Source organism: Trichosurus vulpecula, chromosome 4, assembly GCF_011100635.1.
Source record: "Trichosurus vulpecula isolate mTriVul1 chromosome 4, mTriVul1.pri, whole genome shotgun sequence".
NCBI lineage: Eukaryota > Metazoa > Chordata > Mammalia > Diprotodontia > Phalangeridae > Trichosurus > Trichosurus vulpecula.
In genome coordinates, this window is record NC_050576.1 from 298,694,484 (window position 1) to 298,766,572 (window position 72,089).

The 72,089-nt window shown below is 39.2% G+C and overlaps 1 protein-coding gene across 1 annotated transcript; it reads right to left on the minus strand.

The window, feature by feature from the left end:
• Nucleotides 1-28,396: 28,396 nt before the first annotated feature.
• CD28 (CD28 molecule) lies at nt 28,397-54,506 on the minus strand. The gene is made up of 4 exons (XM_036755730.1): nt 54,410-54,506; nt 42,714-43,070; nt 40,029-40,147; nt 28,397-29,102 (listed from the first exon to the last, which is right to left on the minus strand). The coding sequence occupies exons 1-4, from the start codon at nt 54,504-54,506 to the stop codon at nt 28,974-28,976; spliced, it is 702 nt and encodes a 233-aa protein (XP_036611625.1). The 3' UTR covers nt 28,397-28,973.
• Nucleotides 54,507-72,089: the final 17,583 nt, after the last annotated feature.

Consider the following 72,089-nt stretch of genomic DNA (forward strand, 5'->3'; position numbering starts at 1 on the left):
AGAGGCTGTAGAAAAGTAGCTAGTAGGTAGGGAGAGATTGACAATAACTGAAAGAGTTGGATAATAGAGGAGCAGTGTGTGTGAGAAGATGGAATGGAACGGAGTCACATTGAATGTAGAGGAATTTGCTTTGGCAAGAAGGGCCATTTTTTCATGTGAGATAATGGTGAAGGAGGAGATGGTAGCAGAAGGCACCACATAAGGCAACGAGCCAGGAAATAGAAATAGCAATAATTTTTTTTCCATAAAAATCAGTAATATTTTCCTTCAACCTTTCTCCATTGATAGGTCTTTCAATGGATCAATTTCAAAATGGTTGAGATGGAGCATACTCTTCAAAATGCCTTATTGATTATTTTTTCTCTTCACTGTCATTTCTATAATCCTTCCAACTGCCTTGTAGTCCATCCCTCCTTTTGGCAATGATACACAATTAAAAAAAAACTCCCAATGTAGTGACAGCATCTGATCATGTATGTAATAGTAGATTAATAATGAAGTTTTTCACTGGACAAAGTACAGCACCCAAAGTAATCAGATGCTTCAGCTGACAGCTGTGCATAAGAAAGGCAGGAAAACTGGTGAGGCAGAGGTGAACAATGACCTTGACTCTTTAGACTCTCACTCAAATTCATTTGCATATGGTAAGAGGATGGGGGAATGTCTAACCCAAAGTGAGACAATTATCAACAGAAAGCTGAGATTTCTAACCAGATATAAGGAGTTAAAAAGAAAATATAATTTTACCCTTGTAGCACTGGCTTTAGTCAGCTGAGTTGCTCTGATAAAGAGCTACCAGCCTGCCCTTATCAGGGATTTATTTTAGCCACTAAGCCCTGACAGACTGGAGCAGAGCTGGCTAGCAGGTGGTCCTGAAAAAATAAAATCCAGAAATTGGTAGCAGGGAACAACACTCATCTGGTAGCAAGGACTACATGCCCAGAGACTGTAGTGAGAAGAATACACAGTACCAACAGAGCAGTGCCCAGGTGAGAGTAGGTGCTAAGTTGGTATTGCGAGACCAGTAGGGACTGGTAGAGTCCCTTCCTTTACGTTCATATCCCCATGTGGGAAAATGTCGAGTGAAAGTAGCTCAATGACATCACAGAAAATACAGGACCAGAGGCCCTTCCAGCCATGGCCCTGGTCATATATGATCCTATGTGTATGTTCCTCATGTGTGATCCCTATGTATGTTCACTCTCCCCACCGATAGTATATGACTATATATATATATGTGTGTATGTATATGTATATATATATGTGTGTGTATATATATATATATATATATATATATACACACACACATATATGCGAGAGTATGTCCCAGCTGCTACACAATGTTCTGCCCTGACAAAGGAGACAGCTGGGTGGCAAAGGGTATAGAGTGCTGGTCCTGGAGTCATGAAGCCCTGAGTTCAAATTTGACCTTACTAGCTGTGTGACCACAGCGAGTCACTTCACCTCTGTTTGCCTCAGTTTTCTTAACTGTATAATGGGGATAAAAATAGCATCTACCTCCCTGATTTATAGTGAGAATCAGATGAGATAAATATTTGTAAAGCATTTAGCATAGCACCGGGCACCTGGTGCTTACTAAATGTTCATTTATTTCTTTCCTTCAATAGTTTCCCCAGCTTCTTTGCTATAAGGAGAGAGATATGTTTCATTATTTGTTCTCTGGGGATCATCACTGGTTTTTCCATTATTTGGAATGTGGCTTCCTTTCAGTGATATTTCCATTTCTAATATCTAATGTTGGAATACATTTTGCATAGTTCACGGGTCCCTGATGAGTCCCTCCATGGACTCACACTTACCAATTCGCAGATTTTTGTCAATAATATTTTTGTCATTGGCAGATTGTCATTTACCAACAGGTCTTAACAAACAAGTGTTGGCAGGTGAGTGTGGATCAACAGGAATATGTACGTGTAATGACTTGTTTACAATATGATACTATATTGTTACATGATGCAATATTGCATCATCAAAATTGTAATGCAGGAAAAAAAAACCCAAATTTATAATAAATTATTAAACTTAATATGCATCTTTTTAAAAAAAATTGTATATTTTGAAATGACGCAAATTTTTTAAAAATGTTAAAGGGCTAAAGAAAGTAGATGTCCAGAGGGGCACTGAGTTATTTTTTAAAAGGGGGTGGTAAACCAAATAAGTTTGGGAACCTCTGTTCTATTGTTATAAAATTGGTGGGACAATGTGTCTGGCAGACACTTGCCTCAGTCTCGGACAAAGCTCATACCCTCAGATCATATGGCTAGGGCATCATCACCTCCTGATAACAGCACCAAAATGGTTGGCTTTAAGGCTTGTTTTGGGCTGGTTTTTTGGCAGTTCTAAACCTACTAACCCCCTAATGCTACAGGCAAGGTAAGGAATCTGAGGCCCAAAGACAACAAATAAACACAGATTTGTTCTTTGTATTTGTATCTCCAGAACCTAGCACAGTACCTGTTACCATGTAATCTAGAAGACTGCAGTCGGCTTTTGGACCTTAAACTCCATCAAGTCCAATCCTTTATTTTACAAATGTGGAAATTGAAATTAAGAAAGATAACTTGCCCAAAGACAGCCAAAATAAATGAGAAGACATGAACACAAAGGCAGGTTCTGTAACTCCAAATCCGGTATTTTTATCAATATGCCAGGCTCCTTCCTCCCAATCTGGTAAACTCTCTACTATGTCACATTGTCAGCAAACACCAGAATGAAAGCAGAAAAATACAATCAATTATCTGAGTATTTCAAAACATCTAGATGTTTGAAAAAACAGGGACAAGGCATTAGTCTTGTTTGTTCTGCCTGCTGATAAGGGAGGGTGTAAGAATGAGAAAGAGAAAAGAGAGGCTTCTTTATGATGCTGCATCCATATCGACTGGGCACTGGGAGTCCTCACTGATTTACTTTAGATAAAAAAAAACCCACTTATTATAAACAACAAACAAGGGAGACTTATAAACCTGGAATTTGGGAAGTTGTCTGGCATACTTAGGAGCTTCATGTGGAAATGGTTTCAGACAGAGTCAGGAATTTGTTTAGACGTGATAGTCTCCATGGGACTCTAAGCATCCTAATTGCTTTTCTTTAGGAGGGGTTCTTTGCACGAAGAGATTCCTTGCATGTTAATTTGCTCTTTGTGGTTCTAGTTAGTAATGCTGTTGAGATTCTTGCTAATGCTATAGGGATGTGCCTATAGTGGCTGGACTTTATTGCAACGTTTAGGCTTGTTGTTTGCTGGATATGCTCTTGACTTGAGGCCAGTTCACAGGGTGTGGGTTTGAGAGGATGCCGAGCAGCTGCCTTCCCTTCTCTTGGATTTTTTTCCCTGCAGCAGCTTTAAGTAATGAAAAATCAGTTTCTCTCCAATATATGCAAAACCAACTATCCATAAGAGGAATCTACATTAGTCTATCCAGGATTAAGTTTTACACTAAAAGAGTTCAAGGAAAAAGAAGTCACTTTTCTTGGATGCAGATTGAGTGCTCTATGAATGGCATGGCTTGTGGGTGCACACACACACACACACACACAGTACCCAGAACCTTTCATTCTCAGGAATGGGATTGCTAAGTGGATTCTTTTCAAATGAGAGCTTTCAAGAAGCCTCCGATTGAACCCTTGACCATGATCTCTTAGGAATGCCACCACATCTTACAAATTCTAGTGCCAGAGTTTTGTACATGGTCCAATTAGTGAGTGCAAAGATATCCTTTAAAAAAAACCCTACTCATTTTAATTACAGTGCTTTCTGCATCTTCTCTTCTCTTTCATTATATTGTACAGTTAGAAATAAGAGCAAAATGGACTAAGTTTAAATAAATCATGGTGAAAGTGAAGCTACCGTGGCCAGGGGAATCTATATGCTGATCAAATAAAATGTCTTCCACAAAAAGGAGAGGGGATAGAAATTATTTAAGTTTTTGACTCTTTGTCTTATCTTCTAGAAAAACCTTCAGGCGTCCCTTCTGGGAATTAACTCCTTTAAGCTTTCATTAGTGCAGACAGCAGCCACCACAGAGAAAGTGGCATAATAGACTTGGATTGAGCCAGCAGGGGAGCTGAGCTCCCCCCAAAACATACCCTATATCTGCTTTAGAGTCAAGGACACAAGCTGAGCAGCATGAATGAGGATTCAGGAGCTGTTTTCCATAGGCTGTTGAAGGTCAATGCCTAAGAACTGGAGCTGAAAGGAGGGGAGGGAGAGAGGGAGGGAGAAAGACAGGGAGGGAGGGAGAAAGAAAGACAGGGAGGGAGAGAGGGAAAGAAGGTGGGAGAGAGGGAGAGAGGGAGAGAGGGAGGAAGAGAGAGAGGGAGGACAGGACAGGCTCCTCATAGATTGATCATAGAACCTTGAATTGGAACAGGACCTAAGATGAGGAAAGGGAGACCTCACAGAGGACAAGTTACTTGACGAAGATCAATGGCAGATTCAGGACTAGAGTTCATTCTTCTGGTTTAGCCTGATCCGAAGTTTTTCTATTACAGAATATTGCTTATTCATGTATTCCTGCTTTATATGGTTTGACCATATGGTATGCCCATTTCATATATAGGAAACCTGTCTTTGGTAAACAACGGTAGCATGCCCTTGGATGCAGGGGGCGCTATTTTTGGGCCCTCCTAGCTCAGAGTGAATATAAATAGTAACTGTTTCTCTTCTGGCCAACAACCCTGAGGGTCTTCTCCCAGTCTGATTTTTTTTTTATTAAAGGGGGCCATTCCTTGACTCACTTCTTAAAGAGGCCTATCCACTGAATGGGTGTTACCTTGCTCAAAATGAGTACACGAAAAGGCCTTAGCCTAAAAGGGCCAGTGTCTCCTATTGCATCCTGGGCCATCTCCAGTCATTCTGTCGAATATCAGGCCACTAGACCCAGATGGCTCCGGAGGAGAAAGTGCGGCTGGTGACCTTGCACAGCCTTCCCTCACTCAAATCAAAGACAACTGCAAGTCATGTCATCATTTCCCCGATGTCATGGTCTTCTTCAAGAAGGAAGGACAAACACAAGCAAGCCCAAGGTGGAACCAAGCAACACAATAAGCAGGGTTCAAAGTTTATCTTTGGCAAATTCTTACAGCAAATCCTACCTACAACACTTCATAGCTATTTATCTATAAGCAAACCACATGCCTTTTTTAAGCCTCAGTCTCTTTATCCATAAAATGGTAGTAATAATATCTTTAGTTTTATTTCTGTCTCATGGTAGTCCAGAGGGTCGACTGAGATAACAGGAGAAGGCACTTTACAAACTTTGAAGTGCTTTATAAATGTCACTATCAGCGCAGCTAGGTGGCACTGTGAGTAGAGCACCGGCCCTGGAGTCAGGAAGACCTAAGCTGAAATCCGGCCTCAGACACTTGACACACTAGCTTTGTGACCTTGGGCAAGTCACTGAACCCCAATTGCCCCGCCTTCCCCCTCCAAAAATAAATAATAAATGTCCAGACTGTAAGCTCCTTGAGCGCAGGGAATTTTTCATTTCTGCCCTTGTATCCCCAACCTCTTGCACATAGTACATAGTATGTGTACCTTGTATCCCCAACCTCTAGCTCATGGTACACAGTAGGTACTTAAGCAATGCTTATTGACTGATTTTGGACCTGGCCATGATGTTACAAACTAGAGACATTCTGAGTGCACCTCAGGCCATCATTCCAAGCTCTCCTAGCCTGGACAATAATGGGGAGTGGAGGAGGAAACTGTATTTATGAAAGGATCTGAGTTTTTATGTTATCTAGTCTAGAGAGATTGGGAAAGGGTTTCTGAAAGAGACCTGGCTTACCTTGAGCGTTCTCCTACTTTCCTTTATTCTATTCCTCTTCCACCCCCACAAGTAAATTATATGAAAGGATTTTACTAACATTTAAAGTAAAACAAGTCCAGTACAATGTTTTGTGTTTAAATATCCCTTCTTTATGAAGAAAAATGATCTAATCTTGGTCACTGTCTCTCAGCCTTCCCTAGATAAGGCAGCATCTTATGGCAGATAAAGAACCAAATTGGAGTCAAGGAACCAGGTTTGTGTCCCGCCTTGGATACCTTGGACACTTACCATCTCTGTGACCCCAAGCAAGTCACTTAAACTCTCTGGGTCTCAATTTCTCTTTCTTAATAAAGTGGTAGGATTCAATGACCTCTGAGGTTCCTTCCAGCTCTAGTGTGGTCCTATGCTCTCAGCACATGGTGTTTTCCCAATGTTTCCTGGGGCTAACTCAGGGTTGGACTGTAATTTTGCTACGTGTTACCAAAACACATAATTAAGTTTTCACTTAGCCCATTTGGGGCCTTGGTACAATCTAAGTGGCACTGCTTTCTTATGTAAGGCATGAAAATAGTTGATCCCCAAGGCATGAATTTGCTCTCCCATGTTTTTCACAACTTTGTGAGTCATATCTCAAGTTCCTGGGCCAAGACCAACTTTCCCATCCCTCTCCTCTTCTCTTCTTTCTTAAATTGTATTTGCATTACTTATAACTCCTTCCAAACACCCAGGGGCTGAGCAGGTAACCGGGTATATTAACTGAGAGGGGTTGGGTTCTTAAACATCACCTACATGATTCTCCACAGCCCCCAGATCAAGATTCCCACTCCACCCTCACCAGGCTCATACTTTCCACTCTCTTCACTTATATAGAGTGGCATAAGTAACTGCTTCTTTTATAAATGATTACCTTTTGAAAGGTCTCCCGAAACCAGAAAACTGCTGTGTGTGTGTGTGTGTGTGTGTGTGTGTGTGTGTGTGTGTGTGTGTGTGTGTGAAATCTGAGTGTGAAGACAACTGTGATATTCTGTAACTTTTTTGTTTGGGGATTCGAGAGATATTTTCCCCATCATTCTATCAGGTCCTAAAAGAGAAAAGCAGAAAACAAAACTCATGTAAAATTCTTTTCCTTTTCCTTTTGTTATTGTATCTTGAGTCATTTCTGGGTTCTGTTTTTCTGCTTCTGACAACCTGGCCCCTTGGGCAAAATTGGCACCCAGAGGATGAGAGAAGTGTCAGTCCTACAGGAAAGAAGTACATGATAAACCTATTCCTTTCCACTTCTGGGCAGTTCAAAGGATCATAAGATTATAGCTTTAGGGTCAGAAGGAAACTTAGAAGATAACTCCAACTCCTTCATTTTACAAATAGTAAAACTGAGTCATAAAATGGTTAAGTGACTTTCCTGACAACCCACAGCTAGAAAAGGTTTGAGGGAGGATTTAAACCCAAATCTTTCTAACTCATACAGCAATACCTTATCTACTGTCTCCCAGTTTGGACATACATGGAAGACATTTCAAATTAATTCTGGGGAAGGTTGGTCTAGATAAAAGCTCTATGGTGGAGAAGATGTTCACCAGCCTTGTTTTGGACCTAGATTTGAAATTCCAGGGGCCTCACCCCCAAATTTCCTACTTCTCTCAACCCCTCTGGCACTGACTGTCTTTATTTCTCATTTGGGATTTATTATACAATAACTTGCACTATTAGTTGTCTTTCTGTGTGTTTATGGCTCATCTATCCAACTAGACTCCATAAGGGACAGGGACCATGTCTTACTACATGTGCTAATGGCCCTTCACTCCATGTCCTGAGTCAATAGCTGACACTCCATGGAATGATGATAGAGGGATAATACCCTAGAGGTGGAAGAAACCATTAGAGGTCATCTAGCTAAGTATCACATGATTTATTAGTTAATGTGTTCCTTCTCATAGCATTCTCATGAGAACCCTAAGGCCATGATAAATCAAGCTTAAGTCCTAGGATTTCAATGGCAAATCACAAGCAAGTCCTGTACCCTAAGAAACCACAAATGGCCTACACATATAGTTCAGGTATGTTTGCATAGCACTTAGTTCATTAGATCCTAGAATTTGGCACTGAAAAGGACCTTGGACATCACCTAATCCAGTTTCCTTATTTTGCAAATGAGAAAACTGAGATCTAAAAACGGAGATATGACTTACTTCAGATCGTGCGAAAAACAAGAAACAGATCCTTCTTTAGGGTTCATTGGTACAAAAATGTTTATACACCAAAAAAAACCTTAATGTACAAATTATTGTTAGCATTTATAGATATATCATATATATGGTAACAAACAATTGAGCTAACTTTTTTTTTAGCACAGCCATGATTTTACCTGCATAAATAACTCTCTTTTTAAAAAAATTATTTGATATTTTTATTTAAAGTTGTGAGCTCCAAATTCTGTCTTTCCAAATGGTAAGCAATCAGATATAGGTTATTATGTACAATTATATAAAACATTTCCATATTAATCATTTTGTACAAGAAGACTCAAATAAAAGAAAAAGAATGAAAGAGAATGAAAAGTAATGTGTTTCAGTATGTATTCAAACAATAACAGTTCATTCTCTGGAGGCAGATAGTATGTTTCATCATTAGTCTTTTGGGATTTTCTTGGATCATTGTATCACTGGAAATAGCTGAGTCATTCACAGTTCTTCATTGAACAACATTGCCATCACTGTGTACAAAGTTCTCCTGGTTCTGTTCACTTCACCGTGCATCAGGTCATGTAAGTCTTTCCAGGTTTTTCTGAAATCATCTTGTCATTTCTTATAGCACAATAGTATCCTATTACAATCATATACCACAGTTTGTTTAGCCATTTCCAAACTGATGGACATCACTTCGATGTCTAATTGTTTGCCACCACAAAAAGAGTTGCTCTAAATAGTTTTATAAAAATAGGTCCATAAAGAATTCTTAATATGAAAATTCTCTTCACTAATGTAGATTAGCTATTCATATATAATTTATAGTCTTAGAGAGCTGCCAGGTAAATGGAAAGGTTAAAGCCCATAGTCACACCACAAGTATGTGTCCAAGGTGGGACATGCATCCGAGTCTTTCTGACACCATTGACAATATATTATTACAGTCAATCAAAAAAAAGGGAATATTGGGACAATTCCTGAATGCTGCTTTTTCAGGAATAGAATTCATTTTAAGTACTTGACAAAATGAAAATAGTTTCAAAGCTAACAAGCACCATCTATATGTAATAGAAAGTTGATGCCCAGCTATTTTAATTGCCTGAGCCATTAGCAAAGTTGGGATTTGAACCCAAGTCCTCTGGATTCAGATCCAGTGAATTTTCCATGGCACTAAGAAGCCTCCTACTGAGTAATGCTATCAGTCTCTTCAGAATGCTTCAGTTTCTTTTGAATCTTCTTTTAATTCAACCAGTTTCTCAAAGGTTTGGAAAATGCTGCTGGCAGACTATCAGATGAATGGAAAGGTGTTCCTTCAGGAGCTAAACCAAAGTCCAGTCTACTCTTAAGTCATAAAGATAAGACTCTTCTCCATCTAAGTCATAAACCACAAAGCGTCTTGCTCCTTGGTTATTCCCAAGAGGGTAAAACTACTCTTGCACATTCATATAGAACAAGGAGCCAACCAACCAAGCTGGTTAGGCATGGGGTGGTGGCAAGGAGGGGGTTGTGAAGGAGGAGGAGAGAAGAGATCACATCTGTATTCAGCAAGGATTATAGAAGGGACCCCTGACAGCAGTTTCCACTTTACTGAGCACCATGAGTGTTTCTCATTAAGTTTAACTGCTGTTTATCCTGGCAATTATACATTCAGAGAGGGAAAGAGCTAGATTTTAAGAGAAATCTCACAGGAAAGAAAAACATGAAAGCAGGTACCTAGAGTTGAAAACTCTTTATATTTTCCTGAAAGTATTTAGCCCAACTTGAACCCTGAATATTTTGCATGTCTCCATGACCAGAGCAGGAAGAAAGCCACAAGATCAAAGAGTTTTCCATTAATGTCATACCAGGATGTGGGTAGTACCAATGTAATCAGCTGCTTGACCTTTGTGAAGAGATTTCCTGGGCATGGGTTGACCACCAGGCCAAACACTGCATCTGGACCTGTTATTAAATGGACCAGATGGCATGAGTGGGTGTGTGGATCAGGGTTCGTGCCCCCCCTTTCATTCTGGGCTGCTTCCAGAGAGCTGTCCACATGTCCAGGTTCTTAGATGTAGGAGAAGATGGTCACCCCTATGTGATTTGAGTATACCCCACTTCATCAATGACCTCTGACAATATCAGGCCCCAGGGTCTAGGCATGGAGGCCACTTCCAGACACACCAAACATACCCAGCGCATATCATAAGTGTAGAGGGGACAGGAAAGTGGGAGGCAGATTCAGCTGGCAGCTGTCTAGCATCCCTACTCCACCCACCCCAAGCCATCCTCTTCCAGTCACTCTTTGGGGATTTTGCTCAGGATAATAAACCATAGCAAGTGGTACTGTCTGTTACATCCTGGAAATATGCTGTGCCCTTTCCCCTCACAACAGTGCCTTAACAATGGATAAGTCTCCAGGACATTACAAATAGAGATGACCTTGGAAAATAGAAAGGCCTAAGAGAGTTTAAGAGAATAATGAGGGCAACCAGAAGGTTTAGTTTTCTAGATGGTTTATGTTCTTGTCAATGAGACTCCATCACTCTGGTGTTATACCTTTTTCCTCGCTCACAATTTCCTTATCCCCATGTCTGTACCTTAACTAGAGCCACACCTTCCATATTAAAATGCCCTCCTTGCACTTAGAATGTCTTCCTCTCCATTAATTCTTATTCCTCCTCTCCTTGAGGAGTTGTTGAAACCTATCTCCAGAAGGAAATTTAACCTTTCCTAACCTTTTAGGTCTTGACTCCCTAAACTTCTGTGCTTATATACATAGTTTGGGCCACTTCATTCATTTATATGGTGTTTGGAATTTGAGCCACTTTCCATGTGTTTATGCTCTGATTAGATTTTAAGTTATTCAAGGGGAAGGATCTTAGTTTCTGCATGTTTTTGTTTTTGTTTCCTTATTCCCATACATCCCAGCAGCCTCTAAATAGCACTGAATAATCCTACCTGGAAGGCAAAAGCCCTGGGTTCTAGTACATAATTTGTTATCAGCTGTCCATATGACTTTTAACAAATTGCTGTTTTTCTGGGCCACCCTTTGCTCATATATAAAATGAGCAACTAGACAATTTCTAAGATCCCTTTCAGTTATGACAGACCACAGTTCTATGCATGTTTCTCTAATATCACATTCCATTCTTTGGACCCATCTAATCAGCCAAAGCTGCCAGACAGATGGACAAGGAGAGCAAACAAGCAATCTCTTTTTCTTTCTTTCCTTCTTTCTTTTTTCTTTTCTTTCTTTCTTCCTTTCTTATTTCCTTCCTTCTTTTCCATCTTTCTTCCTCTTTTTTCTTTCTCTCTGAATTTCTTGCTTTCTTAAAATCTTTTTTAAAATTCTTAACTTAACAAATGCCCAGTCAAATGAACATTAATTTGTATGGTACCTGATACATGGACTACCAGGTAGTACAATGGATAGAGTGCCAGGCTGGAGTCAGGAAGATTCATCTTCATAAGTTCAAATCGCTGTGTGACCCTGGGAAAGTCACTTAACCATGTTTGCCTCAGTTTCTTCATCTGTAAAATGAGCTGGAGAAGGAAATGGCAAACCACTCTAGCATCTCTTCCAAGAAAACCCCAAATGGGGTCATAAAGAGTCAGACAACTGAAAAACAACTAAACAACAAAAAGCTGACATGTAGTAGGCACTTAATAGATCTTTATTGATTGAATGATATTACACATTGGAGAGGATACAATTTTGATTATTTTGGAAGCAATCACTCTTCTGAGCTAATAAGGCAAGGTGCCTTTATTTAAATAGAGCAGAAGGCATGGAATTGTAGAGTAAAGGTTCTAGGTACTGAGTGATCATACCTACCAATCAACTTCTTTAGGCAGTGTGATCTACTGAAAAGAAAATAATGTTAGGAGTCAAAGCCCCTTTATTTAAATTCTGGCTCTTCTGCTTCCTACTACCTGTATGACCCTGACAAGCCAGTTCAACTCTTTGGGCCTCGGTTTCCTTTTTCTGTAAAATGAAGAGTTTGAACTAGATGATCTCTAAGCCCCTTCCAGTTCTCAGTGCTATGACTAGAGTCCAGAGGGGTATGTGAGGAGAGCTGAGAGACAGCCAGAATGGTGTGAGCTCTTAACACATAAAGTTTTGCTTTAGAGTTCTTTCTGAATCTCTAGGGAAAATCTTGAAGCACACAAGGAGCTCTCTAATAAATCCGGCTTAGTGTTTCACAGCTCTAGGGTAAAATCCACATAAATATTTTTAAAACAAAAGACTTTGTTTCCTATAAAGCAGAGGTCCCCAGGGTCTATTGATAGGCTGTGAAGCTTTACCTGGCACATTTCCAAGCTAGTTACAACCACAGCACTCTTGGTTTTCTGGGATGCCACCCTGAATCAGTGTGCCTTCATAGGGAAGTGTTGTAATATTCACATCACTCCTTGCTAGCCTATCCCTCCCACATCGCTCTGCCTCACTCCTAGGATCACAAGGCTTCCAGACCATGAAGAGGGGCTCCCACTCACAAAAGGCTGAGAAAGCCCAGCCGTACAGGGATGAACTCTGGGTAGCTTTCTCCCGCTACCCTCCATGTTCCTTCTGGAGCCTTTCTAACAAGTACAGTCAGCGCTGTTGCCACCAGCAACCAACCATCCTCAGACGGGGAATTCCAATGATATCCTTGCTCACAGAGGGGTGGGAAACTAGAGATCTCCCCTATGTTGCCAACGTTTTCAGCAATGTAAATCCCCTGACCACAGATGAGGATGGGAGATGAAAGCACATTCATCTTTATTTACTACCTGGATTTTCTTTTCTAGCAAGAGTCAGGTGAATTGGAAAACAAAACAAAACAAAAAATTCAGATCCCTTATAAAATATGGTATATATTTGAGGTTAAATGCACCATTTGAATATTTGAAATCAATTTTTATTTTAAATGTCATTAATACAGGATGGTCTCTGTACCATCTCTTAAAGTTAACAAACTGGTTGACTTGGCTCCTCTTAGAAAAAGTTACAAGGAGGTCATTTTGGAGGATGCTAAACATCAGCCTTCTCTGCTGCTGTTATGGGTTGTTGGGAGTTTGATTTGTTTTATTTTTATGGGATAAGTGGAGAGGAGGGAAATAATAGTAATAGTTAACATGTATATAGTGTATACCATGTGTCGGGCACTGTGCTAAGCACATTAATACGGGATCTTTTTTGTACATACCAATCCTTTTCCCTTTTATCTCTTTGAGATATAGACTTAGGATATTTCTGGGTCAGAGTATGCACAGTTTTATAGCCCTTTGGACATGGTTCCAAAATGTTTTCCAGAATAGTTGGGCCATTTTGAAAGATTTTTGCATTCCCATTTGATTATCCCACTATTAGTATTATTCCATTTGATCATCACAACTACCCTGTGAGGCAGATGCTGTTATTAGCCCCATTTTACAGATGAGGAAACTGAGGAATACAGGGTCATAATGTAATACAAGAAAAATTAGGAACCCCTGAGTAACCCCTAGCTACTGACAAGCACCCCCAGAAAGAATGGACTCAGATATCTTTGGCATTTAGCAAACTCCCTGGGACTCCATGACTCCACCAAGGAATCTCAATAGATAGGACCATCCCACTGAAGGATAACCTGGCAGACCCTTTCTAGCAGATATCCCTGGGGCTCCGTGACTCCACCAAGGAATGTAAATGAGATTATCCCACTAGTATGATAACCTGACTGAATCTTTTGATCAGCCAGGACCTTTGTTCCTGTTCCCCCCCACACACTCTGTACCCCCATATCCTATATAAGCCAAGCCATCACCCCAACACATTGCCATTGATTTGTGGTGCCATACCCCGATGGCCACCAGCTAATAAATTCTCCACTTAAAACTTATACTCTATGGTGTGTCTCGCTCGCTTCTGGTACAACAATTCAACTAATAAGTGTCTGAAGAAGCATTTAAACTCAAGTGTTCCAGACTCTAGTTCTGCACTTTATGCAATATGCCACCCAGCTCTGGGAAATTACTTACTGCAGCTCAAAAGAATGAATAAAACCCTCTCTATGCTTGGTACAGCACCATTTCATTGTTCTGAGATGGAGACCTATCTAGTTTTGTGATCATGGTCAAGTCACTTATTCTATAATCACAGAATCTTGATTTGAGAAGGAATTGAAGAGGTCACACAATCAAACGCCCACTGAAAGTAAGAGTGTCTTCATCGGTATTCCTAACCACCCAGCCTATGTTTGAAGCTGTAAGTGACAAGGAATGCAAAAGTCTTCCAAAATGGCCCAACTATTGTGGAAAACAATTTGGAACCATGTCCAAAGGGCTATAAAATTGTGCATACCCTTTGACTCCTCTCTCTTTCTTTAACTCTACCAGGAATTCTTGCTGGCCTTGGGTCCAATTAGCATTTTTCTTTGAGGCTTTGTTTGCAGGTGTTTTCACATTGTTTTCTTCTTCTGAGTTTATGTCTTGGTCTTCCCTGCCATAACTTTTTATAGTCAAATTCTTTTTGTTGTTGTTTGTTCATTTTTCCAACCTACTTGTTGACTTTGAACTTTACGTTAAAGTTGGGATCTGCTCACCTGGGGTGAGGTGGTACTTTCCCAAGCTTCAGGTTTTTTTTGTGCTGCTGCTTTCAGAGCTAGATATGGGAGTCTACAAGTTTTCAGTGCTTCCAAGGTGGTGTGATCCTGGAAGAGGTACAGTCATTGCTCTCCTGCTCTACCCTATGTTTTTTGTTTTGTTTTGTTTTGTTTTTTAACCTAGGAAGAGCCCCTAGTCCCTTGCAGCTACAGGCATTAGAGTTATCTTTGTCATGGAACTGTGACCAAGGGCCCTGCTCCATTTAGACTGACTCCAAATGCTCTACTCTGCCCTGGAACTACAACCTAGAACTATTTATGAGCAACAGAGTTGCTAATCAGCACCAGCTATACCCAGTGCCCCCAAAAATCCCCTCTATTCTCTTTCTGGGCAGGGGGGTCTGAACAGACCTACACCCCAGTGTTACAGACTTCTCCTGCCTACCTCTAAATTTTCTCAAGCCAGAAAAATATCTTACCCCAATTTTTTGTTGGCTCTGCCACTCCAAAATTTGATTTGAGGTTTTATTTTAAAGTTGTTTGGAGGAGAATGTTGGGAAAGTTCAGCTGGATGGCTACCCCTAATCTGCCATCTTGACTTCTAATTCACAAATTGAATAATTCTTCTTAAAAAGCACATAAAGGTAATCTGGCATGTCATGTTCTTAAAGAGCTCATGGTAAGTCATATTTATCTTTTCTTCCCTTTTTAATTTCTCAAAAACTTTAATTTCACTCCTCTTAATACTCTAGTTTCATCAATATAGATACTCTTTCCATTGATACAGATCACCAACCCTTTCTTTGCCCTCCCTACACATCTTAGTATACAGTCATTTGAGTGACTGAGGCCAAAACAATTCATCATCTGGTGGGTAGCTGTCTGACGATTAACATCTTAATATTGCCTAGGCTGATCTTTGGACAACAGGCACACTGTCCATTGCCAGGCCTATACTCTCAGCCTTTCCCACTGAGTAGGACTGGCCAGTACTTGTGTTCTGTTGGTATAGCCTCTGAGCCCTGAAGGTTATCTCAATGAAGTATCATACTAGGATTTTAGTGGACAGTCACAAATTATCCCTTTAATAATCCATTCTAGTATCTTTCCCTGATGTTAAGCTCCACCCTAGCTATAATTTAAAAACTCAAACTTCTCCCCCAATTTGTGAAAATCCACCAAAAAAATCATCTCCAGTCATGCAATACCTCTCCCATCTTCCATGAGTCTTCACTCCATCTCTCATCTGTCAAATGTGGGGAATCCATAAATGCACCTTCTACAAAATACTTTCCCTCAGATTATCTCTAATTTGTCCTGTATGCATCTTGGTTTGTATGTAGTTCTTTGCATAATTGCCTCTCCATTAGATTGTGAGTTTCCTCGAAGGAAAGGACTGTTTGCATACTTTTCTTTGTATCCTCAACACTTATCACAGTGTCTAGCATATAGTGAATGCTTAATAAATGCTTAGTGATTTGACTTAGAAGACCTAGAAGGTATTTTGGAGATCATTTAGCCCAGCCTATCACTTTACAGGTGAAAAAAATAAGATCAATAGACATTAAATGTTACACCCGATAATTGGTTGAACTGAAATACGGAGTCAAAGGAGTCATTTTTTTTTCAACTATCCCACGCTACCCACCTCCCTGACTAGATGCTGGACTAGATGACTATATCATTAAGGCAGAATTCATGACTTCAAAGATAACCATGAATATGCCTGAATGGTCCAGAATCGCAGGATATAAGGAATTCTCTAAGTAGAAGGCAGAGGAGTTAAAACATTTATTGAAACTCAAAAGTAGCAGACCCACAGACCAGTGTCCCCCATTTGACATCCTGGCAAGAACCTTCCAAAAACAGTATGCCCATCTCACAATAGTGACCAGGAGGCTACAGAAAAACATTATGGCAGCAAGCCAAGCCATATTGGTGCTTCCCCCCCAATGCCAGGGCCCTCCAGCAAGAAGACCACCCACTGGCCTCAAGCCCCCGCTCAGCACTCTCCAGTCTCCACTAGGGTCAGTCCTGCTTTTTTGTAGTGCCTGCCTCCGTTGCCGCCACTTCCGCCGCAATCTCCAAGCTGTGTTCCAGCTAGCTGACTGCTTCCTCTCTCCTTTAGCTCTTAACTGCTCTCACCAACTGCCTCTCCAACTGCCTCTTAGCTCTGCTCCAACCATTCAGCAAGCTCCTCCCACCACAGGCTTCATGTCATCATGTGGACCAGAACTCACGCAACTACCACAGGCTCCAGTCCTAGCCACTCCCCCCAGGACCCTGAGAGCCCTGCCCCCAAAGCCCACTCAAATGGGCGGGGAGATCTTCCCATTCACTGATCACCTTTACAATGACCTCTCAGGCCCTTTTCAGAACTAATATTCTATGGTAGACAGGATTCTAGAGTGCTGTTGTGTTTAGTTGTTTCTCAGTCACGTCCGATTCTTTGTGAGATTTTCTTGGCAAAGATACTGGAGTGTTTTGCCATTTCCTTCTCAGGTTCATTTTACAGATGAGGAAACTGAGACAAACAGGATTAAGTGACTTTTCCAGGGTCATGCAACTAGTAAGCGTCTGAGGCCAGATTTGAACTCAGGGTGATGAGTCTTCCTGACTCCAGGCCCAGCACTCTAGCCACATGGTACACCAGATGATTTCCATAAACAGGTGAAGGCTCACAGAAGACTGTCTAGTTCACTAAATCTGTATGCTATTGAGGTATCAATTCTCTACTTCCTCTCTCTTAACTAAATGTTCTGTATGGGGGTGGGGTTAGCAGGTACAGCTATTTCTTTTGCTTAAATAGTAAGAACATATTTTAGGAGAATAAACCAGAGAAAAGCTGCATAAACTCTTTAAGCCTGAATGCTTACCACTAACAAAGCTAAGGTTATCCTTCTGATTGATACTGGTAGGCCCAAGGAACAGGTAGAAGAGAAAGAAACGAACAAAAAAGGAGGAGGAGGAGAAGAAGGAGAAGGAGGAGGAGGAAGAGGAGGAGAAGGAGAAGGAGAAGGAGAAGGAGAAGGAGAAGGAGAATTGAATAATTAAGACAGAGGCAAAGAAGAGAAGGTGGTAAAATTAACTTAAAGGTAGGTATAGAAGGTTCCTAATATTTGCTTACCCCTAGACTAGGTATTCCTGGATTCTCAAGATTTTGTACAAGTTCATGCCTTGGAAGCCAACATTTTCTGGCAACTGGATAAGCATCCACAAAATGAGGAGAATGGCAAGTCAATGACAGTGGCTCCAACTGTACACTCTCCCTATCCCATCTTTTTCTCTCTCTCTCTCTTTACCTAAGCCTCCAGATGTTTGTAAGAGGCTAAACTCAGCCAGGGATTAATGAAGGGAAGGAAATAGACTCTGGTATGTCAAACAAACAGGTCCACTTGTCATTGCTAATCTTTGATGCGTTAGCTTTTCTTTCGGAAACAAAGCCTCTTCTTGTGATTTTTTTTTCTTTTTCTTCTTTCTTTTTGTTTGCAGGTAACACCCACACATATCCTTCACTGCTGGCAGAGATGCTGGCTGAGATAACTGTTGGAGTTCATGCTACCCATTCTCATCTTTTTGTGTCATCATCACCATGAAAAACCACAATGATAGGAAAACAAAGCTGTTTGCAGCTCTTCTGTTTCAACTGACATTTCCACACAAAACCCTCACGATTCAAGCAATGGAGGGAGGAGAGTGTTTGAACCTGTCGCCTAGCTCTGCCTCCAGGGGCACAGGGAGAGATAGATCTAGCCCCACTCCCAACCCTCCATCAAGCCTTTCAGAGAGATATTGTCCCTAGTGCAAATACCTTCCTATTGCAAGGTCATAACAATTAAATAGCATGAAGAGCTAAGTTTTTGAAAGGAGTCCTCTGGCCCTGATGAGCCTAGAGCAAAAAAAGCCAGATCAGCTGGAAATAGTTGATGTATTCATGGGGCTATCCAAATAACATCTTGATAGCATCCAAATTTTCTGGACATTGTTAATGTGGTTGAATAAGCATTCCCAAAGTCAACATTATGCCCTGGACAGTAGCCTGAGTTATTGTGTGCCAAGAACGAGTGAACTTTCTAAGTGAAGCAACTCATTTGTCTCAGAGGGCAAGGTTCATACTAAGGAGAAAGTTGTGAAATCCACAAAGGGAGGGACTTTCCTTATCATTATATCATCATATCCTTATTCTTATCCTGCCCTAAAGAAGAGCTGCTCTGAGTCTAATGGTCAGTACTAATGCAAGGGCTGGGCACTGGAGTCAGAGCTAATTAGCAAGAGAGCTTGATTTTGATTTGCAGTGGGGAAGACCCCTTGAAGGAAGTTCCAGGAAGGCCCGCTTGATCTCAAACTGGTGCTGTCGGAATGAGGATGGCACAAAAACTATACAAGATCTAGGTCTGAATCCCGTCTCAAAAATTTATTAGTTATGTGATCCTGGGCAACTTATTTAAAACTCTCTGTGCCTCAGTCTCTCCATCTGTAAAAGAAAGGGTATGGACTCACTGACTTCTGAGATCCTTTCTGGCTCTAAATCTATAATGCTATGAAAGTCAAAGAGGAAGAGGAAGCAAAACTCTGGTTAAATAAAATGCTTAATGTTAAATCCAAGTTAAAAGACAAAACTCTTTACTACTAACAGCCTTTTAAACTAATTGGTTTGAAGGAATTACTTTGTGGGGATGGGGCGGGGTGAAGCAGAGTATTGTTTGGGTGTTTGTGCCTGTTGGTTCAAAACAAAATGTCTTCATAAATCATAAAACAACACACAAATTGAAATCGTTAGCAACTTTTAATGTGGTAGGACTGGTCCCCGCTGTGAGCCTAACTGCTGCTCTGGGTTCTCTGACCCACCCTTCATTTCTGTTTCCCTTCCAGGCTCATAAGCTAGGAAAGAAACCAAAATTTAGAATAAAACTGTTTATTTTGCATCTTGCATTTTTAAACTGCACAATATTTGCTACATGCAGGAAAGGTGAAGGCCTGGCTGAGTGATAGTGAATATATTCTCCACAGATGGATGGCAGTTGGGGGAGGTGGGGGGAGGGTACTTTAAAATAAGACAATTTGAGAGGCTTACACTGGATTTCACTTTTAGTTTGAACTTAAAGGTAGTACAGACTCTTTCAAGACCTTGTTTTCTTTTTTTTAATTGATTTTTAGAAATTGATTTAGCAGAGAGATATTCATAGGTAATGTAAGATAATGTGAAGGGTTGTTCAGATTCTGCATGAGGCTCTCCTGTCTGCTTACAGATGAGCACATGTGCGACTCAGAGCTGTGGGGGCTCCATGCTTTGAGATGCTATGATGTACTGCTTCCTTCTCAAAGTGTTTGAGCTTTTGGAGATGATGAAATAATCGTTTTATTAGCCACTAAGTAGTAGAAAGAACCAATAACTCAGTGGACTTTCAGAAAGGGAAAGACTCCAACCCTGTATTCTCTTTCTTTCTTCAACTCTGGGGGTAGTTCTCTTTCATTGAACTTATGACAAGTGGGAGGGAAAAAGAGATTGCCCTGAATTCCACTGCCGTGCTGCCATGAGCATATATGGCAGCTAAAGCCCATGCCCTGCCAAGGATTGGTCCTTGGTTTGGAGTTACCTCTCCTGTGTGTGTATGAAGAGGTGGGGGGTTATGTCCTGATCTTAGGTAAACAAGTAGGGATACCTAGGTGGAGGCATCTAGACTTGAAGGCAATGTTATGAATTAAAAAGGTTTCACAGACCTAGGTCCTTTGGTTAGATATGACTGGCAGCAGGGGGGGTGGCAATACTCAGCAACTACTTCTTTGTTCTTGGAGCAGATAACCACTAATTGTAGTATAAACCCAATCTCTAAGTCAGCTTGCCAGATATAAGAAGTACAGGTACAATTGCTCAAAGTACTTTATGTTCTGATGGGACTGGCTAGTGAGATAGAAAAATGATAGAGATAAAGAGAGAGGGGGAGAAAGAGAAGGAGGGAGGGAGGGAAGAAAGGAGGCAGAGAGAAACAGAGAGAAGGAGGGAGAGTGAGGGAGGAAAAGAGAGGGGGAGAAATGGAAGAAAGAGAGGAGAGAGGAAGAGAAAAGAAAATGAAAGAGAGAGAAAGAGACAGATACCTAGAAAGAGAGATCTTAGACTGGCTACACACATGCACATTATATATACATATGTGTATATATGTATGTATATATGTATATGTGCATATATATATGGGAATCATCTACATGGAGATGATAGAGATGATCATTGAATCAATGGAAACTAATGAGATCTTCAAGTGAGATAGTATAGAAGGAAAAAAGAAGAGGGTCAAGAGACAGAGCCTTGGAGAATACCCATGGCTATTGGGCATGATATGGATGAAAAACCAGCAAAGAAGAATGAGCAAGAACTGTCAGATATTATAGGAAGAGAACTAAGAAAAAAATTGTTGGATGCAAAAAATAGAATATATGAAAACCTAGAAAGGAGAGAATGCCCAGGAGGAGAAGGTGATCGATAGCGGCATGTGCCATAGAGATGTCAAGGAGGAAAAGGGTAGAGAATAAGCCATTAATAAGAGCTCATCCAGAACTTAGGAAAGGGAAGATTCAAGTGAATGATGAGGATAGTCCAGAAATTCTGCATCAGAGTTTTCATCTCCCAATGTCAATTCTTGATTATTCAAAGTTCAATTATTCTATAACCTATAACCTTTTCGACCAGTTTGTTTTTCATTAGCACATGTAAGGGAAAAAGCAAAAAGGATCACCATAGGTCCTTCTTTCCTCCACTTGGAGTCATAGCTTTGGAGCTAAAAGAGACCCAAGAAATCACCTGGGTCAATCCACCTACCGTATAATGATGAATGACATTGTATTACAATATATTGTGAAACAATTTGAGCACTACATTTCCTCTTTACAAGCAATCCTGGACTTTCAAACATGCAACTTATAATCAACCCACGCAGATCATTTACATGAATAGCTACACCTACCCCCACCACGCACCTCTATGTCAATCACCACTGCCAACACCACAGGGATTCCCCCTACCATAGGAGCTGATGCATAGCAAATGCTTTTACAGAGCCTGTGGGTTCAGAAGAAAAGAACCTGTTATAGGAGAAAGGGCCCTGGGTTTATTCTGATAGCCTGAGCTCAAATCTTGGTTGTTCCTCTCTGTGTGACCTTGGATAAGTCACAACCTCCTCATCTGTAAAATAAAGGCATTGGCCTAGATGATCTCTTAGGTCCCTAGTGGAATAAAAGAAGAAGCTGTGAAAAGTGGGAAATGTTGAAGATTTCCTTATAAGCAAGACTAGCTGACATCTGGTCTCCCTGAACAAAACACATCTCGTCTTCCTCAGCATTGCCAGAAACTATTTTTATTTCACCACTTCTGGATTTCTACCAAATAGAAATTCATTTAGATGAGCCAATATCCGCTTTAAAAAAATGCAAAACCTATGTAACAGTTAAAGAGTTATCAGACAATCACATGTAACACGGGTTTGCTGTGATCCTACTCCCTGAAGGCCAGGTTTGTTGTATTTCCCATCCCTCCCCACTTCCAGAGTTGTCCAGTACCCTGAGAAGGTTGGGAAAGGCTCCTCCTCTATTGGCTAGAGCCCCACTGTGTTCCCCCAATATTTTAAGACTCCAAACACCCCAGTTCCATATACCAATCAGATTAGCTTTCATAAAGGAATCACTACTTAAAAGGTATAGAAAGAACAAATATACAAATATTCCCCCAAACAGCTAGATGATATAATCTTCCCTACACCGCTTCAGCCTCTAGGAAGGGGAGGGAGATTATGCTTACATTTTAGCTCAGTTTCTATATAGTATTAGTTATAATTCAAGTTTAAATTCCTCCTCCTCCTCCCCCACCCCCTACCAGTATCCCAGGACCCTGGCTTCCCAGGGCTTCTCTGGTGCTGGGTTGGGTGCAACATCCAATTGTGGCTCCCATGGTCCCCATAGTTCCCATGGCTCAAGTTTCCAGGTCCAGGACTTTATTCCATGCACCTAAAACTGAAAAAGACAAATGAAACAGACCCGAACCCCAAACTCATTCCTTGGAATCACGTGACATGAAGGAAGTGGAAGGTAGAGCTCAGGCCCTTTCCCATTTATTCCTTAGTGTCTCCCTCTGTTAGTGAATGAGTCTTTTACCTCTGGATACATTCAGTGAGAAAGAAAGTCACCACGCCTCAGTAAGGTAGATTTAAAGAGCCTACAGCTCTGGCTAGTGTAAAGAAGCCTGTGTAGGCCCAAACACACTGTAGGCCAGTTTCAAGAGTGTTCACACCTGCACCTGTCCTCCTGTCTCCAGAAGTAGGTCCCGCAGGATGTCTCCTCCCTGAGTACCTCCATCACAGATGATTTGGCCATGCTCCAAAACCATCACACCAAGATTAGTGTGAGTTAATTCAATCACTTTACTTTTCTTCTAACACTTAAGAAAAGTGGTTACAGTGAATTTGGAGGTAAAGGGGAAAGGAAAATCGTAAAGGGAAGAAAGTATGTAATTCAGGGACATGTAGTACTTTAAGGGGTTTTTATTGTTGAGTTGTTTCAGTTGTGTCTGACCCTTTGGGACCCCATTTGGGGTTTTCTTGGCAAAGATACTGGAGTGGTTTGCGCCATTTTCTGCTCCGGCTTATTTTACAGATGAGGAAATTGAGGCAGACAGGGTTAAGTGACTTGCCCAGGGTCACACAGCTAGTAAGTGTCTGAGGCCAGGTTTGAACTCACAAAGCTGAGTCTTCCTGACTCCAAATCCCATGCTCTATCCACTGCACTACACAGCTGCACCACTTTAAGGGGTAAGAGAGGGCTAATCTGCATGCTTCAGTGAGGGACTTTAGTTAATTTAATGGTACCAAGGGCTTGTAGTGAGAGCATTAGGAGGCTGGAGGGGGTTCCAAAAAAAGAGAGGAAATGGTATACCAACAGAAAACTTCACAGATTACAAAATTTTGCCTGAAGTGCTAGACTGGAGAAGAAAAGGAAAGAAGGAAACAAGCACTTATTAAGTGCCTACTGTATGCTAGACACTGTGCTAAGTGCTTTATAGATATTATCTCATTTTTGTCATCCTCACAGCTGCCTATGTGAGGTGGGTGAGCTATATCCCCATTTTACAGTTGAGAAAATTGAGGCAAATGACTTGTCCAGGAAAAAAGAATTTCTCTTCCTCCTTCTCCCTGTACTACTAGACTTCCTTTCTCCAAAGATCCAGATGTTAAGTTAATATTTTTGGTGCCATAGTCTACTTACGTTACAGATTAAATAGACTTCTGTGGGCCGGCCCATGAACCCAATCCTTATTTATAATATAGTTTCTATGGAGATTTATTAGGCATTGGGATGGCCTAGAGTTTAGAAGACCTGGGTTTGAATCCTGCCTCAGATTAGCTGTGGGAAACTGACCCTGGGAAAATCACTTAATCTCTTTGTCTCATTTTCCTTATCTCTGAAAGGATGGGGGTTTTTTGTTTGTTTGTTCTTTTTTTTTTCCTTAGAAGCAATCATCCTTAAGTGACTTGCCTAGGTATCTGAGGCTGGATTTGAATTCAGGTCCTCCTGACTCCAGGGACAGTGCACTACACCACCTAGCTGCCCCTTAAAAGGGTCATTAATAATACTAGAACCTACCTCATGATGCATCTCTTTATCAGTTTCTTTATCTGTCAATTGAGAATAATAATACCTATAGTATTTCCCTCAAAGGATCTTTAAGAGCAAATGCAAGTGGGTCAGCTATGTGGAACAGTGGATATAGGACTGAAGTCAGAAGCATTTGAGTTCAAATCCAGCCTCAGACATTAGCTGCATGACTCTGGGCAAGTCACTTAACCCCAATTGCCTCCAAAACAAAGATCAAATACATGTCAGTATGGAGTGAAAAACTATGAATTATATAGACAAATGCTAATTTTAGAAACAAGAATATAGGATCATAGGTTTTAAACTATAAAGTAGCTTAGAGATCATCTACTCCAAATAAAGAAACTGGGGCCCCCAGAGGTGGAGGGACCCTGAAAGTAACAGAGATGGGATTTGAAACATGGTCATCCAACTCCAAATTCTGTTCTTTCTACTGATTCAGCAGTAAAAAGAAACAGATGGCCTCAGAATCCAGCCAAATAAGCCATATTTCTTTATCTCACTGGCTGAAGTTAATGTTTATAAAGCTATTAGACATAAGCAGCCTTAGGCATTGGCCTAAGGTCTCCCACCCCACCCCCCACCCCACCCCTTTCAGACTGCCTCCATTTACCCCTGATCCTTATCTGTGCTGATGCTATATTTATTTACGGCCACAGTGTCAGAATTCTGGGTTTGTGCATGGCACCATCCCCAGCTTCTAGCAGGCTGACTGGCTTATCTGACCAGCAAGCATCGGACCCTACCTACTCTAAGTTCTTTTCAGCAGTTGTAAGAGTTGACAGAAGGCATCTGACCTCTATCCTAATGGACTTCAGTGACCAGCACCTTCCAATCCACCAGAAGTTCCATGAAAATACTATTAGTAGCTCAGTAAGGTTATGGGCATTAAGATCACAGGCTCTATCCCACATGCTGGGTGTGTCAGGCTCAAGTGAGAAAGTAGGTGTGGTATTCAAAGATGAAGCCACTGAATCTCAGTAGTCGGGCTAATACTGACCCACAGACTACACCCAGCTCCAACAAGCCATCACAAAAATGGAATCCATTGGCCATATTGGGGGAAGGGAATTAAGGAAGGGTGTGTCAGAGATTGTAGACAGAGCAGAGCAAATTTCCAGCCACAAGTAGTAAAACTCACCATAAGCATAATTAACACATGAAAATCTAGTTTTAAAATGAACACACACACAATAAATTGGGGAAAAATTTCCCTTTCAAGAGGATGGCTCGTTTTTATAAAGGAATTTTGTTTCAAAATAGCAACATTCCTTCTCTTAAGAAAAAGCTCAGTATCAATGCTCCACTCACCATCTGTCAATAGTTTCATCTTTATATACAAATGATCACAGAACGTCAGTGAAGAAGGAACCTCAAAGCAAGGGTGTGCTGGAGCCAGCTCCCACCAGCTCCCGAAAGTTCATTGTTAAAAATTTAGTTAAAAATTATATATATAATAATATAAAAATACAGTTTGCTCATCTGCAAAATGAGCTGGAGAAGGAAGTGGTAAAACCACTCTAGCATCTTTGCAAGAAAATTCCAAATGGAGTCATCAAGAGTTGGATATGACTGAAACAACCAAACAAAACAAAAATACACTTTCTGAGAGCTGGTTGTTAAACCTTTATCAGAGTCTGTTTTAAACCTTTACCAGATACATCTGTAATGATATCCCTAAAAACTTTACAATTTAGAATGAATCCAAGCATTTGTCTAAACAATGGCACTTCAAGTACCTTCTTCCCTTTTCCATGGTAAACATACCGGGTTCCTTCAACCAATTCCCATATGGCATAAACTCAAGATCCTTCATCATATGGAGAGTAGTGATTGTTTCTTTCTTTGTATTTATATCCATAGCAGTTATCATGGTATCTAGCACATAACAAAAGCTTAATAAATGCTAGGTAATTGATTGATCCTGGTCCTCTAACACTCTCCAGTTTATCAGTTTCTTCCTAAAAAGGTGGCACTCAGAGCTGGTGACCAGGATAGAGGACAGCGGGACTTTCACATCTTAGCTAGTCCTTAACACTACAGAGCCACATTCTCAAATGGTTTTTAGACAAGATACAATCCACTCCTCTCTTATTTTGTAATTGCAAAGTTGACTTTTTTTAACCAGAGTAAAAGATTTGGCATTTAGCCCTAATAAATTTCTTCTTGTTAGATATGAGACCCTTATAGCCCCAAATGGTCAGAATATAATGAATTATAATCTATTTATGATCAAAGTTAGCAGTTATTGGTATTTTTTTTGCCTTCATGACATCTAGGGCCTTAAAGCATGATTTAGACCACTGTTGTTTCATTTTTTTCTTTGTGAAAATTCATAGTGAAAATGGACTTCTTCATGAAATATATCTGCTTTGGTCCTGTTTATAGTAAGTAAGAAAATCTCAAGTGTGAGTCATCTTTAGTAAACCTTTTCCAGTCATGAAAAAGTGGAAAGAATTGATCTTTGGTCATAAACAGTCTTATTTTTCTACCCTTGCCCTTTTGAAAATGTCTCCAGCTGTGTGTGGCTTACACATGCAGCCTGGTAGCTTGGGCCGAAGAGCTCAGTATGCCAAACTACTGGTAATGGGTCCTACCTGCCAACATAAATTCAACTGTCCTTTGCAGTTCAAGGCTAATGGTTGCTGATGTACTTTAGTTTCATTAAATTAATGGAATAGAAACATTACGAGTTTCATTAATTTTTTTAATGTAGACCTAAATTTTCCTCCCCTCATCACAAGTTTAAAATGAATACTCTGTCTGTATTGAGAAGCAAAAAAATTCCCTGTTTTTTTTTTTATAAACACACAAGGGACTTCAAAAAATGAGAACATGGTAGGAGTTCCTCACATTTTTTTCTTACATTTCAATGTGTATTATTCACTAATACACATTATATATTAGCACATCATCCTTTCAGGGTGTCACTCTCTCTCTCTTCCTCGTTTCAGGATGTGTTAAGATAATCCTTGAGTTATTTTTTCCAGTCCATGGGTTTTATGAAGTCCATAATTGAGCAAAATGCATCACGCTCATGAGTAAATCATCACACTGATGAGGTCATGGAGTCCATTAGCAGTCAGAGAGCACATCGCAGGTTCATCCGAGCTGGAGGCAGAAAAAATATCCACTGTCGTTCCTGAATTGTTTCTCTAACTTCTCTTATTAGTCCAATCTCACTGGAGGCCATAAATGTCCGAAAAACTCCTCCTTCTGTTTGCACTGATCTCTGGGAACTAGAGGTTGGTCCAGCACACCAGCTCTGAGCTTAAACCACCCACAGGGATGAAGTCACTAAAACAGGTTGTGTTCCGTTGGGCTATCTTTTAATGCCCTCTCCAGGACTGAGTTCTCAGGGCTGGGCAATGAGGCTCTTGGTTTCCTGTCATTGCCTTGGGTGGCTCTCTCTACCCTCCAGAACATGCAGTTAACCAGATTCCTTTCATCTTTGTAGAATAATAACATTATTTTTCACAGTAGATTCATTTATCCTGTATATACTTCCCCAAGAAGCTCCATCCTTCAGATTTCCATGAAAATATTACAAAACCAACTGTCTAAACCTGAAAGGTATAATGAATTCAGACTTTTTTCAGACCTTATTGACGCACAGGTAAATCTAGTGGCCTCCAATTTGAAACACCTGGTACCTATTTCTAAACCCTATCTCTCCCCAAATCCCGCCTTATAGTTTTCTTGTCATAGTCATGTCCCATCACTATTCCTGGAGTCCAACAAAACAAAATTTTTCCATACAATTTTACCCTTATATAATTTGATTGGGAATGAATTTCTAAACGGATAGTCTTGATTTTGTTGTGATACAGTAACATAAGTATCTTGAAATAAGAAAGACTAACCACTCCAGCATTTCTGTAAGAAAAATCTACCTAGAGGGGCAGCTAGGTGATGGCCTGGAGTCAGGAGGATCTGAGTTCAAATGCGGCCTCAGACACTTGACACATGTACTTGCTGTGTGACCTTGGGCAAGTCACTTAACCCCAATTGCCCTGCCCCCCAAAAAAGAAAAATCTACCAATCCTTCTAAACTAAAATATTAACAATTATGATATTAAATATAATGAAAGTATGGGTGAGGCAGCTAGGTGGTGCAGTGAGTAGAGCACCAGTCCTGGAGTCAGGAGGACCTGAGTTCACATCCAGCCTCAGACATTTGACACACTTGTTAGCTGTGTGACTAGGGCAAGTCACTCAACCCCAATTACCTTGCCTTCGCCCCTCCAAAAAGAAAAAGTATGTGACTTCTATATGGACAGAGCATGATAAAAACAAAACCTTTTTCAAACTATCGAATCCCCTCATTCAAAGGGACCTTTACTCTCACCTTTCCTTTCTTGCACCTATACATTTGTTGGCTTGAGGCAGATCTTAACTTCACTGAAGTGGAGTAAGGAGGAGGGAAATGGAGCTAGACCAGTGGTTTCTTGGCAGATGGGACGGATGGGTAGCCATATATGCCACATAAAAATCTAATGGAGTTGGATTCCTCCAACACTATACTTTTCAGTCAAGTCGGCTAGTTCAGGTTGAGGTTGCTCATGAGTGATAACCTTGCAAAACGGAACCTGCCTACTCCTGAAAAAAAATGTTTTAGAGGTTCCTATTTCATAATATTACAAAATGATCTTAAATACTTGAGTTACTCTCTTCATGAAAGAGGTGTAGGCGGCCTGCGAAAGGCCAAATATAACCGGCTAGAGATGGGAGATGGGCATTTCCTATCCAGACAAACAGGGTTGAGGAGATAGAGGGGTGTTAGCCGGCTCGCTTCTGGATAGGCGTCTGTGTCAGGATTGATAGGCGGCATAGTCCCTGGTTGGAGCATAAGGCTGATAATGTTTTTTAGTTGGTCCTGGTCTCCGAGGAGTCATGTTCATATAGTCACTGTGAAGAATTCTGTTCTTTTTGCTTTTCAACTGTGGGAGAGAAAAGGAAAGTAGGAAGGTTTCTTAGTCTGCTTTTTTTAAAAATGTAAAACATCAAAAACTTGTCTTTGTGAAAACTGTTCAGGGTATTACCTATGAGATAAAAATAGCTACTAACAGTCCTTGCACACAGGGGATCTTTGCAAAGAAAGTGGGCAGCAGGCTGAAGTGTTTTGTCTCAACAACAAATATTGAAGCCTATGTCTAGCTACGTGGATTTTTAGAATCCGCCCCTCTGATGCCTGCTATGAGGGTATTTCCTCACAATAAGGTCCACTGATGATTCATTTGTTTTGTATGGTACCTACTACTCTTCCACTGAAATTCTGTTCTGATGCCTCATTGTGATGTGTAGGTGACTGGGTTCTTGAAGTTCTTAGTCAAACTCAAGCTTTGGAAAGCTGAAAAGTATGCCTGCTTGCCTCCTGTTCATGAACAAGGCTGCCCAAGCTCAGAGAGGCTTAAAGGCTAGTCTCAAAAGAGGAATCGATTTTTTAACGTATTAAAGTCTAGTGCCTATCACAGTAGGCAGGCACCTTAGTCCTTAATGGTTCTTGATCATAATAAAGATCCTGTTAGTAGGCTTTTGCCTGAGGCTATAAGAGATTCCCACTTTAAACTTGGTTTGTTTGGAGGACCTGTTCTGTACAAATAAATGCGATGGCTTCCACAATGTAAGCAATGTCCATAATGTAGGGATGCTGTTTTTATTTCCTACTCATAATAAATAATGATAGGCAATACAATGCAATGGTTAGGGAGCTAGCCTCAGAGGCCCTGTTCAGGTGTGTCTCTGATGCAGACTAGCTGTGTGACCCTGGTCTAGGACTAAAACTGCAAAGCGGGCACTGACATGTTGCTAGAGGAGAATTCTAATGGTTCCTCGTATCCATTAACTCACAGGTCTAGTTAAAAAGTGATTATCAATAATATCAATAATAATCAAAAGTAAATATCAATAATCAGTAAATATAAATAATATAATAATACAATATAATTTTAATAATTTAGAAACTTTGAGATTTACAAAGCACTCTGCAGAGTGTTATAGGAAAGCCAGTCTGCTTCCTGATCAGACTCACTAAAACTGAACTAATGGATGGGGTATCTCTCACTGGGCAAGTAGATCCATGATTTCATATGGAATCTTCTTTCTGTGTTCTGTATATATAGAAATGCTCTTTCTTTTGGTACTTAAATTCAAAAATTGTTTAAATGTTTTTAAGCTTTGTCATGACTATATAACCCAAAATGCTATCACCATTTAGTAGTAGTACCTTGATACCTGGTATTATGGACCAATTGGCAGGGACAGGAATATTCACTATATTAGACCTCTGGCAAGCATACAATACAATGTAGTCCAAGTGTGGAAACATTACAAACAAAAGGTCCAGGTTTATTTTGGCCTATATGATTCCTAGGTTATGCTATTTGAGGTTGTGCCCCTATAATTTTTTAAAAGTTCATGAATCTAATATTTTAAGATCTATAGGGACAGGAGTTGGTGGTCTAATCATTGCTTCAACAAGTATTTGTCTATCTCAATGATAGCCTAATATACTGCCAGAACCCTGCCCATCATACCAGATTGGTCTGAACTGTCTTTCAAAACTATACCAGAACTATTTGCCAGCTTAGGGAATAATGAGTGGAAAGAGATTGAGTCTAAAAACACATGGAAAGTTGGTATAGGTTCCACATGGATCTACACAAACCAGAGGCCTTGCTGAATGGGAGAACCCTGCCTCAGTCAAAGACCAGCAGAGATTCCTCAGCTTTTCAGAGTATTATAATTCCTTTATCCTCAGGCTTTCTATCTTGATGGCACTTCTCACTGACTTGCTTAAATGATCCAGTACTTCTTTGTGGACACTCAAGGCCAAAGAGAAATTTAGTTATCTAAAGAACTTTCATTTTATCTACCCTACATTTTACTCACCCTTGTTATGATGGACTTACCTCAACCCCAAACTACAACTCCTAAAACTTTGTGCATAATTATTACTAGTGGAAGGGTAAACTGAGCACTTCATCTAAAAGATCCTGGTGAAAGTGGAGTCAGATAGAAAGGAAGTGTTTTCTAATGAGACATTACTGAAATAGAAATGACAGAATTTGACAACTGATCAGACATCAAAGGAGAAGACAGGGAAGAGATAAGAGTGACTGAGGAGTCTAGGTCAGGAGAAGGGTGGTACCATTCATAAAAATAAGGATGTTTGGAGGAAGAGATGGTTTGAGGGAGGAATGATGGTTCCTGCTTTGGATATCTTGTACTTAAGCTATTTACTAGTCACCTAGGTGAAGTATTGTAATATTAATTAAGGCGTGGCTTTTTTATATTTTTTTTCTTTTAGAATGCTAAAGTAATCAAGTACCTTTGATTAAGTCTTGCTAGGTACTAAGCCCCAGGTCCACACCCTTTTGCTGATTAGGTATGGAGGTTTTGGGCCCTAAGAAGGGTATATAAATTCAAAGGTTAGCATTTTGTTTGTGGCTCTCACTCACTGGAAGAGTGTTGATGTGGAGACTCTGAGTAGCCATTGTTAAGAACACTTGGCTTTGAAGAAAACCCAGATGTTGGTGCTTCTCTTTTTGGTAACTATATATGTGATGTCTTGATCAGACAAAGCCTGTCTGTTGAATTATGTTATTTGATCTGTTGACATTTTCTGTTTGTAATTTCTATTTGTATTTGCTCTGAAGTTCAGGGTGCTGGCTTTTCCCCCTGAACTAAGTGAATGATATATGTATGTTTGATTAAAGTGAGATTGTTAACCCCTTAAAGTTACTTTCCTTAGAAAAGCAGATCAAAAAACCTGTGCTGACAGCTCTTGTTGCTGGTCTTGTTGGGTATTTCACCCCTAAAGCAACTGCTAGCCACATTGTTGTTACAAGTATACAATAAGCAGTTAAAATTGAAGACTGAAGCTGGGGAGAGAAACTGAGGCAGAAGATAGCAGATTTTGAAGTCATCAGTGGAGAGACTGGAGCCATGAGAGGAGATGTGATCACCAAATCAATAAGTTAACAAGCATTTCTAAAGAAAAGAGAAGGCCAAGAAAAGAGACTTGGGGCACTTTAAGGCATTGGGATACAAACGAGTAACCAGCAAATGAGACTAAGAATGGGTGGTCAAAGAGGTAAGAGAAGGATAAAGAGTGGTCAATGTCCCAAAAGCTAAGAGAAAATAGAGTTTTAAGGACTGGACAGGAATTATGTGAAATGCTGTAAAGATATAAAGAAGAATGAGGATCAGGAATAAGTCATTGGATCTGGTGATTAGGAAGTCATAGCTGACCTTCAAGAGAGCATTTTCAATAGAGTGAAGGGAGAAAAAGATATTATAATGCATTAAGGAGTGAGTGGTTAATTAAAAAGCAAAGGCTTTGCGTCTCCTTTTTTGGATTCCATGACATTACTCTTTTCTGGTTTTGCTCCTGCTTATTTGGCTGTTATCATCATCCATCTCCCTGCTGCTAAACATAGGTAGCCCCCAAAGTGTAGTTCTGGATTCTCTCATCAGAGAGAAGCATTTCCCTGGTGATCTCATCAGCTCCTATCAGATTAATTAATTATCTTCTCTGTGCAGATCAAACCTGTATCCATACATCCAACCCTAAACTCTTTCCTCTTACCTTCATTACCAACTGTCTGAAAGTTCCACTGGATGCCCTGCTGAAATCTCAAACTTAACATGTCCAAACCAGAACTCATTGTTTTCCCTCCTAAATCCATTCCTGTTCCAAAATTCTCTATTTAAAAATTATTAAAGTTTTATTTTTTTAGTTAACAAATCTATTTTCTCTTCCTCTAACTCCCCTATACTTGCTCACATTAGGAGTCTTAGGATCATCCTTGCCTTTTATCTCTCCCTCACTCTCCAATCAGTTCCCAAATCCTCCCTAACATCTCTTAGATCTGTCCCCTTTCCTCTGTTTACACTACCAATGCCCTAAATAGTATTTGGACTATTTTAATGACCTCCTAATTTGTTGCTCTATTTTCAAACTTCCCCCTTTCCATTCAACCCTCCACTAATAGTCTTTCTAAGGTATAGATCTGATTATACCACTCTACTGAAAAACCTTCACTGGCTCTAGGATAAGATGCAAACTCCTTAACCTGACTTTTAAAGATCCATAGACTTCCTCCAACTTATCTTTCTGATTTTATTTCACATTTCTTCCTTCCACGCTTTCTGTGTTACAGCCAATTTGAACTACTAGCTATTTCCTGTACCCAGCACTCCATCTCCCTCCTCCATCCATTCACCCCAAGCCCAGAATATACTCTCTCTGCCTCTCTGCTTGTCAGAATCCTTATCATCCTTCAAGGCTCAATTCCCCATTCTCTCCTTCCTCAGACTGATGACCTTTTATTTATTTATCTGTGACCTCTAGCAGAATATAAGTTTCCCTTAGGTGGGGGACCCATTTTGATTTTATCTTTGTATTTCATGAACCTGGAATAGTGCCTTGCACAAAGCAGGCACTTAATAAATGATTATTGAATCAATAAATGGATGGATGAATGAAGCATAAACTGTTTTTTGGAGAAGTCTGACTATATAACTCTTTAATCCTTCAGAGATCTGTTATTTCATTGTTATGGGTGCACCCTCTACCAACACAGAATGAAATCCCTCTATAATTTAATAGACAGTCTTTAAGAGTTGCTACGAACAAAATAATTCACCATCCTGTGGTCAACTTGGCAAGAGGCCTTGCTGAATTTAGTTATGCTGGTCCTTGGACAATAGACAGAAAACCCATCTCAACTTCCTTACAGTGAACTTAGGAAGTGAGGTTATAGCCTCCTGAGACACTTCTCAATTCTAGGACAGCTTCCCATTTGTCCCTTCTATTTTAGGGCTCCAGGGACAGGCCCATCTGTTCTCTTCTTGCCGTCAGAACTCATAATCCTCCTGGGGCCCACTTTGGAACAAACCTGGGATGAAGGGGAATTTTCCCCTACTTTTCTGTCCCATGAGGTTTTCTAAGGGTTTTTATTGTTAGAAACGACAGGAAAACCAGCATAAATTAAGATTTAAAAAAAAAAACAGAAAGTTACCAAGTTACAGAAAGCCTTAGAAGTGATAGTTATCCCAGGCATCAGTGGAATGTAAAAGGAAAAGGGCCTGATGCTTCTTAGCTTCTATCTCCTATCACCAACTCCTCTTTCTGTTCCAGGCTAAAAATTCATCCATGCCCAACCACTCTTTATCTTTAATGGATTAGTGAATAAGATTTCACCTAACCTTCTCTCAAACTCTAAAAACCCAGAGCGTAAAGTAGGTAAGCGTCAGTGCTAAACAATTTGCCCACAAAGGCTCAGATGAATACTTATTTCATAGAGGTGTACCCTAAAGAGGGAAATCTACATTAGTTGGCCAGATTTTAATACCTTTCTACTTCATTTAGGAAGGTCAGCTTGGGTTATTTGCTAACAGAGATAAGACAGTAAGCCAAGGGAATAAGAGGGATATAAGAAGGATTTTTGAGAGTGGGACAGAGATTCTTAAACTGGGGTTCACAAATTTGTTTTAAAAAATATTTTGATAATTCCATTTCAATATAATTAGTTTCCTTTGTAATCCAATGTGTTTCATTGCATGCATTTTAAAATGCTATTCTGAGAAGGGGTCTCTAGGCCTCATCAGACTGTCAAAGGGGCCTATGGCATGCAAAAAAGCTAAGAACTCCTGGTAGAGGATATTTGACCATGTTTACACATAGAAAGGAAGGAGTCAGTGAAGACTAAGGTATAAGAGAGAGTGAGGATAATTGGGATGGAATAAAGTTTCTGGGAAATGAAAGAGGATGAGAAAAAGAGCACTCATCTTAGAAAATAAAAGGGATATGTCTGAGAATCATGGCATCTCAGAATAGTAGAAAACCTCAGAAGTCAAATCTAATCCATCCCCGAAGCAAGACTGCTCCTCTAAAATAGCCCTTACATTCAGCCATCCAGTTCTACTTGAAGATTTCCAAGCATGGGAAACTCACTGTCATCCAATTGGTGTCCCATTTCATTTTGAGCTGCTCTAATTTTTCAGAAAATTTTCCTCTTATTAACTCAGAATCTGCCTCTCTGTGACTTCTACCTATTATTAGTCATTCTTCTGTCCTGTAGGGTCAAATCAAGGTCGTTAAACATGAGTTCCTCTCCATCTCCATCTCAAAATTCTTCCGTATCCTCCTGTCCCAACTGCTTTGTAGACTAAGGAGAATGATTTGCAGACTGGGAAGTATAGAACAAAATTGATTGCCAGGGAACTGAAAGCCAAGAGAGGTAAGGAGATGGTAAGGAAGCACTGAGCTGCTTAGGGATCATCTGAATGGATCTATTGCATGTAATATGGATGCTCTCTGGATCTGTTTCCCCAAAACTTCTTGCAGATCATCCATTCACCTTTCAGAGTTCAACTCCTCATCCACAGAAGCAGGAAGTATAATCATATTCAGGGTCATTAATGACCTTGGAACATGCACACAAGCAGGTATATTCAGTTACAGAGTTTGCGGTCTTCTGTAACACTCCCCACCCCCAAAAAGCAGACATAGATGCCCATAAAGTGTGTGCCTGTAGGCATACAGGAAGTCTTGAAATTTTTTTTATGACTTCTCATTTCATAGTCTTGCTAATAAAAACCTCCCCTTTATTCTCTCTGCCTTTACCTGCTCATTCAATGGTTTTCATCAGCGCAAAGGCAAAAGCATATGTGCAGTCAAGATTTTGCATGATAGTTATCCTGGGTCTTGTTCTTTCAGTAAGCATATATTAAGCACCTGCGCTATCTAAAGCCCTATGATGGACACAGAATATAAAACATAGTTGAGTCATAGTTACATATTCTAGTCAACAAAGTTGGCTTTTTCTAGGCTTTATTTACAAGGGGAAAGAGTACGTAAATTCAGAAAAAATACACTTTTTCCAAGGCAAGCAGAAGTGGATGAATAAGCATTCTGCCCAGCTCTTACTGGATGGGTTCTAATATCTTGAATCTGCTCTAACAGATTAAAAATTCCCTGGATAAACTTTATCCACCATGGTTCCTAAATTCTGGAACGGCCACAGGGTCTGTCTCCCATGCAATTCCAAATGAGAATGCCCTGTCTTCCACCTCACTTTCCATCACACATCAACCTTTTTTTTTAAGATTTTGCTAAGCTGGCTCTTTCCACTTCCAGGAAAGTAACAGTCTAACTCACATTTGATGACATAGAATAGGAAGGGATCTCAGAGGCTATATAATGCAAAGTTACTTATTTTGTAGATGAGGAACTGAGGTCCCAAAAGGTTAAGTGGTAGCAAAATAAACATCAAAACCAAGATTCAAACCCATGTCAACAGACTCCAAATCCAGTTCTCTTTCCATTGCTAGTTAGGACATTGCATAGAATGCTAGACCTGGAATGTGGAAGACCAGAATTCAAATCCTACCTTAGATACTATCTGTGTGACCCTAGGCAATCATTTAAACTTCTGTGCCTCAGTTTACTCATCTGTAAAATGATGATTAATAATAACACCTACCTCCTAAGGTTGTTTTGAGGGCCAAATGAGATAAAATATGAAACGCACTTTGCAAACTTTAAAGCACTATATAAATACTGGCTGTGATTGTTATCTAAAAGTGGGGACTCCAGTATAAACATCATCTACATTTTTTTTTCTGCCGTTTAATGTCTGGAGCACATCGATAATGGATTTCTTTATTTGGGGGAATGAGTTTGCACAGCTAAGTGATTGGTGGGGTGAACAAGGATAACAGATGTGGGACTATGACAGCCTGGGGGAGGGCTGTGATGTATTCACTCAAATGTCAACTACCGGTCAAGAACTAAGAATGAATCTGCAGCTGTTCCCAAGAGCTCACTGATCCTGTGACTGTTGACAGGTTGGCATTAGGGGTGCTCTGTGCTTCTGAACTGCAGCTTTAGCTTGAACCCGGTTCAGAGCAATCATACAATAAGTTACCCTCAAGAAGGTGCAGTAAGAAGTACATGACACATATTTTTTGGACATGGTCAATGAAGGAATTTGTTTTGCTTGACGAAGCATATTTTTTCAAGGGGTCTTTTTTCGTTTTTATTTTTTAATGGGAGAAAGTGATGGGAGGGAGAGAAAATAAACTTTTGTTCATTGAAAAAAATTATTTATTTTGAAAAGAAGAGTATGATGCTAATTTGATTGTGGGTAGGGGCTTCCTTGCTCAGCACAAATTATCTTTTCCAAAGCAACAACAAGGTAAGGCCCCACCAAAAAATCTGAGCCTGGAGTGTGAGGAACAGGGACTGAATCTCAGAGCTGGAGGAGACCTCCAACAATTAGTTTGACTCATAGTTGAACAAGGATGCCCCTTAATAATCTCTCCTGAGAAGAGGCCTATGTAGTCTTTGCTTGAAGTAATCCTGTGAGGGGAACACCATATCTCCCCTGAAAGCCCCTCCCACTTTTGGATAGCTCTATTTTTTTTTAATTTGTTCTTGACAATCGGTCCAAATGTGACATTGTTAATCTTTGAGAAATGGAGAGCTTTCAATCCCATCACATTTGTCTGTGGGTATCAGGGTTTATGAATCAAATGCAAATAAGGGAATATTGTCACTAGGAGACTGAATCACCTCCAAGGATGATGGCAGCCCCTTCTCTAGGCCAAGTGTCTAAACTTCCCAATCTTTGAGATAGGTGTGATAAGGCTCCATTTTGCTGTAGATTTTCCTCAGACTGACTCCTTCCATGCCATTAACATGACGATTACAGAGCCAGATCCTCCAAGTATTCTGTAGTTGAAAGTAAGAGCTTTGTCAACCTTGGGGTGCTATCTATGTAACAACTCCTTACTATTGCATGAATTTCTTTGAAGCTTTCATTGACTTCAACAAGCATTTATTAAGTGCCTACTATATGCGGAGAAGCAATGTGGAATTGTGGCTAGTGAGTCAGCCAGGAAGATCTAGGTTCAAGTCCCACATTGGACATAAATGACCCTGGCAAATCACTTAAATTTTCACTGCTCTAGGAAACACTCTAAGACTAAAAGTTGAAGAGGAAATGATGGTATGTATTGGTCCAGGGAATTCCTTACCTGGGAGTTCCCTAGACCAATGAGATCACAAGTCCAGTTCCTATTCCTTCCTTTGAATTAGACACTATGCTAAGTGTTGGATATAGACAAAAAAATAAAGAATGAAATAGTCCCTGCCTTTGAGTGGCTTACCTTCTACTGGATTTTTAGCAAATTACTGTACCATTCTATTAATTGGTGTGCTAACTCAGCAAGGTACTGTAGTACTATAAATATGCATATTTATAACAACCTGATCACTGGTCTCAAAGAATTCATGTAATCTCTAAATGCACCTGATAACCAGGAAGTAGTTTCAGCTTTGGATCAGCCAAAAATCCTGAAAGTATTTCCCAAAATACCATCTTCTTTGGGGTTGTGCTTACAGATCCAGGCTAGCGTTCTGACAATTACTGTCCATCACATCACTAGAGTGGTGGGGAGACACATAAAAGAAATCCTAATCTGAAAAGTCAAAGCAGTGGCACAGTAGAATGAGTACTAGATTTGGAGTCAAAGGGACCTGGGTTCAAATCCCTCCCTCTGCCACTTAGTTCTTGTGTGACCTTGGTCTGGTCATTCATTTCTCTTGCTCTCAGTTTGGTTTTTTTATTTGTAAAAAGAAAGAGTCAGGCTAGATAACCTTCTACCCCCAGCTTCTTCCCATCTCTATGTCTATGATTCTATATGCTAAAATGTATCTTCCAAAGGAAGCATTTTCTTTCTTAGAATAATTGATCCAGCGCATGGAGGCAGTAAAGCCCAGAGCTACAATTTTGTTTTTGTTTTTTTCTGAGAAGTCCACAGGCTATATAGTGTGTATTTAAGCTGGAACACATAGGTATATTTAGCTCTTCTACTAAAGGCAATTTGGAGGTGGAAGTGAAGGCACTAAATTAGTTAATTCAAAAATATTTATTTAGCACCTTCTGTATACTCAGCATATTTATTTAGCACCTTCTGTAATACTCAGCATTGTGCTAGGTTTGGGGAGCTGGCATGCAAAAGTAGAAGGTGTGTCGCCATTCTAGAGGGAGACCAGAACTTACAGGTTAGTGTGGGGTAGGGGGAGAGGTGAAAGAAGGCATAAATACCAGAGGATTCCAAAAGCTACACAAGGGAATGGAAGCAATGCAGGGTTGGAAAAGAAAGACCACTATCGAAGTGGTTCCTGCTTGCTGTTAGTTCATCTACACAAAGTTCTAAATTGGTTTGAATCCAGACCAAAAAGACAAAGCCAAAGAAGAAGGGGGGGGTATGGTGGGGGGTAGAAAGTAAGACACTCCAGTTCTGTTGCATTGCCTGAAGTTTTGCTAGGGTTAGTAAAATCTGATCTGGCGGTAAGGGGGGGGAGGGGGTCTGTCAGGAGTACAACCGCCACAGAAGTTTCATAATGATAGCTCAAAGCTTGGCCTCTAACAATTAAACCTCATCAGAGGTAGAAAAAAATATGACTCAGATAAAACTCATCTCGTTTCTTTGCTAGCCGTGAAGGCAAAGCAGTAGTTTGCACCACAATTCACAGGGTTCCTAGCCCAGAAACTGATTACTCTTTGAGTGGCTGTAGGAAGGACATTCTCAGGATGCTCTGTATCTCGCCTTACTCCCTGGTCATCTATATCAGTATTTAAAGGTATAGAGAAATCTAATCAAGGTTTTTGCTTCTCGTCAGGAAGAGCTTACTTCTCTCAAGCCTCCTTGAAGAACGTACAACATTCAAAGATCATGAGGGTCACCTATGAAGGCAGATGCCCAATTGGGAATATAGTAAGGATGTGGGGCAAAAGCAGCAGTTGGGCCATATCATTGACATTACTGAAGACAAGTACTTAATTTCTTACCCAGCAGTTAAAAAAGGCCACTGTCATTAACAAGCTATAGAAAGCAAGGACACACAGAGCCGCAACAATCGCCCAAAAGGGTTTGGGAGACTCAGAAGTTCCAGGACAGACCTCCTTCTCTGAAATAGAGAGAAAACAGGGTGGGTCAGAATCGTTAAGTAGTGGCGTTTGAATTCATTCTCTGCTTTCACAACATCACAACAGGAAGGATGGAGAAAAATAGCAACACCCTAAAGCTCGCAGACAACTGTTACAGAGCGTGTGAGCATCCTCTTTGGTATCAGGTATTAGTCATTGCTGGAACTCAGGATGAGAATCTAAGGGAATGGTTTGCGTGACCTAAGGCAAGAGCTCTCCAGAACTTAAATTATCTCAGAGGCTGCCAGAACACCACACACCTCATTGTCATTTGGAACTCTTCTCCATAAACTCTATCCTGAGCAGCATTAATATTTTCAAGCTTTGCTTATCAGGACACTAGGTAACGGAAAGTGCTAACTCTACTATAGCTAAGCTAAGTGATGTTCTGGAGCCTCAGTTTCCTCACCTGAAAAATTGGGGGAAGAGATTAGATAATGGTAAAGGTCCCTTCCAACCTGAACATTCTTTGATTCTGTGAAGAGAATTGCAGGCAGTCTGAAAGAACGAAGGCAATTTTGGTAGATCATAGAGTCAAAGGGTTACAGGGTTGGAAAGGACCAAGCTTTCCCTAAGGCATGAATGCCTCCTACACTATCCCAACAGAGACTGATTATCCAGATTCCACTTGAAGACCAGTGACAAGAAACTCACCTTGAGCTAAGCCTTGACTGGCAACCTTGCCAGTTTTTTCCGTCATGTTCAACTCTTTGTGACCCCATGGGCCATACTTTCTATGGGGTTTTATTGGCAAAGATGCTGGAGTGTTTTGCCATTTCCTTCTCCAGTTCTGAAATATCTCTATGGAAACAAGAATACAATCCCCTGCTCTACCACTTATTTACCACATAACTTTGGACAAGTCATTTTACCTCTGACTAAGCCTTAGTTCCTCTCTTAAAATTGATGGAGCTGGACTTGAAAGACTCTAAAATGTTTAATTTAGAAATAAGAAAAGGTGAACACAATGTGTCTTATCCAGGTGGAATGAGTTTTTTTTTTATTTTAGGTTTCTGTTTGGTCTTCCTTTTTATCTTTTATTTTTCATTTTGTATTTTATCATATCACTGGTTTAGAGGCAAATATTAAGAGCTTCTATATTAGTGGTAGAGGCATACCATCCATAATGGTGCCCATACCCCTATTATTTTACTATCATGTTATTAATACATTATAATCAAATTCCAGAATAACATCATAAAACTCCTGCTGAAATGCCATTTGATCAATGGGCCAAGATATTGTTTCCTATGACACTACCTACCCTGTGTAATGTTGTGTCATCTAATCCTATGCTTTCTCAGAACCAATTAATGGTGTTAGGGCATGATTTCACATGTAAAAGCCAAACAATTATTTTTTACCTTAGGCTCAATTTAATCATAACATTCCTTATGTGTAACAAGGCAGTAATAAGAAAATGATGTTTAAAACTGCAACAGAAAAAAAAACTGCAACAGGACTCAACAGATGAAATACTTGAATGTTATTTGACTGCATTTTCTGTTTGTTCTTGATCACCAAAATTACTCTACCAGAATAAGGCAATAAAGTCCTCTTGTCTAGGTTGCTGTTTCCACCAACATCTCATCATTGCAGAAGAGAGAAAGAAAGCTAAAATTGAGGTACAATATGAGAAATAGCAAAATATGGTATTGATTTTTCTTAATTTGAATTCTGAAAAGAAGCAGTCTATATCTTTAAAATGCACAGCAAATAATCATTGGCCACATTTATACAGCATTAAAAGGTTTGTAATCCTAATTCTACACAACCTTGAGTAGTAGATAGTGCAAGTGGAATTATTATTCCCATTTGACAAATGGGAAAACTGAGTCTCAGTAGAATTAAGTGATTTGCCCAATGATCATATAGTTAACAAACATCAGAACTGGAATTTGAACCTGTCTCCTGATTCTAAGTCCAGAATCTAAAGTCTCAGAAACTGTGATTTATTTTATTCCCATCAAGAAACCAACTCTAGCAATCATCCAATTAATTGGCTTCATTTTACATATGAAGCAATTGAGGTACAGAGATTAGGTGTCTTATCCAATATCACATGTCTAGTTATCAGCCAAGCCAACAGTGGAATTTCAATGCAGTGCTCTTTCCAACACAATATACCACTCCTTTTGAGTAGACATTCCAATTACGCTGGGTACCATTCCAAATGTCATTGAAATTTATAAGAAAGGCCTTAGAGACCATGTAGTCCAATCCCTTTTTTTTAATAACCAAGGAAACTGAAGCCCAGAATGGCTATACATTACTTGCAGAAATCACACAACTAGATATTAGCAGCTGGAATAGAGGTCTCCTGACTCATAGACCAGAGGTTTCTTTTCCCCATCTCGGTAGAAGATATTTTTGCAAAGGAAGAGGCTGGCACAGGAAGGTTAAGGGCCCTACTCAGTGGAGTAAACACAAATAGAGCTCATTCTTCCTTTCACCCAGTTCCTCAGTCAAAAAGAGGCCAGCATTCTTCCTTTGAGGGTACTTAGGTTGATATAAGAATACTGAATTACACTTTCAGAGCTTTTATACCTTTCACATAGATGATGGTTCCATTACTCTTTTCATTGGAGAGGTATGGAGGAGGATACATGAATTCAATTTTACAGAAGTAAATATCTGTTTGGTTGACACTCATATTCCGGAGTTGGAACTTCACTGTTTTATTATCGAAATTCACAGAGCAGTTGAAGTCTTCAATTGAGGAAAGCAAGGGCTTATGGGTTCCATTTACATACACAAAACAGACTTCAAGGGCACTGTTTGTTCCCTTTTGGAGCGAAGCTCGAAATTCAGATGGAGTTTTATCATAGGTGTAGTTACAAGCAAGGGTTGCCGCTTCATGATTATCCACCATAAGCCAAGGTGGCTGTTTGACCAAAATCTTGTCTGGGAAGGAAAGAGAGCATTTATTTAGAACAGTATAGATAAACTTAAAGTCCAAGCTTTTGCACTAAAATTTATTCCTCACAAAATAAATAGACCTTCAATAAGGAGGACTCGTTTTTTTGGTTGGCATAGTCTAGAATACTTAGTCATTGGTAGGAATGGGGAGGTCATGATTTATAAGGTGAACAGCCTAACAGTCTTAAAGAGTCACTTTATGCTTTTGAGTTACATGCTTCCACTCTAAAGCCAGGATCTGACCTGAATGCTAAGGTTTCAACTCTGTTTGGGATTCCTGTTGTACTTACACGAAGTTGAAAACTGCTAAAGGGGTGGAGCTGGTTGCTGATTGTTTTGACCTGACTTTTAAAGTGTAGACCAATATAATTATTCTTCAGCTAGATACCTGACAGCTGGACATGAAAGAATTAAACTATATTTTAAGACATCTGGTATTTTACTCATTGGCCATGGGTATAATGGGGTAATATTAAGGGCATGCTGTTTAAAAAAACAGGCAAAAAATTGATTTCTTGCTCTATTTTTTTGCACTATCAGTACTGCTGAGACTAGCCTCCCTGAAAGAGATACCACATTTGTCACCTCAGGATTAACTAGTTTGTTTTTATCTGGACCTGTGATGTCAACCTGTTGATGTAGGGGATAGATAGAGTGCTGGACATGGAGTCAGGAAGACTTGAGTTCAAACCCTCACTGAAATGCTTGCTAGATGTGTAACCCTGGGAAAGTCACTTAATCTCTCTTAGCCTCAAGTTTCCGAATCTATAACATGGGGATAATAATAGCATCCACCTCACAGGGTTGATGTGAGGATCAGCCAAGATCACATCTGTAAAGTGCTTTTCAATCTTTAAAGTGCTACACAAATGCAACTTATTACTATTCATTGGTATATAAAAATGCTAGTGAAGAAACATCCTCTACCAAGGCAGGTCAGAAGCTCTCTGCTCTTCAACTTATGATATTGGACTTGCCAGAAATGAGAGATCAAGTGACTTGCCCAAGTTCACATAGCTAGAGGTAGACCTTGAACTCAGATCTTCCTGATTCTAAGGGCTGGATCTATAAAACCAAAAGTATCTTGTTCTATGGCAGAGTTTCCTCTCCCTAAAGAGATGCAATCACTAACCCCAGAGTATTTTCTCTTTTGCTACTTTCCTGTCTCTCTCTTCCTAAGATGTGTAAAGAATCTTTAAGTGTGCATGCAAACCATGGTGACCTTACTGATACAGTATAGTAGGAAAGAAAACATATTTAAGGTGCTTCATTGTGAAAGATTGCACGTGGGCTAACCTTGGTTCTAACCTTGTAGATTTCTATCCTTAACAAAATACATTTACCCACTGGCAGGCACTAGGGTTAAGGTTGGGAGTGTGAAGATTTAGACTGTAAGAGAAAAAGCCTATACTAGCATGCCTTGGGTAGGAGGGTCTAAAGCTGTTTATGAAATATTTTTTCCTCTTGTTATGTTGTCACATCCTTAGTGGAGGTGGAGGGAATTAGTCAATAACTTTCATTAAGTCCTTGTGGGCTAAGCCCTAGACTAACTAATTTCTAACAAAAACCACCCTTCCTGGCACTTGTACTTTTGTTTTTTTGCGATTAAGTAGCAGAACTATTTTTAAAAGGGGGAGGGGGAGTGCAGTTAGGTGGCACAACGGATAATCAGGAAGACTCGTATTTCTGAGTTCAAATCCAGCTTCAGACACTTCCAAGTTGTGCGACTCTGGGCAAATCACTTAACTCTGTTTGACTCAGTTTCCTCATCTGTAAAATGAGCTGGAGAAGGAAATGGCAAACCACTCTAGTAACTTGCCAAAAAAAACCTAAATGGAGTCATGAAGAGCCAGACATGGCTGAAAAATGACTGAAAAACAACATAGAAAAAATAAATGTTTTTTTAAAAGTCTCTAGGTCTCTATCTAATATGCCATTTTGCCACTGAAACAAAGGATATAAAAAAAGACTCTAAGAGGTCAGCTTATCCATATCCTTTCCTTTCAACTAGGCAACATAGGGAGCTATTTGGCCCTATCCTTTTTTAAAATAAGTTTTTATTGATACTTTCGGTTTCCTACATCATCATGGTTATCCCAAGTATCTCTCCCCCTCCCAGAGAGCCATTTCATATGACAAGTAATATTTTTTAGAAAGGAAAAAATTCAGCACAACTGGTCAACATATTGAAAAAGTCCAAAAACGTATGCAATGTGTAGCACCAATGGACCTCCCACCTCCACAAAGGGTTGGGTTTGGAGTGTCTTCTCATACCTCATTTTGAGTCCTGCTTAATCTTTATGATTTTGTTACATATACTTTTGATTTTTTGGTGTGTAATTGTTATTTCCTTTTACATTATTATAGTCACTGTGTATATTGTTTTCTTGGTTCTGCTCACTTCACTCTGCACCATTTCGATAGCTCTTTCCATGCTTCTCTGTATTCATCACAATACATCATTTCTTACATCACAGTAATAATTCCATTATATTCATGTACCACAATTTGTTTAGCTATTCCCCAGTTGATGAGCATCCAACACTTCACTATCACAAAAAGTGCTACTATAAATATTTTGGAGTATATGAGGGCTTCCTTAAAGTATAAACCCCAGTAATGAAGTCTCTGCTTCAAAGGGTATTGACTCTACTTTTAATAGAGATCTTGACGAGGAGATTCCTCAGTCTTTCCATCCTGGAAATTTTTTAGATCATCCTTACAAGACCAAGATCTGGGAAGACTTTGGATCTTCATGCTCTTGAGGCTATATTTATATTGCATCAACATAACCACTGAGCCCATTGATTTGAGGGATGTAAACCAATTGTAGTACACGAATGTAATGGAATATTACTGTGCCATAAGAAAATATACATGTGAAGAATACAAGGAGAAATGGGAATTTTTTTTGAATTGATGCAAAGTGATGTAAGAAGAACCAGGAAAATTACGCACTATGACTGCAACAAGGTAAATGGAAAGAACCACAAACTGAAACTGAATGTTGTATAATTATAATGGGGCAGTTAGGTGATTTAGTGGCTAGAGTGCTGGACTTGGGGTCATGAAGACATGAGTTCAAATCCTGTTTCATATATTTATTAGTTGTGTTACACGGCACAAATTCAGTTTCCCTGTTATTAAAATGGAGATAACAATACCATCTACCTCATAAGTTTGTTGTGAGGAGCAAATGAGATAATATAAATAAAATGCTTTGCAAACATTGAAGCATTACGTAAGTGCTATTTGTTATCATTATTATTATTAATGGCTATTATTATTATTATTAATGGCTAAGTCTGACCCCAAAAAAGAGCGATGAGTACGCCTCCCTCCCTTCTTTGCAAAACTTGGGGGCAAGGAGTAAAATGTTGTGTATAAGACTTAATGAATGTGTTGATTAGTTTTGCTTGAATGCTTTTTCTCCACTCTTTATTTCTTGTTCTAAGAGATGAATATCTTGGTGGAGAGGAGGGGAGGGATATATTAAGAAATCAAGGTGATGTAAAAATTAAAAATATCAATAAAAATTAATTTTTTTAAAAAAATATTGAAACAGAGAGCATCAGTAAAATTCCTGAGTTGGCTGGCACACTACCAAAGACCAATGTCTTAATTTCCTACTTAACCTACTAAGTTGTGGTTTGTTTATTTGTTAAATTAAATGATCAGTTATCATCATGTAAAAACATTCTGAAAATCAGAACCCCTAAGATAATAGGGTTGGTTTTTTTAAAGAATCTGTTCTAAACATTCTGAAAGTGAGGTCAAAATGATTGTTTTAAGGGTCTATAAGTACATGAAACAATTTGATTGAGTTAGCTGATCCAGGATTGGTTCAGGTGGTGCTACAAATGATTGGAACCAACCCTCCTAAAGGAGAGCCACAGTCATCTTGGAAGGCCAGAACAGAACAGATTTAATTATTATAGATGAGTCTTACAAAGCAATCCATAGCTCTGTAGGATCTGATAAAAAATCCTTGCTCATCACAGGTTTTTTATAAACTTCAAATAGCTTTGCGGGTTTGACTTGAATTTCAGAAAAAAAAAACAAAAGGAAGAGTATTTTGTTTTGTCATAATAGACTTTTTTGATACTTGCATAAAAAGGGAGGGGTTGAAAAAATTACTTTTTCCCTCCTACCTTTTACTATTGAAAAATCAGGCAAAATCCAAACTTCTCCAGAAGCCACCTTAGGCTCTGAAAATAAGTATTTGGGAGTGGTGTTATTTGTGTTTCCTTGGCCATGGTAAGGTGGTGCCTACGTGGGATGATTGGATGGAGTTAAAATTTCAATGTCTACTCACTTCCTTTGGGATAAATTCCAAACTTATGAATCTGACACTCGAGAGTTTCCACAGTCTGGCTTTCCCAGTCTAGTCTCTCCCTACTTCTTTGCCTTCACTCCCCACTTTACCCAAAAATTTCTACATAACATAATACAAACATGATGTGAGCATCCCAACTACATGGCTTTGTTTAAACTGTTCCTTCATCTCTGCCAATCCAAATTTAATTCATTTGTTCATTCATCAAACAAGTATTTATCAAGCACAATATAGACAAGGTAGATTGCTAGCCTCTAGGGATACAAAAACAAAAATGAGAGTCCCTGCCCTCAAGGTACTTACATTCCATCAGGTAAAACACCTTGTATGAAGTGAAGTAAAATAAAAAATGAATATAAAATGAATTAAAAGCAATTTGGGGGAAAGCACTAACAACTAGAGTAGGAACAGAGTACAGGAAATGGCGCTTTAGCTGAGCCTTAAAGGAAACTAGAGCCTCTAAGAGATGGGGGTAGAGAATACATTCCAAGTGTGAGAAACAACACGTGCTGAAACATGAAGGTGAGAGATGCCATGTGCTGTGCACAGCAAATAGGAGAGTAATGTACAAGAAGCCTGGAAAGGTGAGCTGGAGCCAGACTGTAAAATGTTCGTTTAAACGCCAAAGAGAGGACCTTGCTTGTTTGTTTTCTCAGAGGCAATATTGGAGCTTTTTGAGCAGGCAAATAATGTTAGGAGGCTATTATAATAGACTAAGAGAGAAGTGATGGGGGCCTGAACTAGTGTGATGGCTATGTGAGTGGTGAAGAGGTGATGGATGAGAGAGAAAGAGGAGAGAGAGGGTGGGAGGAAAGAAGGAAGGAGGAGAGACAGACAGAGAGACAGAGACAGAGAGAGAGCACAAAACTGCTCAATTTGTTGCTCAAAAACTGCTTCAAAATGAGGTTGCCCCCTCAGCTCCCTGCTCCTCACTGCTCTCTCCCCTCTGTCCCCTCTCGTTCCCCCCAACCTAAGCTACAGAGAGGGAGCTGTCCCCACCTAGGGTAAGTTCTGGGTACCAGAGGGCAGGGGTCTAGACCCTGCGGCTTTCCCTGAGCACCCCACCCTCTGCCTTTCTGTTTTCTCTGTTTTTCTACATTCTCTGGAAAGAAGAATGATCACTGGAAATGCTAGAATAAAATGACTGACAGAGAATTAGGGTTATCTTGATTACCAAAATAAGGAAGGCAGGCAGTAAGAGAGCATTTAGCTGCTCCTGATTAAAGACACCTGGTCCAGATGAACTACATACATCCTTGAGTAGTCAAAGAGCTGGCAGATGTGATTGTTGACCCACTCCCAGTGATATTTGAAAGAACATAGGAAATGGGAGATGTATCATAAGACAAGAGAAGTGCCAGTTCCCAATTTTTTTGAAGGGGAAGAGAGAATAGAACAGAGTGTACAAACTTTAAATCAGAGTGATTGACTCCTATTCTTGGAAAATCCCAGAATGGATCATTAAAGAGAAGGTTGATGAACAACTAGGAAGGGACGATGTGATTAGAAAGAACCTGTACAATTTCATCAAAAAGAGGTCATGCCAGACTAACCTTATTTCCTTTTCTTTTATTGGTATATAGTAGGTGTTTAATAAATGCTTATTATCCTCCTCATCATCATTAGAATTGTCCAAAAGTACTACCCCAGGAGGTGGTGTGTTCTCCATTCTTAGTCTTTAAGCAGCAACCACACCCACACCACTTGTATATGTTATACTGGAAGTTCTTTCCTCTTGGACTAGTTGGCTGCTGAACTCTCTTCCAACTTTCAAATTCTGTGATTCTGCAATTGTTTTCATATGCTCTTTATTGCATATATGTGAATCTTAGATTGCATGAAGTTCCGGGAATTCATAATACTTCAAATAAAATAAAGTTGTTTAGCTTTCCTATTCAGTCAATTTCTCTGCTTCCCCCTTAATGCTGGAAATGGAAAGCATCACCTCTCAGATTAATCTGCTGGTGTCAAACCTACCCTCCTCCTCTTTAAGTGTCTTCTCTGTCTGATTCATCCTTTCCCAGAAGGGAAGGCAGGAGTAATTAAGTCTATGTCTCTATCATACTAAATCAACTTATTACAAAATGGAAGATTTAGTCAACCAACCAATTTTTAAAATCTGGTTGATGTCAAATGACTGGCTTGCCTGGTGTTTTCTCTTTCTGACTTATTTCACTGATGGTTGGGATGCCATGTTTAGTATTTTGTTTTTAAATGGCATCTGAACCAAGGCATGGAGAGAAGAAAAAGAAACTTCAAATCTCTTTTTCCTTCAAACTTCTGTTTGGCTACAAAAGTAAGAAAGATGAAAACTACTTATCAGCTTCTTACCAGCTAGCTAATGCGAGTGTAGATATTTGCCACAAATGATCATCAAATCCATAGTCCATCTCCAACAAAACTGAGGACTGTCTATTCTCCCATGAGGAAATTGCTCACTTGAGAACATGAGAATTCATTTCCAGTGGTCTAATTTCTGTGCCTACTAGCAAGTCTAGCCACACTCATGAGCAGAATAAGACATCACTTGTATGGCACCATTGCAGGGGCTCAATGAAAAGGTCCCTACCCCAAAAAAGTTAACTCCCCATCAAACTCAGTTAATGCTTGAAATTCCTTTCAAGGGAGACAACTCCCTTTGTCTCTAAGGGGCAAAGGCTAGAACTATAGATATCTCTTGAAAAGGTAGTACATTGATTTAAATTGGTAAAATGATGATACTTTACCTCTGTTCATCATAAGGTCACATATCTAGAGCTGGAAGGGACCCCATAGATCATCTAGTCCATTCATTTTATAAATGAAGAATCTGAGGCTCAGATAATTTAAGTAACTTGCCCAGTCTCTCAAAACTATCACGGGGGGGGGGGGGGGGTCTGGATTTGAACTCAGGTGCAATGCATTGATATTCAGCACACTTCCCTCTGTGCCATGCTTAGAACAAATAGTATTACAGTTTAAAACCACGTTCATATCTGTGATTTCATTTCATCCTTATTACAACCTGTGAGACAGTCAGGAAAATGTTATTATCTTTGCTTTAAAGACAAAGAAACTGAAGCCCAGAGTGTTGATTGGACGTGCCTAAGACCACATGGCTACTTAGTGGCAAGTAGAGATAGTAACAGAACTTTCAAAGTCACACTAAAGATCTAAGTCATTGACACCTTCTTCCTTCCCAAATATTTTGATGGGTATTGGGACAAGAAGTACCTGAAAGTAGAAAGAATGGAAGGATCCTCCAGAGAAATAAAAGGGAAAAGAGAGTCTAGTGTTGGGGATTGGGTTTTAATTCACTATTTTACCAAGACCAACCCTGCATAGACTCAGAGAATCTAATTATTTGAACTTGAAGAGACTTTAGAGCTAGCTTGTCTAACCCACTCCCTCCTTTTACAAATAAGGAGACTGAGGTACAGAGAAACAAAGTGCCTAGTCCAAGAATACACATTTGGTTAGTAGCAGTGACAGAAGAGCTTCCTCCATTTTTATTAGAGGAAATTATTTTAAGTCATGCCTGAACAAGAAAGCTATTTCTAAATATAAGCTGCCCACAATGTGGTTTTGTATACTCAACGAGGTGAGCTCATATAGCGGTCTTATTAGAAAAAATCTGAGATCCTTAATTTAGAGATTTTTTTATTAAGATTTTTTATTTTTAGTTTACAACACTCAGTTCTGTATGATTTTGAGTTCCAGATTTTCTTCCACTCCCCCTACACCCCTCTCTCCCCAAGAGGGCATGGAATCTGATGTACCTTCTACATATAACTTCACATTAAACTTATTTACACAATAGTCAAGTTGTAAAGAAGAACTATGACCAATGGAATGAATCATGAGAAAGAAGAAACAAAACCAAAAAAAGAAAAACAAAAGAGAAAAAAAAACAAAAGAAAAAAAAAAGGAGAGCAAACAGTGTGCCCCAATCTGCATTCAGACTCCATAGTTCTTTCTTTGAATGTAGATAGCTCTCTCCATCATGAGTCCTCTGGACTCGTCATTAAACCTTGTATTGCTGAGAAGAGCCAAATCTATGAAGGTTAGTCATCACAGAATCAATATATCTGTGTTTGTATATCATATTTTCCTGGTTCTGCTCCACTCACTCAGCATTATATCACGTAGGTTTTTCCAGGTTAATATGAACTCCGTATCTTCCCATTTCTTATAGCACAACAGTATTCTATTACATTCATGTACCACAACTTGTTCAGACATTCCCCAATTGATGGGCATTCCCTTGATTTCCAATTCTTTGCTACCACAAAAAGAACCGCTGTAAATATTTTTGTACATATGGGTCCCTTTCCCATTTATGTGATCTCTTGAGGATACATACAGCCCTAGTAGTGGTATTGCTGGGTCAAAGGGTATGCACATTTTTATAGCCCTTTGGGCATAGTTCCAAATTGCTCTCCAGAATGGCTGGATCAGTTTGCAAGTCCACCAGCAATGTAACAGTGTTCCAATTTTCCCCCATCCTCTTCAGCATTTATCATTTTCCTGTTTTGTCATGTTAGCCAATCTGACAGGAGAGATGTGGTACCTAAGAGTTGCTTTGATTTGCATTTCTCTAATCAGTACTGATTTAGAGCATTTTTTCATATGCCTATAGATATCTTTAATTTCTTCCTCTGAAAACTGCCTGTTCATTAGAGATTTTTTTTGACCCAAAAGATATTTCTCTTCTAGAAAGAGGTATCCACATGAATGACCTATAAAAATTATGTCACTTGCAGAAAAATTTGCCCTATGATTCAACTCTAACTTGGTCAAGATAAGCAGTATGATTGTGAACTACTACTGCAATTGAGTCCTCTTTCCAGCCTCTGCCCTTACCAACCCCTTCTCCTCCAAAAAGCTGCCAAATTGGTTTTCCTAAAGCATAGATCTGATGATGTCTCTCTCCTGCTTAAGAAGCTTTGAGATTCTTTGTTGCCTCTAAGTTAAAATTAAAATGCCTCGGATTGGTATTGAAAGTCTTTCACAATCTAGTTTTAGGCCATCTTTCCAGATTTACTTCACATAACTCTCCCACATGCATTCTACATCTTAATCAAACGGGTCTACTTGTTGTTCCCTATACATGACATTATATCTCCCACCTTTGAGCTTTTATACATCCTGTCACTCATACTTTGAATATTCTCCCTTCTCATTCCTATCTCTTGGAATCTCTAGCTCCTTTCAAGGCTTAGGTTCCTGATTCCCACTTTCCGTTCCTATTCCCCCTCTCCACCTCCACTTATTTTTCTTTGGTTCCCAAGTCTTTTAAAAACCACTTTCAGAGACTTACTTTCTCTCACCTCCTCCTCTTCCTCCTGCCCCCACCTTACCCCAGTGTCAGAGATGGAAATGAAACCCTCTCACTCAATCTTGCAAGGTTTAAAATCCTGCCCACCATGCTGGTTATTGCCCTCCCAAATTTCTTTGTATTTACTCATCTGTGTGCTCCTGTGTTCCCAAAGAAGAAAGTAAGCTCCTTGGCAGCAAGGAATATGCACCTGATGCAGGGTTTTTCAGATGTTAAAAGCTTAATAAATGCTTTTGAATTAAATTGAATTGGTCAGCTTACCTCTTAGTTATCCATATAAAGTTACTTTCCAGTCTAAGCTGTACCTGACTGTCCCATGAAAGACTGGGGTAGAGGGTAGGGAAATCTAAGGAAATGCGTTATACTTATTAATTTAAAAAGAGGATTTTCTCTTTTAAAATGTATATTATACTCTTCCCCTTTCTTCTGATAGTTCCACAGAGAGAAAATAGCATAGCAAAGGTTGATGAAATGCCTGGGGACTTGCGCGCTTTCTCCTAAGGACTATATACCCCAGAAGGCTTTGAAACAAGGAATATGAGTCCCCAAGCACAGGTCCACTATATAAGTACTTCTGTGGCTTTGATTATGTAATACGAAATTAAGGATCATGGAGAAAAATCCAATAAATATACAGAAAGAAAATTACTTTTACTTCAGAAATTGATCAGTACAGACTGGGTTCAGACATTAATACTAGTGTCAATTCTCTCTTTGACTTTAGAAATTAAAATGATTTCTGTCCAAAATTAAACATATTATATGAGAACCAGAAGAAAATAAAAGCTTTCTCATAAGTTTTCTCACACATGGTTCATCACAGACATAAACCTCTCTCTTGACCAAAGATAAACTTAATTATGTTATTGTAATCTCCTGGGTTTATTTTTGCCTCTATGCTATGATACTCTTTTTTATCATTTTAAATAAATTTATTTTTTATTTTTAGTTTACCACACTCAGTTTCACAAGTTTTAGGGTTCTACATTTTCTGTCCCTCCCTCTCCTCTGCCCTCCCCCCCAAGATGGCATGTAATCCAATGTAAGTTCTACATATAGCTTCACATTGAACTTATTTACATAATAGTCCAGTTGTAAGGAACAGTTATAACCAATGGAACGAATCATGAGAAAGAAGAAACGAAACCAAAAAAGAAGGTAAAAGAAGAGAGCAAATAGTTTGCCTCATTCTGCATTCAGACCCCATAATTCTTTCTCTGGATGTACATAGCTTTTTCCATCATGAATCTTTTGGTGCTGTCTTTGAACCTTGCACTGATGAGAGGAGCCAAGTCTATCAAAGTTAGTCCTTACAGTTACCGTGTGTCTGTAGTCGTATATAATGATCTCCTGGTTCTGCTCCCCTCACTCAACATCAGTTCATATAAGTCTTTCCAGGTTGTAATAAAGTCCGTCTGCTCCTCATTTCTTATAACATAACAATGACTCTCTTTAACTCTGCTTTTCAGCATCCATGCAGGGTTCAACCACTCCAGAGAGCAAACAGGCATTTTGCCCATTGACTTTTAGGAAGACTTACATGCTCTGTGCCATTCGGGGATGAAAAAGGGAAGCACAAGTGGCTTGTCCCATCCAGACACTTGCTCTAGGGGCCAGCATTATGGGGATTTGCCCAGTCTGCTTTGTAAAGCCCTGCCCTGAATTCATTACCAGCCACAACTAAAGCCCTTGGGTCCACCTTCTGAGTTTTAGAGACTGCAAAGTGTAATGTGTTCTGCCTATAATCTGAACTGCCACCCAGAGCCATTGGGTTTCATTAAAGCCCTCTACCTTGAATTGCCTCTTTTTGCAAGAAATAGTTGTCCTAAATAGATTATATATGTGCCTGATGGCCCACGGTAACTAAGTAACCCTGTTCTCTTCCCCCTTCCTACACATATTTTGGGAGAATTTCTTTTTCCATATTTTGCTGGAGGGCTCCCAAAGACAAAAACTTTTTTCAGATTTACTTATCCTTAATTTTGTATGTACCTAAAATATTATTTTATTTCAAAAAATCCATTATAACATAAGAAAAAACAAAAAAAGCTATTTGTTGAAGACTTACTATGTGCAAGGTGTTATCAGGATTCTGTTAACTCCAATCACTCTACCTCTAGGATTGTCATCTGATCTAACCTAAGCATACAATACAATGATGTTTTGCCTTATTTTTACTTTCTGGTATATATACTTTGGTAATAATAATTATTATTGTAGCAGTAATAATAGCTAGTATTTGTAGAATATTTCATGGTTTTGTTTGCAAACTGCTGTACATGTGTTATAATTACTTGAAATATGAAAATAAAAAATGTCAAAGTACAAGACAGTATCAGCCCACATCTTTGACCAGCCCATTCTTGTGACTACCCACTATACATGTAGGTTAAAAGAGAAAGTTCATAAAGTACCCAAATCATTAAGGACCATAAATCTTAAATATAACTAACATTTACATAGTGCTTATGAAGTTCGCAGAGTATTTTATATACATTGATCATTTGATCTCCATAACGCTTCTTCCATAGTACTATAAGTATTATAACAGATAATGAAACTGGGGCTCAAATAGCCTTAAACCTACATTTATCTTTCCAGACTCCATTACAGCAATCTTTCCCTCATATGGAATGTAAGCTCCTCAAGGGCCGGAACTGTTTTTCTTTTTGCTTCCAGGTGTTTGCAACATGCAGTGTTGACCACCCATATCTCTCCCATCCTATACTTGTGCAGTTAACTATTTTAACCTGTCTGTGAGAGTTTATACTTAACCCACCATTGATGCATTCACTGGCATCATGGTAAGTACTTTTTGACTTGACTTAATCTGACCCTCATTCAATTCAAGTCAACGAGCATTTATTAAGCACCTACCGTATGCGAAGCATTGAGCTAACAATACAAAGATAAAACAAACAAACAATATCCTCATGGAGTTTACATTCTACTAGTGACATGTAATAATTACACAGATAAATGAGTACAGTATAACTTGAGGAAGGAGAGGGCAGATTCTATAACAAGATGCAAGGAAAACACTTCGTTAACATCAAAGCCCAATCTGTATGACCTTGGGCAAGTAATTTATCTACTTTGGGCCTCAGTTTCTTCAACTGTAAAGTTAGGGGGTTGAATTGGATGACTTTTAAGTTCTTTTCCATTTCTAAATCTGTGTTCTATGATCAAATGATAAATGGAGTTATTGATACCAAAGTAGACAAAGCCTAAAAGTTTAGAGACACCCTATTACTTGCTTATCCTTGTACTTGTCAACTCACTGAGGAAATACAATTATCTATTGAGCCTACTCAAAGGGTGATGTGAAAAAAGAAATGCAGCTCCATTTAAGTGGTCATGCAGTTTCAAGCAAAAAAATTGAGGGGTGCTATGGCATGGTAGAAAGAGCATTTGATTTGGAGTCCAAGGACCTGGGCTAAAAACCTAGCTTTATGACTTTTTACCAGTTTGCAAGTCACTTAACCTCAATGGCTCTCTCTTTCATTATCCACTGGGACTAGATGACCTCTAAGAAATCTTCCAACTCCAAACCCATGATCCAATTATCTCTCCAATCCTATTCTTGCATAGTCTATTATTTTAACCTGCATGTAAGAGCTTAGGGGCAGCTAGATGGCTCAGTGGATAGAGTACCAGGCCTAGAGTTGAGAAGAACTGAGCTCAAATCTGGCCTCAGTTTACTTACTAGCTGTGTGGCCCTGGGCAAGTCATTTAACCCTGTTTGCCTCAGTTTTCTCACCTGTAAAATGAGCTGGAGAAGGAAATGGTAAAACCATTCCAGTATCTTTGCCAAGAAAACCCAAATGGGGTCATTAATAAAAGTTTGTACTTATCTCACCACTGACGTTGTCTGTCTACTGACATTCTTTATGACCAAGAACAAATTTCCTTGAGTTTTAGTTTCCTCATCTGTTAAACAAGGGAGTTGAGCTCTATGGCTTCTGGATCTTTGATTTTATTATCCTAAATGTTATCTCTTTAGACTTGGCTTATCTTTATAGTTTGCCCAGACCTTTTTGGACCCCATAATATCATGATTTTTATTTCTGTTCTTTTAAGCAGCTTATAGATTTAAAGGCCATCTGGTCTAACCTTCTCAATTTATAAATAAGGCAACTGAGGCCAAGAGAGCAAGCTACCCAAAGTCACACTGGTAGTAAGTAGCAGAACTGGAAAAGAGTGGGGGAGAGCTAGCTAGATAATAGTTCAAATAAATACATATATATATATATATATATATGTATGCACATATATATGCACACACATACATACATAAATATACATGTATATATGTATATATTTATATAAGATATAGGTTTTAGTGGGCCACAAAGTCAATGAGTCAGCAGTGTAACATAACAGCCAAAAAACCCTCATATAATCTCAGCCTGCATTAGTAGATGCACAATATCCAAAACAAGTGATAGTCCCACCATATTCTGCCCTTGACATGCCACATGTAAAGAATTGCATTCAACTCCTCCCCTAAGTTCTTCCTTTCTTTAACACCCTGCCCTTTCCTTACCCCCTTTTCAGCTCCCTCTTATATGCGTCTTCTCCCTTTAGAATGTAAACTCCTTGAGGGCAGGGGACATCTTTCCTTTGCTTGCATTTGTATGCCCAGCACTTAGCAAGTACTTAATATATGTTTGTTGTTATTCAGTCATGTCTGACTTTTTGTGACCCCATTTGGGGTTTTCTTGGTAAAAGGTACTAGAGTAGTTTGTCATTTCCTTCTCCAGCTCATTTTACAGATGAGGCAACTAAGGGAAACAGAGTTAAGTGACTTGCCCAGGGTCACAGGGCTAGTAAGTGTCTGAGGCCAGATCTGAACTCAAGAAGATGAATCTTCCTGACTCCAGACCTGACACTCTATCAACTGTACCATCCAACTGCCTGGAAGAAATATTGAGGAAATAGAAACAATAAGATGTGGCGACTAATTGAACGTAGGGATGAGGGAAAATGAGGACTAGAAGATAAGCTACAATTGAAACCTAGGAGGCTGGAAGGATGTTGGTGCCTCCAATAGAGTGGGTTTTGGGGATAAGATGATGACTTCTATTTTGGATGTGCTGAGTTGGAGATGCCTCCCAGACATAAGTAGCAGAGCCAAGATTTGAACTTCACCTCACAAAATGTCTAATATCATTCTAGTTATTGTAACTTAACTTGTGTCCTCTTAATAATTATCTGTTACTTTAAACGAAGACTTCCATCAACATCACAACCAAGTGTTCAGTGAGATGAGACAAGTGCAACTCAATCCAAGAGCAAGGCCCTGGGAAAACAGAAATGTCCGTTTTGTTTTTGGCCCTGGCTCCCTTCCCCATTTGAGATTTTTCACCATCTTTAATCCCCAGCTACCTCTTCTACGCCCCATCACCCCTTCCTCTCAACTAGCTATTAAATCTCTTCCAAAACATCAATTGATAAAAAGCATATGTTATCCTTCCAATTATATTTACATATGAATAAGGAACTGTTGAAAGCTGAAAAGCCTTCCAGACTTGAATTAAATTGAATTTGATTGATTCACACCTATTTATGATATTCAAGCACATGTTTTATTGATAGTAAATAAATAATGATAATGATAATAAATTTTCAAAGACTTCGGTTCAATCAATAAATTACTGCTGACAATAGAAAAATAAGAAAATGTTTCATGAGCAAATTTGTTAACTGATTTTACCTATTTATGGATATTGGCCTGCGTGTTAGTCTAGATTTCTGCCAGTACCTGGCACATATAAACAGATGTACTCCCATTCAGGATAATGCATATCCTCATTAAAAAAATGAATATGCCTCTTCCAACTATTATAAGTAACTCAGAGGTTAAACACTTCAAGAAATAAAAGATTCATTTCCATTTTCCACTTAGCATTTGCTGCCCTGCTGGGTTTCAATTCCATTGAACAAGATGACCCAGGTGCTGGCTAGCCCTCCTCTTTCCTGAGTCTCTTTTGTGTGTTATCTCCACTCTTTAGACTGTAAGCTCCTTTAGGGCAAGGACCGACTTTCTTTTATTAATTTTACCACTAGGGCTGAGCAAAATGCCTGACACATGATAAATGTTTAACAAATCTTTATTGGATTGCATTTATTGGACCTACCCAGCAAAATTCAGGGGATTAAAAAAATTAACAAATATTCAATCCTCAGCAGATTGTAGGCTCTTCGAGAGCAGGGACCATTTCATTTTTCTTTTTGTATCCTCAGCACCTGGCACCATCCCCTGCACATAGCAGGTACTTAACAAATGCTTGTTGAATTCCATCAAACTTAGCAAGTTAAAGAAAAGGGTTATTCTTGGTAACCTATGACATCTGTCCTAAATTCATTTATTCATTCAACAAGTCCACAATGTATATCTACTATGTGCAAGGCAATTTTCTGAGAGGTACAAAAATATAATTGGCACTGTCTGGGCCCTCAAGAAATTCATAAGCTAGTAGAGGAGATAAGATGTGCACATGAACAACTACAGAACAAAGTATTTTTGTAGTAGTTGTCATGAGAGTGGCACAAAGTAACAGAAATTCAGAGGAAGAATAGATCTATCCTAGCTAGAGTATCAGGGAAGTTTTCATGGAGGAAGGAGCATGAGATCTGAGCTTTAACAGATAGATACTGTGGAGGAAAGGTATTCTAGATGGAGGGAACAGCATGAACGAAGGCATGAAGGGGAGAAAGAATAAAAAAATTTCAAGATGGCAAGTTCTCTTGTTTGGCTAGATTATAGGAGTCCTATAGGTTGGTTTCAGAATATAGAGGATACTGGAATGCCAAGCAAAGCATTCTGGACTTTATTTAATAGGGTTACAAGGCAAGGAAACCTTAAAAAAACAGAGAAAATAACATTATCAAAGTGATACTTTGGGAAGATTTATTTGCTAGTAGTGTACAGAATGTATCGAGGAATGGTATGAGATAGCTGTAGGCAGGGAGACTAGTTAGGAAGCTATTACGATAAGCCACTCATGAGGCCTGATCTAGGATGGGCATAGTAGAAATGAAAAGGAAGTAGTCATTGTGAGCACCACTGAGGAGGTAGAATCAACAGAACTTTGTGACTGGGTAAATATGAGTGAGGAGGTTGAAGGAGGTGCCATAGATTCCAAGCCCAGATGACTGGTGGAATGGCAATCGTATCAAAAGAAAATAACAAAGTTAGAAGGAAGAGCAGGTTTAGAAGGGCTAACAATAAGTTCAGTTTTGAACATAGACCCATAGGATTTTAGAACTTGAAGGCGCCCATGTTGAGTTTGAGGTGCTGGCCGGACGTTCAGGTAGGGGTAATTGGGAACTCAAGAAAAAGTTTGGAGTGGAATTAGAGATTGGGGGGTGATGCTTAAATGGTCAGAATGTGAAATGTCACCATCCTCACGGCTTTAGCTCTATATTGCACAAACACAGTAGTATAATGCAATGGTGTTGGCATTCTGACCAGTTTAAACATCATTCAAAACATCAATCAAAGCCAAGCGAAATGTGAATCAATTCACTTAATTATCAGGTCTGCAATTTCCCTTAGGTCTCTTGAAGGCTAAGCAGGCAAATAAAGCAGGAAAATATGACAGAGATTATATTGATGTACTGAAATATACTTCCCTACCATGGATAAGTCATTTAAGCTCCCTGGGCCTCAGTCTCCTGATCCATAAAATGGGGGGGTGGCACTAGATGGACTTCCCTCCAGCTCTAGGACTGTCATCAAAAGATCCTATGAAATAGCGCCCACAGGGTACATATACCAAACTCCAAAGAACCCCTCCTAAAGAGTAAATCCTGTCTGTGATATAGGCTATTTATAGTCCTAAGAGAGGGCTACTCAGGCTTAAACCCCAGCGCGTGCGCACACACACGCACACACTATAATGACAATTCATCCAACAGAGGGACTTCTGAGCTCTATTGTATGTTTTGATGAGGCATACTTTATGAACCTAATGCTCATAGCTTTTGATTTACTCTAATTAAGTTCTACAAACTGACCTGCTGTGACCTGTTTCCTCAGCTATAAAGCAGAGGATTTTTTCTTCTCATGCTACTCCTTTGCCCTGAGGTCAACCATAATAAGCTCCCTCAGCAACCTTTGTCTCTATATTTGCCTCTACAACTCTCCCTTTATCCTTCCCATGAGTCTCAGAGGAAGAGCTCTCCACCTTCTCTAAAGCTAATCCCCTCCATCTCTGCCCTCCCGGCCTACTCTCTCCTTTTTGAAACTTTCCTCTCTTGGCTTTGGTGATAATACCCTATAATTATTCTCCTCTTCCCTTTCAATCCTATCTTTTCTGTTTCCTTCACTGACTCCTTCTCCTCAGCCCCTCCCTGGATTATAGCTGCTTCTCAAAGTTCAGGCTTCAGACCAGGCTTACATCTTCAGAGTCTCTCAGATTTTTAATCTGATCCCATGACTTTTTCAAACACTTCCACACAGATGGCTCCCAAATCTGCAATTGGTTTTGGATTTCCAGGCTGTCAACATTTCGAATAGGATGTCTTTTCATCCCTTCAAATTCTCTATCTCCCTACCAGTCTCATCAATTGCTCCTCAAATCACTGCCCATCAATAATGTCGTGCACTGAAAACCCTGAAGCCACCTTTGATGCCTCCCTCTTCTTCCCCATCAAGTCCTATCATATATATATATATATATATATATATATATATATATATATATATATATATATATATATATATATATATATACACCTTTGGAATAGCTTTCAAATCCATCCTTTTTCATTCCCATGTCTCCCATGTTAGCCCAAATTAACTAGAGGCAGCAATATTGTGAAGGACTAGGAATCAGTAGAGCTAGGTTTGAGCCCCAGCACCGACACTTCCTGTGACTATGGCAAAGTCACTTAATGTTTTTTCAACCTTTCTTCACCTGTAAATTAAAGATAATAATACTTGAGCTAAACACTGCACAGGTTTATTGTAAATAAAGCAGTTTATGAACCTTAAAGCACAATATTCTTACTACTATTTCACATCTGGATCTCTACAGTAGTTAACTGATTGGTATCCCTGCATCCAATGTCCTTCCCCATGTAAGGACCAATTCCAGTGTGTCACACTGATAACTCAAAACCTTTTAGTAGGTTCTCATTGCTTAGAGAATAAAGTCTGGCCTTCTCAGACTGGTAGCCAAGGCCCTCCATAATTTGACATTACCACATGGCCAACCACATCTCCAAATACTCACCAATGTAAACTGACCATTCCAAAACATACCTTGCTCTCTACTCCAGCCAATCTGGCTCCTCCCTATGTCAAGAGCCCATTGGTTTATTCTCCCTCTTATTTTTGTGTTCATGCTGTTTCTAGACATCCCTCCTTTGTGACTACTTAAATTCTATGTTGAGATTCTGTTTTTCTGAGCACATCCAGACCAGAGCACCCTGACTCACGTTCATCTCTCATTTCTTTAAACTGCTATGGCATTTAGGGTCTAAACCACCAACTTGAATACTCAATTATATACTACCTTATAATGTTATTCCGGAAGCTAAGTGGTGCAGTGCATAGAGTTCCAAGCCCAAAGTCAAGAAGACTCATCTTCCTGAGTTCAAATCCAGCCTCAGACACTTACTGGCTGTGTGACACTGGGCAAGTCATTTAACCCTGTTTGCCTCAGTTTTCTCATCAGTAAAATGGACTGGAGAAGGAAGAACCAAACCACTCCAGTATCCTTGCCAAGAAAACATTGCAGCTGTTAACTGCATGGATGCCCTATATCAGCCCTGAAATGGCAAGACCTCTGATGGAAGCAGCTATCACTGAGACAGCTTAGCATCACAAATAGAATGCTGGACTCAGAGTTAGGACTGGGTTTAGTCCTAGGCTTTGATACTTACTAGCTGTGTGTCTATGGGTGATGGGCAAACCATTTAGCCTCCCTAAGCCTGTTTTGTCATCTATCAAGTGGCATAGTAAAACCTATAAGTACTTCACAAGGCTGTTGTGAATGTCAAATGAGGTAATTTATATGCAATGGTATTAGGATTACATGATTACATTTTTTGTACACCTTCCATAATGTTTAGTGATATGCTGAGTAAATAATATTATTGTATATAATGATTGCATATTGTACATATTATTGTATATAATATTGTATGTAACATAAATATTGTGTATAATAATAATGTGCTGTGCTAAGAGCTTTGTAATTATTATCTCATTTGATCCTCACAGCAGCCATGGAAGGTGGGTGCTATTATTACCCCCATTTTACAGATGAGGAAACTAAGGCAGTGGTTAAGTGATTTGCCCAGGGTCACAGAGCTATAGCAAAATCTGAACTCATTTCTTCCTAACTCCAAGCCCAGCACTTTATCCACCGTGCCACCTAGCTACACTAAATAGCCATAGCTCAATGAATACTTTGTTGAATGAAATACAATTTTTTTGAGGAACCACTCATGTCAAACAATTGAAGTATTAAGCTGTGCAAATAAATCCATTAGGAGTTCAGAGAAAAGAGAAGTGCTGGATGCTAGAAAAGATGTGCAGGACTTAATACAGGGTGTCCCTAAAGTCTGGACACATAGGCAATGTGGAGTTATTGCATGGAGTTCATGTGAATCTTGCAAAGCACATCAACCTTTGCATCACAAATGATGGAAATCATATTGAAGATGTTATTTGTTAATATTCCAATTAAATAAAGTGTTGAAAATTTCATTCATTTCATTTCTTGAAAATATGCATTTTGCCTATGTGTCCAGACTTTAGGAACACCCTGTAGAGTACATAGAAAGGAAGAGAGTAGTCACTAAGAGGTAGTAACAAGAGTTTAACAAGAACAAATGTACCAGACCAACTGCACTTCCTTTTACTCCAACATTACTAGGCTGGTAGGTAGGGAAATGTCTTAGACATTGTAAGCACAGATTTTAGCAAAGTCTTTGACAATGTTTGCCATGATATCTTTGTGGAAGGGTAGCCATATTAAGACTTCCATAGGATTATAGATTTAGAGCTGAAAATGACCTTGGAAGTCACTGACTCTAACCTTTTCATTTTAATAAGATAAGAAACCTGAGTTAGACAGGTTAAGGTTCTCACCCAGAGCCACACAGTTATTTAATGTATGAGGTAGGTCTTGAACTCAGGTCTTCCTGACTCCAAGTCCAGCACTCTACCCACTGAGTCACCTAGCTTCCTTTCTTGGCCCCTCTTGTTGCTAGCACTCTCTTCTTTCTCAAATTACTTTTTATCTGCTTATTTGTGTATGTGTTGTATATCCACCAAGTCGAATGTAAGCTCCCTGAAGGTAGGAATAGTTTCTTTTTGTCTTTATAACTCCAGTACCTAGAACAGTGCCTTTTAAAGCATAGGCATGTGATAAATATTGGTTGTATTGTTCTTGCAGAGTTGGACAAGATGGAGAAATGTTTATTGGATGATAAGTTGGATTCAGAACCAGTTGAATGAACATACCTAAAGACTGGTAATCAATAGATCAATGTCAAGTAAGAGAGAACTTTCTAATGGAATACTACAGGTTCCGTTCTCATCCACATTCTATTCACAACGTTTTATCAAATTTTTTACAGAGTTTGAAGAAATTGACAAAATGCTTAACAAGTTTGGTGATGACACAAAGCAAAGATATTAGATGACAGAACCAGGATCCAAAAAACTCTCAGCACTCTAAAAGCATGACCTGAATCTAATAAACTTTTCAATTTTAAGTGTCGATTACTACACTTTTGGTAACCAAAAAAAAAAAACAACTCCATAAGCACAGGATGGAAGAGATGTGACTAAATACTGTTTGTTGTTTTAAAAAAAAAGTGGGAGGGAAGAGTTTTTAGCAGACTGTAAATTCAATATGAGTCAATAATGAGACATGGCATCTAAAAAAGTGTGATCCTAAGGTGAATAACAAGAACATGGTGTCCAGAATAGGGGAGTCCTGCTGCAATTTTCCACATCTGGAAAGTTGTTTTCATTTCTGAATGCCATGTATTAAGAAGGACTTGACAAACTGTAAGAGGTCCAGAAAAGGGTAAATAAGATGGTTAAGAGAAGTGAAACCAAATCACAGAATGATCAGTTGAAGGAACTGGGAGTGTCTTGCCTGGAAAAGTTCTTCAGGCCATATTTAAGAGCCATGTAATTATCTTCAAATATCTGAAGGATGATCATGTGATGACCAGTTCTGTATGGCCCCAGAGGGCAGAACTTGGAGCAGTGAGTGAAAGAGGCAGAAAGATGGATTTTGGCTCAATATAATAGTAAAAAATATTCCTGACAATTAGAGCCTTTCATACAGCAGAATCTGGATGTCCACTTGTCAAGAATCTTGTAGCAGGAATTGATGTGTAGCATGTTGTACTAATGGTCCTCTGAGGGTTTTCCCAGATCTTAGATTCTATAAGCCCATGCCAGGAGTTCTTAATCTGGGGTCCATGAATTTGTTTTTGTTTTGCAGCTATATTTCAATATAATTGGCTCTCTTTGTAATCTTATGTATGTAATTTTATGCATTTAAATCTAAGAATGTTTCATAGTGTTCATCAAACCGCCAAAGGGGTCTGTGACACAAAAACATACTAAGAACCCTTGATCTCTATTGAGCCTTGAAGGACAAGCAGAAATGAAAGTAGAGAGAATGACAAATGAAGGGCAATTCTAGAAAAGATAATCATGGTCCATATGTGGGAAAGATTAGGGATTGGCTTGCCTGGAGCAGAAAGATTTTGTAGGAGGGAGAAAAAGAGGTATCATTGGATAGGTAAGCAGAACTCAGTCATTAGCAGTAAAGAATTACAGGAAATTATTACAACATTAGCATTTTATGGCAACATCTTCAGGAAAAAAAATTGAAATTACTTCCTAATTGCTAGAATCATGGAGGTATACTACTGGACATCTACCCCCAAAGAGGTAAATGACAGAAATACAAGTCCATATATGAGAAAATATATAAATATAATTTTTGTAGAAACAAAACACTGAAAAGAAAATGGTTGCCCATCATTGGGGAATGGCTAAGAAAAATGTAATGGAATCTTATTGAACCATAAGAATGACCAAAATTAGGAATTCAGACAAACATAGGAAGACTTATGTGAAGTGATGCAGAGTAACAAAACTGGAACCAAGAAGACAATATGACTACAACAGGGTAAATTAAAACAATATTGGAAGGAAGCTAAACTCAGAGAAATTTCCATGAGTGACTTTTGTTGCACAGAATCCTTGGGTAGAGAGGTTAGAGACAGGGGAGGAATGCAGCATGCATTTTCAGGTTTGATTGCTTATGCTGAACTGTTTTTCTTTGTTGGAGGTAGAGAAGGAGGAGAGGGCAGAACATAGAAGAAAATTTCTGAGATATAAAAATGGCAGTGATAAAAAGTCATAGCAAAATAATAAAATAAAATAATGTTATACTAGATGACCTCTAGGGTTCTTTCCAGCCCTAAAACTCTATGACTCTTTGGTCCTAAAATAAGCATTTCTAGAAAAAGTAGAACATTCACTTCTTCTTCTCCTTCTCCTCCTCCTCCTCCTCCTTCCTCTTTTTCTTCTTCCTTCTTTTTCTTTTTTGTCTTTGTTTTCTCTGAGAAAACCACAAGGGAATTTCCCTGAGGGCAAAGAACTTGGTGCCTTGTGCCCCTCAATACCCTTCACAATCCCTTCTAACTCTCAATCTTTGATCAAAAGGAATACATGAACTGAGCCCAGAACCTTGAAAAGAAGACCTACAATAAGGACAGCAGTGAAGTGAAGAGGCATTGAAAGCCAGGGGATCCTATTGGTCCTATAGCAGCCCTTCATCTACTTAATACTATCTCTGGAGGGTTGCCAAAGGAAGGAGTGACTGGGACCTTTGGAGTAACCATAGCTTTCTTAGCTACCTTCCTTTCCTCTTATATTATGTGGAGTCAGGCACTTGGAATGGATCTCACAGGCATTTTATCTCCTCCTTGCCTAAGACTAGAAATGCTGAGGTTAAATTAAATGCCTTTGCCCCTCACTAGCAACATTGAAATAAGAAAGAAAATTGTCATCCCACTCAGAATTGTCAAATTCAGTCACAATGGTGTTCCTTCACTTAATCAGGCAGGCATAACCTAACAATGAAAAAAACATATTCTTCTACCTTCTGAACCAAAGGAAAACATTACTCATGCAGCTAAAGAGCTATACAAGGGAATCTACATCACAGTTAGGCAGTGGTTCATAAGGGAAATTCAATTCCTGTAATTATGCTAACCTTGCATACTGAACCAACCATGGCTGACTATACCCCTACACTGTAGCTGCTGATACCATCAGTACATTAGAAGATGTTGTCCAAGCAAGCAGTATAACTCTGGGCAAAGTTAGTGCTCAAAAGAACGTGTTTGTTCTACCATCATGAATAGACCCCAGGCAAGCACAAACAGTAAGTGGGTGGTTCTTGACAAAGCCTGTATCAAGAAGCTGCTAACACTACTTGCCTGTAAGTTTATGAACCTGGGATGATGATCAAGCCGATGATCACAGTGATGATGAAGATGACGAAGTAGGAAAAAAGTGTAATGGGAAGGGAGGAGGAAAGTAAGAAATGAAGAAGAAAAAAGAAGGAAGGAAAGAAAGAAGAAAAAAGAAGGAAGGAAAGAAGAAAAAGAAGGAAGGAAGAAACAAACAAAGAAAAAAGAAGGAAAGAAAAGAGGAAGGGAGAGAGGGAGGAAGAAAGATAATCACCACCACCTTATAGCTGATCATTCAGCAGAGAAAAAGAGAATATATAAATTCCCGTGGTAGAATATGCAGACCCAATTAGGTAGCATATGTGATCTAAACTATAGAATATGAAGGCCAAAGAAATCAAATCTAAGGTCATACAAAGCATGACCAATCTAGTCACCCCTACATGGTTTCATCATGCCAACCTCTGATGTGGTATCCTGAGTATTCACAACTTCAGGAATGAGAAAAAGAGAATCTGGCCTTCCCAACCACTCTATCTATGCAGGGATTCAATTACATTTACCTTAGCTCCAGGTACAGCTGTCCTACAGAATATCCGAGATGGAAAATGGGGTCAATTCATGGAGTACCACATTATATGACTTACCAAGGCACCAGATGAAGGTCAGAGAAACGATTACTGGTGAATAGGCACCTTAGAAAGGAAGCATGATATTGTAGAAAACATATTGAACTTGAAATCAGATGCCTAAGGGTCAAGTCCTGTCTCTGTCACTTATTAGCTATGTGAATTTGGGCAAGTCAAGCCTAGGTTTCCTTGTACCTTCCATACCTCCCTCACAAGGTGACTGTGAGGATCTAACGAGATCACGGTTGTGAACAATGCTTTGTAAACTATAAAGTACTACAGAAATGCTTGTTGTTGTAGCTATCAGAGGGGCAGCCACATTGGGAGAAAAGAAACTCTAAAATCCTACAATTCTGTGTTCCTAGAATGAAATCTGGGGTTTTGCACAAGTATCCATGAAATGTTTAATGACCTAGAGGAAGGATGCCAACACCTAGGTTAGATCCTCTATGGAGCACTTAAGGAAAGACATAAGGGTAAGTAGTAACCATGGATGGGTCACAGTTTGGATGGGTGTGACTGAGACTTCTCATCAATGAGATCACAGATCCATCAAAGTATCAAAGTAGTATTACAGAAGACCTCAAACTAACTCGTCACCAGGCTTTTCCAATAACAGGGGAGGAATGCTTACCTTGTGTACCAAACCAAAGTGGTAGCTCTCTAAGAGAATGTCAAGAACAAGGAAATTCTCCAAACAAAAAGCAAGAAGAGTTTAAAAAGTTGGAAATTGGAGAGAATATTATATATATTTTTCTTAAGTCCAGACATATGTTTAGGAACGGATACAAGGGTGCCATATCCTCTAAGAATAATGGCAACCCCTGGGCATAAACATTGCCAACTATGCTTACTCAGTTTGGGTTTTGTCCTAAGGAAGGCTAAAATGGATTGTTTATGTCTTCTAACAATTTGATGTCTCTCTTCTATCAAATCAATAATTCTTTTTTATTCAGGTATGTTGGAGATGATAGCCTTAAAATGAATTTTTCTAAGGTATGTTAATAACAAAAAACCCTTTCAGTAATCTAATATCATCACATATTCTTCTTACCACTGTTGATCATTCACAAGTCACGTTAAGAAGGGATAATCATGTCTCCAAGATACAACATGTCATAGTAGATAGAGAGCCAGCCTTAGGGTCAGGAAGGCTTACATACAAGTACTATCTGATTCACACTAATTCTGTACCCATAGGTAAGCTACTCAACTTGTTCAGATGTATTGCCAATCTGTGTGAGTGGAAGGAGTTTCAACCCTGGGAGGTCTCTACCCCACTGAAATCATAAGCTCATTCCTCCCCATATATCTATAGCTCATATATAAAGTAATTTGATCTATATATACAATAAAAAATTCAGCATGATAAATCTCAGTTACTGCTTCATGATGACAATAGTTCTATGCCCATGAAACCAACTAGAAATGCTAAAAAGGAAAGTGTATTGTTAGTATACCAGTGAATGGATCAAAGGAGAGGTACTAGGGACTTTTTTTCTTCACATAAAATGATTAAGTCACAGAAATTAAAGTCAGATCATACATTCACTCCTATTCAACTGCTTATTTCATAATAAATAGTTCTATCCATAATTTTAATATTAATTCCACAATCCTTAACAATGAATGTTTCTAAAATTATTCTTTAAAACAAGAAATACATGCTTTAGTGGTCTTACAGTATTATGGTATAAATAAATTAATTTTTTAGGCAATGTGTATAAAATGGCAAAAATATCTGGCTAGTTCACTCAATTCGATTAAAAACTTTCACTATATTTGGTTAAAAAAATCAACCAAATTTTATATATATAATTCAGACAAAGCAACCTATTGACTGCATTTTCACTGTTCACCTTAACCTTTTGGAACATCAAACTATAGTCTCATAGCCACAGGCTGGTGATAGATGAATTAGCTCTACATAGGGATTGCTACTGACTCCAAAGGGGCCATTACTCAGGAGCAAAGCAAAAATAAAAGCCTTTAAGTCAGCTTGTTTCCCTATTTGTTTTAGGTTAAATGAAGGTAGTTTTCTAATTTTGTGCCTTTTGAAAAAGAGAGAGCCATTTAGAGTAATATGGCTTCATGGAGGAAACAAGGCCGTTCTGATTGCTTATTTGTTGAAGTTCAGAGAGAAAGTAAACACTTGAAGAAAAAAAAAACCCAAGCAGTGTTTTTATTGCCTTATAAGCTAGAGAGTTGCATTACTGAAATATAGCCAACAATGGCCTCAAAGTACAGTCTTGTCGCTTTACCACACATTATGTAAAGGCTCCTGTAACCAATCACATGCAATCGCCTCTTTATGCATCTGCTGACTTGATACTTTTCTAAGCGTTAGTTCTCGCATTCCAAGTTCTACAGAATCTCCTCTGGTAGCTTCCCACTAGACAAGTGAAATAATTACCTGACTCTAGTCGGTTCATAATTTTAGCAATGAAATTTAGCAATTTGTGAGAAGGAAGTGCAAAACTGGAATTAAGCCAACCTTTCTTTGCTAGGGAATACAAATTCTTTCACAGGATCTCAAGAAAAATGAAGAATTATAGGGATTGTTCTTAAACCTTCCCGGTGTACTTCAAAGACTTCAATTCATGCTGTAATCTAAAATAATGATGATAAAAGTGATAATGCTGACAATAAGGATGATAACCTGACAAGAACTCAAGGAGCATTGGAGAGGCAAGTGGTGGGAGAGAGTGGGTTTCACCATATTAAAAATAAGAAACTACAGGGGCAGCTAGTTGGCTCAGTGAGTAGAGCATGGGACCCAGAGTCAGGAGGACCTGAGTTCAAATTCAGCCTCAGACAGTTGACACACTTAGTAGCTGTGTGACCTTGGGCAAGTCACTTAACCCCAATTGCCCTGCCTCCTTCCCTCCAAAAAAAAAAAAGAAACTATTAAGAAGAACCAGAATAAAGAATGCCATTTATCAAAGAAATATCTGGTCCAAAAAAAGATTGGTCACATGGCAAGAGTGAGGGACAATAGCATATAGAGTATTTGCTTCAATGGTGTTCTTACAATATCAAGAGAAAGCAAGGACGTCTCCTGGAATGTTGTGTGGCTCCTCTGTTGCAAACTGATAGAATTTGGACAAAAGTCACACAGGATGGGCAGACATAGATGTGTTTGCCATCTGAATCATTGAAGGGAATGTCAACATTAACGATATCATAGATGCATTTAAACTTTTGAATAAAATGAATAACTCATATTTTCAATTTGTAAAGTGCTATATGTATATTATATATACAGATAGATAGATATTATCTATGAAAATATTACACTCCTACAAAAATAGTCATTCCTCTTGCTGCAAACAGCATTTGCTGACATACATTGCTGGTATAGCTGCTATTTCTGATAGTCCTGAGGAGAAAGTAAAGTCTTGTCCACTGAGAACGTCTTCAAAAATCTGTTCAGAGAAGAGCTGCCGATGATTGGCAAGAGGCTTTGAACCACTGGATTAGGATGAACGTGGCGTATATTATATATTTACTGATTAATATAGTTTGTTTCTCTTATTCTTTACATTTCTGAGGTCACCTGTTCCTGCTATGTTTGATGGCCATCTTTGTAAAATTAAAACATTATATAAACATGGGTTGTCATTCCATATTAAATAAGCATTCAATCACTAACAGTCACTTTTTAATTTTTAAGAGGACCCGGTCAATATTTGGAAAAAATACCAATGTTCAAGAGACATTGATTATCCTGAGGTAGAACACAAAGACTTGTGGCACAAATACTAGTTTTTGAATAATTGTCATTAATGTAAACTTTTAAAAGGAAGAAACAACAGTAACTGCTCACGTTTGTATAGTGCTTTAAGAATGGCTATTCACTTCACATATCTCGTTTGATGTTCACGACATCCTAATGAAGCAGACATTTCACATATGAGGACACTGAGGCTCGGAGATATTAATTAACATTAATTTCTCAGGTTATATAACTAGTAAATATCAGAGGCCAGATTCAAATTCAGTTCTTCCCAACTCTAAATCATGTGTTCTCGACACTATACACTATCTACACTAGCAGTGATGAGACAATGGACTCTAAAATTTAAACTTTTCCTAAGATTTTCTGGCGGCTGTTTTTTAAGCAGTGTTTCTGATATTTAAATTGTGTCTAAACACCAACTCAAAATGCTTTGAAGAAAGGTAAGGCTTCTTTTCCATTCCTCACCATCTTTTCTTTTCTAAGAAAGAAAATTCCCATAGAAGGAAACTTGATTCTG

Excerpts from the sequence above, each read along its gene's own strand:
- CD28 (XM_036755730.1), bottom strand. The coding sequence starts at position 54,506 with ATGGCTCTGGGTGGCAGTTCAGATTATAGGCAGAACACATTACACTTT. Across the intron at positions 43,071-54,409 it reads AAGGGCTTTAGTTGTGGCTG|ACAAGATTTTGGTCAAACAG; the intron begins GTAATGAATTCA and ends TTTCCTTCCCAG. Across the intron at positions 40,148-42,713 it reads AACCATCATCTATGTGAAAG|AGAAGGAGGTCTGTCCTGGA; the intron begins GTATAAAAGCTC and ends TCTCTATTTCAG.